This window comes from Aegilops tauschii, chromosome 6 (assembly GCF_002575655.3).
Source record: "Aegilops tauschii subsp. strangulata cultivar AL8/78 chromosome 6, Aet v6.0, whole genome shotgun sequence".
Classification (NCBI taxonomy): domain Eukaryota; kingdom Viridiplantae; phylum Streptophyta; class Magnoliopsida; order Poales; family Poaceae; genus Aegilops; species Aegilops tauschii.
Window position 1 is genome coordinate 455964538 of NC_053040.3, and position 72089 is coordinate 456036626.

Genomic DNA, 72089 nt, shown 5'->3' on the forward strand with positions numbered 1-72089 from the left:
AGTACAAAAGAGAAAAGAAAAGGGAAAAGGAAGAACAAAAGAGGGAAGAAGACGTACCTGATCACAGAAGGTGAAGTGGCGCGGGTTAGAATTCCACCTCTGCACGTGTTTTTGCAGCGGTCTATAAAAAAATGAACATGAGGTGGCCAATCGCGGAGGGGGTGTTGTGCGCCCTGTAATATTAACCCTATAACGGTCTCGTAGAGCACCACTGCAATTTATTCTTTAAAAAAATATTATTTCTTATTTAATTTTTAGTTTTCTAAAATAATTCGGCATCTCAAAAAAGTCCAAATTTTAAAAGAAGGGAAAATATTCCTGAAACATAAAAGGTTCTTCGATTAGAAAAAGGTTCATGATTTTTAAAAATGTCCTAGTATTGAAAAAATGTTCCTGAATTTTAACAAACACTTTGCGAATTAAAAAATGTACATATTTTTTAAAATATTCACAAAAATAAAACATAATCGCGAAAAAAGTCCATTGAATTAAAAAAATGTCCACTGCTTCAAATTTTCATGATTTCAATAAATGTATCGTCAAACAAACAATGTACACTAAATAAAAAATACGTTCAAAATTTGTGAAAGACGGAAAATTTTATATTTTTATGAATAAAAATTCAATTTGATGAATTTTTTTTATTTCTAGAAACATTTTTTATATTTGATGAGTAAAATTAAATTTAAATGAACACTTTTTTAATTATATGAACAAATTTTGATTTGAAGAATATTCTTTGAATTTGATGAACATTTTACATATGATGAACATTTTTGCATTATTCATGATTATTTTTTGAAATTGAAGACAATTTTTATGTCAATGAACAGATGTTTTAATTGGATGAAAAAATTTGGATTTCATAAAATGCTCACCATTTAAAAATATGTTCAAATTTCAAAAATAGTTCACCGATTTGAAAAAAATGTTTCCATGTTTCTAAAAATGATTTTTATTTGGAAAGGAAAAAAGAAAGGAAAAGGAAAGATAAAAGAAAAATGAAAATTAATGAGAAAGGAAAAAATCAAATACAAAAAAGCGGAAAAAACAAAAGTAAAAAATAAGAAGAGAAATGAAAACCAAGTGAAAACGGCTAGCTGGGCCAGCCCAAACATAAGCCGCATGTCTCGTTGCTACCTCTTGAGCATGCGTTGGTTTTCCCTTGAAGAGGAAAGGGTGATGCAGCAAAGTAGCGTAAGTATTTCCCTCAGTTTTTGAGAACCAAGGTATCAATCCAGTAGGATGCCACACGCAAGTCCCTCGTACCTACACAAATAAATAAAACCTTGCAACCAACGCGATAAAGGGGTTGTCAATCCCTTCACGGCTACTTGCAAAAGTGAGATCTGATAGAGATGATAAGATAATATTTTTGGTATTTTTATGATAAAGAGTAAAAGTAAAGATTGCAAAATAAATGGCGACAGAAATGGCTCGTTGTCGAGAGATTAATATGATGAAAAATAGACCCGGGGGCCATAGGTTTCACTAGTGGCTTCTCTCAAGATAGCATAAGTATTACGGTGGGTGAACAAATTACTGTCGAGCAATTGATAGAATTGAGCATAGTTATGAGATTATCTAGGTATGATCATGTATATAGGCATCACGTCCGCAACAAGTAGACCGACTCCTGCCTGCATCTACTACTATTACTCCATGATGTCTACTACTCAACCTTCTTCTTGTAGACGTTGTTGGGCCTCCAAGTGCAGAGGTTTGTAGGACAGTAGCAAATTTCCCTCAAGTGAATGACCTAAGGTTTATCAATCCGTGGGAGGCGTAGGATGAAGATGGTCTCTCTCAAACAACCCTGCAACCAAATAGCAAAGAGTCTCTTGTGTCCCCAACACACCCAATACAATGGTAAATTGTATAGGTGCACTAGTTCGGCGAAGAGATGATGATACAAGTGCAATATGGATGGTAGATATAGGTTTTTGTAATCTGAAAATATAAAAACAGCAAGGTAACTAATGATAAAAGTGAGCACAAACGGTATTGCAATGCTAGGAAACAAGGCCTAGGGTTCATACTTTCACTAGTGCAAGTTCTCTCAACAATAATAACATACTTAGATCATATAACTATCCCTCAACATGCAACAAAGAGTCACTCCAAAGTCACTAATAGCGGAGAACAAACGAAGAGATTATGGTAGGGTACGAAACCACCTCAAAGTTATTCTTTCCGATCAATCTATTGGGCTATTCATATAAGTGTCACAAACAGCCCTAGAGTTCGTAGTAAAATAACACCTTAAGACACACATCAACCAAAACCCTAATGTCACCTAGATACTCCAATGTCACCTCAAGTATCCGTGGGTATGATTATACGATATGCATCACACAATCTCAGATTCATCTATTCAACCAACACATAGAACCTCAAAGAGTGCCCCAAAGTTTCTACCGGAGAGTCAAGACGAAAACGTGTGCCAACCCCTATGCATAAGTTCACAAGGTCACTGAACCCGCAAGTTGATCACCAAAACATACATCAAGTGGATCACGTGATATCTCATTGTCACCACAGATAAGCACATGCAAGACATACATCAAGTGTTCTCAAATCTTTAAAGACTCAATCCGATAAGATAACTTCAAAGGGAAAACGCAATCCATTACAAGAGAGTAGAGGGGGAGAAACATCATAAGATCCAACTATAATAGCAAAGCTCGCGATACATCAAGATCGTGCCAAATCAAGAACACGAGAGAGAGAGAGAGAGAGATCAAACACATAGCTACTGGTACATACCCTCAACCCCGAGGGTGAACTACTCCCTCCTCGTCATGGAGAGCGTCGGGATGATGAAGATGGCCACCGGTGAGGGATCCCCCCTCCGGCAGGGTGCCGGAACAGGGTCCCGATTGGTTTTTGGTGGCTACAGAGGCTTGCGGCGGCGGAACTCCCGATCTATTCTGTTCCCCGATGGTTTTAGGGTATATTGGTATATATAGGAGGAAGAAATACGTCCGGGGAGCCACGAGGGTGGAGGGCGCGCCCAGGGGGTGGGCGCGCCCCCCTGCCTCGTGCCTTCCTCGTTGATCCCCTGACGTGCACTTCAAGTCTCCCGGATTGCTTTCTTTCCAAAAATAACTTTTCCGAAGGTTTCATTCCGTTTGGACTCCGTTTGATATTCCTTTTCTTCGAAACACTGAAACAAGGGAAAAAAACAGAAACTGGCACTGGGCTCTGGGTCAATAGGTTAGTCCCAAAAGTAATATAAAAGTGCATAATAAAGCCCATAAAACATCCAAGATGGATAATATAATAGCATGAATACTTCATAAATTATAGATACGTTGGAGACGTATCACTCCACACATCGACCGCTATCCAGCATGCATCTAGAGTATTAAGTTCATAAGAACAGAGTAACGCATTAAGCAAGATGACATGATGTAGAAGGATAAACTCATGCAATATGATATAAACCCCATCTTGTTATCCTCGATGGCAACAATATAATACGTGCCTTGCTGCCCCTGCTGTCACTAGGAAAGGACACCGCAAGATTGAACCCAAAGCTAAGCACTTCTCCCATTGCAAGAAAGATCAATCTAGTAGGCCAAACCAAACTGATAATTCGAAGAGACTTGCAAAGATAACCAATCATACATAAAAGAATTCAGAGGAGATTCAAATATTGTTCATAGATAATCTTGATCATAAACCCACAATTCATCGGATCTCGACAAACACACCGCAAAAAGAGTTATATCGAATAGAACTCCAAGAAGATCGAGGAGAACTTTGTATTGAGATCCAAAGAGAGAGAAGAAGTCATCTAGCTAATAATTATGGACCCGAAGGTCTGTGGTAAACTACTCACACATCATCGGAGAGGCTATGGTGTTGATGTAGAAGCCCTCCGTGATCGATTCCCCTCCGGCGGAGCGCCGGAAAAGGCCCCAAGATGGGATCTCACGAGTACAGAAGGTTGTGGCGGTGGAAATAGGGTTTCGTGGTGCTCCTGGATGGTTTCGGGGTACGTAGGTATATATAGGAGGAAGAAGTAGATCGGTGGTGAAGGAAATATGCCCTAGAGGCAATAATAAAGTTATTATTTATTTCCTTATATCATGATAAATGTTTATTATTCATGCTAGAATTGTATTAACCGGAAACATAATACATGTGTGAATACATAGACAAACAGAGTGTCACTAGTATGCCTCTACTTGACTAGCTCGTTAATCAAAGATGGTTATGTTTCCTAGCCATAGACATAAGTTGTCATTTGATTAACGAGATCACCTCATTAGGAGAATGACGTGATTGACTTGACCCATTCCGTTCGCTTAGCACCCGATCGTTTAGTATGTTGCTATTGCTTTCTTCATGACTTATACATGTTCCTCTGACTATGAGATTATGCAACTCTCATTTACCGGAGGAACACTTTGTGTGCTACCAAACGTCACGACGTAAATGGGTGATTATAAAGATGCTCTACAGGTGTCTCCAAAGGTACTTGTTGGGTTGGCGTATTTCGAGATTAGGATTTGTCACTCCGATTGTCGGAGAGGTATCTCTGGGCCCACTCGGTAATGCACATCACTATAAGCCTTGCAAGCATTGTCACTAATAAGTTAGTTGCGGGATGATGTGTTACGGAACGAGTAAAGAGACTTGCCGGTAACGAGATTGAACTAGGTATCGAGATACCGACGATCGAATCTCGGGCAAGTAACATACTGATGACAAAGGGAACAACGTATGTTGTTATGCAGTCTGACCGATAAAGATCTTCGTACAATATGTGGGAGCCAATATGGGCATCCAGGTCCCGCTATTGGTTATTGACCGGAGACGTGTCTCGGTCATGTCTACATAGTTCTCGAACCCGTAGGGTCCGCACGCTTAAAGTTACGATGACAGTTTTATTATGAGTTTATGTATGTTGATGTACCGAAGGAGTTCGGAGTCCCGGATGAGATCGGGGACATGACGAGGAGTCTCGAAATGGTCGAGACGTAAAGATCGATATATTGGACGACTATATTCGGACTTCGGAAAGGTTCCGAGTGATTCGGGTATTTTTCGGAGTACCGGAGAGTTACGGGAATACGTATTGGGCCTTATTGGGCCATACGGGAAAGAAGAAAAAGGGCCTCAAGGGTGGCCGCACCCCTCCCCTTGGTCTGGTCCGAATTGGACTAGGGAAGGGGGGCGCCCCCTTCCTTCCTTCTCTTTTCCCCTTCCTCTTTTCCTATTCCATATGGGAGGTGGAATCCTACTAGGACTAGGGAGTCCTAGTAGGACTCCACACTTGGTGCGCCCCCTCCTAGGGCCGGCCTCCTCCTCCCTTGCTCCTTTATATAGGGGGCAGGGGGGCACCCCAGAGACACAACAATTGATCCTTGAGATCTTTTAGCCGTGTGCGGTGCCCCCCTCCACCAAATTACACCTCGATAATATCATTGCGGAGCTTAGGCGAAGCCCTGCGTCGGTAGAACATCATCATCGTCACCACGCCGTCGTGCTGACGAAACTCTCCCTCAACACTCGGCTGGATTGGAGTTCGAGGGACGTCATCGAGCTGAACGTGTGTAGAACTCGGAGGTGCCGTGTGTTCAGTACTTGATCGGTCGGATCGTGAAGACGTACGACTACATCAACCGCGTTGTGATAACGCTTCCGCTGTCGGTCTACGAGGGTACGTGGACAACACTCTCCCCTCTCGTTGCTATGCATCACCATGATCTTGCGTGTGCGTAGGAATTTTTTTGAAATTACTACGTTCCCCAACAGGTGGAGCCACGAGGGACCCATGAGGGTGGGGGCGCGCCCAGAGGGTACAGGCGCGCCTCCCCACCTTGTGGCTTCCTCGTTGATTTCTTGACGTCCACTCCAAGTCCTCTGGGTCACGTTTGTTCCAAAAATCACGCTCCCGAAGGTTTCATTTCGTTTGGACTCCATTTGATATTCCTTTTCTGCGAAACACTGAAATAGGCAAAAAAAACAGCAATTTGCAGTGGGCCTTGGGTTAATAGGTTAGTCCTAAAAATAATATAAAAGTGTATAATAAAACCCATTAAACATCCAAAACAGAATATATAATAGTATGAAGCAATAAAAAATTATAAATACGTTGGAGACATATCACTTGTCTCAACAAATAGGGAGGACGTCGTTTTGTGTGCAATTAACCATGACATGTACGTCAAAGCCCCATGCGACAGGAGATCCGATCGAGCAACTCAATTCAGTCTCACATGGAAACCGAATTTGTGGGATATTGTTGGTTGGTTGCCTTGGTGCCAGGTCTATGTGTTAACCCATCAATGCTTTGCTTCGATGACCATACTTACGCATGGCCAATCGATGTGACAGTGTAGTAAATACTTAAATCGTTGTGCTCATTTTTTGAATGCCCATGTACTCCTTCTGATAGATGGACAATATTGAACTACATGCAGGAAACATGATTTCTGGGACCACATGGTATCAAAATGTTAATGTTTAATAGTGGCCTATTTAAGCATGCGAAAAGAGAAACACATCACTTTTCTTGGAAAACAAACATTGTACACGGCTGCACACTTGCACTGAGCGAGGAGTAGAGCTCCATCATTCCTAGGTTTATATAGGCATAATATGGAATAGGCATTTTGGAGACCGAGCTCCATGGAGCCCTTTATTTTAAAAAATTCAAAATTCAAAAATTTTAGTTTTAAAAAATTCTGAAAAAAATACATATGTATGCAAGGATGTAAAGTGTATGTGTGAATTTTTTTTTAGGATGAAACACCTTGAATTGCCAGATGCACAAAAAAATCAGTGACTTTAAAGATGAACAGTACATATGCTAAAAAGCCTCAAATTTGTCTTTTTTGTGTAGCTCACATTTCAATGTATTTCGACCTGAAAATATGCACATATGTATATTATGTATCTAGGTATATGTGTATTTATTTTTAGAACTTTTTGAAACTGAAAAGTTTGAATTTTTGAAGTTTTCAAATAAAGGCCTTCATGTACCTTGGTCTCTGTTTGGCATTTTTGCATAATATGTATGTAATGTGCACAAGTTTTGTAGTTAGTAATCACTTTTTGAAACAACATTAAACCACAAATAGCCTAGGACTTGGAAGCACTAGGATTGCGACTGCGCCAAATATGTTTGGTGTGTGTAATAACATCATGGTCATGGTTAGGACAAAAAGAGCTCAAATTGAGTTTCACATTGATAAATTGCCCTACTTGATGACACAAGTATTAAGGCCCTTGACCTCAGACAACTTCCAAACTCCACACTCTGCTGGTATGTTGTCAAAATGTGTTGTCAATTGAGTAGCAGTTAACTGGATTAATAGATTACGGTGCATAGTTGTTGAAAGTGTGAGAACATTGAATGGGGATGTTTTATCGTTGATCATTGGCCTCTACATTTCTCATATTTTATTAGAGAACTAAAGGACGATATGTTCTTGCATTTTATTATATTTTCTTGGAAAATCAAGACTTTTGTTCAGAAAACCAACCCGACCACTAGCCTTGTCGATCCTTTTAGCGACACGGGATGGTGGCCAAAACGGTGTAGCAATAGAACAGTGTGGCAAGTCTAGGTAGCGGTAGGGGTGTTCTTTTATGGTCTCATGCCCTGTTCATGATCGACCAGGAGACATTGGGTGCTAGTTGTGGTTGCCTTCCTTGAATGTTATTTCGGAATGGGACGACGGAGCCAGTAATCACTGATGATGTTTTGTATCTTGTTACCGCATTTTTTATCATGCTATTTATGATGCCACTGATGAAAAATCCCTTTCCCTCTATGAACGGAAAGCGTGCGAGTGCCTGAAATGGGTGCCAATGTCTGTGCATTGTGTGGAGGATCTTCAATAGCACCCACCCTATTAGAATTTAGACATGAATTGCCCGCATAATGTACCCTAGCTCCCTTCTTGACTATGCACTTAAGTTTTATAATAACACTTGAAGGCTTGTTATTCATGCAACCTAAAAAACATGCAGTCCTAGCTAGTGAAATAAAATGTGCAATAGTTAACATCCAACATCTTATTAAACCAAACAATTGTACAACGAGTGGTTGCCAATATTACTTTGTTTTAGTAGTGAAATCTTGTTGGCTTTGACTTGTAGAAGCCAAAATCATCAAATTCTTATGCAAAGTAGCTTTCCACATCTATTTGGACATTTTGCCGACTATCCTAATGTTGCATTCAGCAGATTCAAGTTGTTGAGAAAGTTTTACCTTCACAATCTTCCACTTTAGATAAATCAATCAATCGATCTCTCTCTCTCTCTCTCTCTCTCTCTCTCTCATCAATCACTCTCTGTGTCCATCCTTCCTAAGCACATTGGGGAGGTGTTTTATAGGGGCGCTGGTCGACGGAATCAGGGCGACGTGGACGATCTCCATCCATGTGCGCAGTTCACTAAGGGGGGGAGGGTGAACTCGTTTCTAACCGATGAAGAAGAACAGTGTGTACCCCTTCGTTGTGGGTTGGGCCGCTCTCAGTAAAAAGAGAAGGGAGAGAGGGAAAGCTAGGTGTGCGCTTCTCTGCCTCTCCCCCTTTGTTTACTTTTCCTTTTCTAATTAAATGTAAACATAAACTTGGAGGAAAAGAAAGAGAGGGTTAGAAGAAGAGTTTGTGCATGAGATAAATTTCTCTAGACTTGTAAAAATGTGCTTGATTCAGGAAAATTCAAAAGAGACACGCTGAAAAGTTTCGAACTTAAACTCATTTTAATTTGATTCAAATGAGTTGAACTAGGATTTGGAGTTTTGGACGCCCAAAAATTATGAAGCTTTTGGGGTAGCTTGGATAAATGCAATAATGATTTATGGGCAAGGTTTTGGGGGGGGGGGGCAAATTGAAAATAATTTTGGCACTGCAATTTATAAAAGCTTTAAAGGGAAAGATAGAAAACTCAAATGAAAAATAGTTGGAAGTCTCAAATGGCTTTAAAATGTCCCAAGTTTTCAAAATGGTGTAAAACATTACTTGAAAAGATGAAAAGAACAACAAAATTAAATCCATACACTAATCATCCATAAATAAATACATTACAAATATAGCAAAAATGGCAGGGGTTCTATGTTGGGGCTGTTACGCACCACCACCGTCTTCGGCAGCTTTTCGTACGGGTCTATGCGCTGGTCGCGGTGAGAAGGGGTGGGAATTGGGGTGGAGAGCAGCGGGATGGTAATAATGACGCCAACTCCAAATGCACAGGCTCCGCCTCAGTTTTGAGTGGGTCGGGGGTGTGGGAGTACTACGTGGCTGGTGTCCGGACTCCCGCAAAGCCCTCTAATTTGGTTTCGGTTTGCGGGAAAACAGAAGTACATACTGATCTGCGGACGGATGCGGGACTCCATTGGATGGCTTGCGGGGTCTGGACCGCCCAATTTGGACGGATGCGGGAGGTTTGAGGTTTCGTGTTGGAGATGCCTAACATAGCTTCATCTCATGGATGTCATGCATGTGCTTGCTACGTAGTACTTTCACATACACTCATACATACACACATATACTCACCCTATGAACGCATGAGCGCACACCCTCCCCTATGAGCACCTCCAACAGGCTGAGCCGGTACATCATCTTGAGATTGACGAAGTCACCACAGACGCCTTTGTAGTCGACGAGAACATTTTCTCCCATTGAGCACACATCACCAAAAGGCCTAAAATAAATCCAGAAAAGTACGAGCACCAGTGTCAAGTTTAGAACTTAAACTCTAACGGGTTGGGGATAACACTGTCCTCCTAACCATCCAACAATAGGTTGGTTCGCATTTGAAGGTAACATTTGACGTGTGATTTGGTTATTTTTTCGTAGATCAAAATGCGTAAGCTTCCCCCATAAAAATGTACAGGTCGCATTTCGGTGTGACAATAAACACATATTTTTTTTAAAAGTGGCATTTACAAAATACTCCTTCCGTTTTTATTTACCCCGCATACTAGCTTTGGTCAAAGTCAAACTTTATAACTTTGACAAAGTTTATAGACAAAAATATTAACATATACAATAACAAATCAATACCATTATATTAATTATTAAATACACTTTCACATCATATAGATTTGCTATTGTAAATGTTCATATTTTTTCTATAAATTTGATCAAATTTTATGAAATTTGACTTCAATCAAACCTAATATGCAGAGTAAATAAAAACGGAAGGAATACATTTTTTGGCAAGCAGGAGCATATGCTCCCTAGAGCCAAACTGGATTTCCGGGTCACTGTGTTTAATATGTTCATCATGCTTTATATTTTTGGATTAACTTATTTAAAAAAATTGCTCCCTTTTTTCCAATGTGAATTGCTCGTATTTGTAGCAGAGATAGGGCACAGTTTGACTAGCTAGCTCCGTATGCACTTGCACTCTGGTATAGGTTGAAGATTTGCCGCACCCCGATCGACCGCGACGGCGGCCGGTCACCGTCGACGTCGATCGCAAATGAAAAGTTGTTCCTTGGAAGGCACGATTGACGATTGCATGTACGGGCAGGGGCGAACGCAGGTACAGCTTTGTGGGGGCGAATGCCCCCACTTGATTTTCGGCCCACTTAATACTATGTCCAGAGTATAAAGCACTGCCCCACTGAGCCCATGATATTTGCCCCCACTTCTTCCATTTTTCTTGTTATTTTCAAAGCTGAAGCAGCCCGTCAGCCTGTTCTAGGCAGCCCACATAGAGGCTTGTACGACGGCCTAGATGGTATGCGTACGAGCGAGGCCTTGAAACGCACGCAGGCACCAGCCACGACCTTGTCTAAAGAAAAAAAAACAAGCCACGACCTAGACGGAGATGGGGTACCCCTCAAAAAATAGGGACGGAGATGGGGTCCTAGACTGCTAGACGTGACCCGCCGCCGCCGTGACCACGCGAGATGTGAAGCTACCTCGCCAGACTACCTCATCGCTCCGGGAACGATCTGCGCCTTGCACGTCGGCTGGTCCTTACCGTTCTTTGGTTCTTGAATTCAGAAGATCGGTACAAGCACTACGTGTTTTTATCAATCGAGGTAAACCCTAAGGTCAATTCATTCAATCATATTCTTTATTTGCTTTCAGTTCTCGTTTCTTTTCCAATTCCCACATACAAAGTTAAGGAGTTTCATAAAATTTCCACTATGTGATACCATACGAACTGTCAATTAGTTTGATTCAGGGACGAAACTATAAATAGATCCTATGGGGCAACTCCAAATTAGTGCTGTCATCTTTACAGATTAAAAATGATTAGTGCAAACTTAGTGAAGAATTTCCAAAAATCACTGGTGTCCACCGGCATTGCTTGAGCTCCGTGTTCCTGGGTTGATCGAGTTTAGCTTCACGCAGTAATTTATTTAAAATGAGTTAGTATGTGAGAGGAAAAACAAATGGACGATCGTATTTTTCAGCGGTAGCCTTATTTGCTTGTCTGAATTATTTGACAAAATCATTAATGAGGTGATAGCTCAAAACTTTCATGAAATCAAAGATCAATTGTTTTCCTTCGTATATGTACATATATGTATGATTGCGGGGTAAGTGCTTGCTGTTAGAGTAGTCATTATGGTATACGACTTCTAGTCCAAGTCAGTTTTGTACCCTTACACCAAGTCGGTTTGTACCCTCTTATATACTTTTGTATGCCGCACCAAATCATCAATAAGCAACAGTTTTATTCAGCTTTCATGGTATCAGATACCGGTCCCAGGGTTTAGGGTATGGCTCCGTCAACGCCACCGCCGCCCGGCTACTTCGAGCGCCGGGCCGCACTCATCGCCAAGGCTGCCAGAGCCGCGGCCGCTTCTCTCTCGGCCCTCACCATAGCTCCACAAAACTACCCTGCACCCATCCTCGCCGCACCAATATCTCTTGCTGACACAATCTCCGACGTCAGCCCCTACATCCCCATAGTTCTTGATCTCGCCGCCCACAACTACTACCATTGGAGACATCTCTTCGATCTCCACCTCGGCCGCTGCAACCTGCGCTCGCATGTCGCCGCCAACTGTCTTCCCCGCCCCGACGATCCGCAATGGTTGAAAGACGATCTCGCGATCGTCCAGTGGTTCTACACCCGCATCACCACCGAGATCTTCAACATGCTCGATCACGACGGCGCCACCGCTGCCAACATCTGGCACTCCCTCCGTCAGCTCTTCCAAAGCAACACCGACGCTCGGAAAAACGCTCTCCACACCGAGCTTCGCAATATGGTGCAAGGAGACGCCCCGGTGAATCTGTTCTGCCAGCGCGTTAAGACCATTGGTGATGAGCTCCGCGAACTCGGCGATACAGTTAGCGACTCACAGCTAATCAATATCGTCGTCGTCGGCCTCAGCGAAGACTTTGACAAGCAAGCCTCGTTCATACCGATGATACGGCCCCCTCCTACCTTCGCTGAAGTTCGTTCCTTGCTACAACTCGCGGCGGAAACACAAGCTCGCAGGGACTCTCGCCCCAAGGTCTTTCATGCTGCGGCTCGTCCTCCTCTGTCGTCTACACCAGCGTCGCCTTCCAGGCCGGCTCCTGCCGTCGGGCCGTCCGCATCGTCATCTGTTCAACCGCCCCCAGGCTAGCGTCCTAGTCCGAACTACCGCGGCAAAAACCCTATCTACAGGCCGTCGTCGACATCACCAGCACCGAGTCCTGCACCACCCACCAGTGCTTCATCTGCGGTTGCATGGCGGCCTCCTCATGATCCTTGGACGGGGCTTGTTCAAGCATGGCCCATGCCCTGGTCCGCTCCGTCCACCCTCGGTGCTCCGCCGGCATACTCAGGTGCCTGGCAACCCGGCCTTCGGCCGCCTACTGGTGCTCCCGGGGTTCTCAACCCCCGACAGCCGGCCAATGCCTATCACGCCGCCCCGACGTATGCTCCTTATGGTCATTACAGCATCGACGGCGGTGCCTACTACACACCTCAGCCGGCCCTGCTCCCGACGCCACCCCCACCACAGCCGGCCAATGCCTACTACACTCCCCAGCCAGCCCTACTGCCTTCACCATCGTATCCGCCGGCACTGCTTCCGACGCCACCCTCACCTGCGACGCCGAGCTGGGATCAAGCTGCCTTTCTCCAGGCCATGAATAACTTTGCTGCACAAGGAAACTCAGGTACGGATTGGATCTTTGATTCAGGGGCCTCTAGTCATATGTCTGCATCTAGTAATTGGTTATCTTCTTGCACTAAATCTCCTTTCCCTTCCATTATCCTTGGAGATGGATCATCTATTCCTATATATTGTGTTGGTCAGGCTCAACTTCCCTCTTCCACCAAACCTCTTTTACTTCGCGATGTTCTAGTTGCACCCGCCCTCATTAAAAATCTTATCTCTGTTCGCCAATTTACTTGCGACAATCTAGTTCGGCTGAATTTGACCCTTTTGGTTTATCTGTGAAGGATTACCTGACCAAGGCCGAGATCGCTCGCTTCAATAGCTCCGGTGATCTTTATTCTCTTAATGGAGTTCCTGCCGCCACCCCTCCAACATCCATGCTGGCCTCCGTCGATCTCTGGCATCGTCGCTTGGGCCATCCCAACCCCGCCGTCTTAGCTTCTATGCTTAGTGAAATTACCATACCATGTAATAGGGACTCTCATAATTCTGTGTTTTGCGAGTCTTGTCAATTAGGCAAACATGTGCGTCTTCCCTTTAGTTCCTCTAGTTCTTGTAGCACTTATTCCTTTGAATTAATACATTGTGATTTATGGACCTCTCCCATTGCAAGTGTTTCGGGTTTTAAATACTACCTTGTTATCCTAGATGATTTCACCCACTTTGTCTGGACTTTTCCTCTACGCAACAAATTCGAGGTCCATTCTCTTTTCCTTAATTTTCAACGCTATGTGTCTGTTCACTTCTTCCTCCCAATTCGCTTTATCCAATGTGACAATGGTCGCGAGTTTGATAACATTAAAAATCGTACTTTCTTCTTACAACATGGCATCCTGCTTAGGTTCTCATGTCCCTACACCTTTCCTCAAAATGGTAAAGCAGAACGCTCTCTTCGCACCCTCAATGATATAGTTCGCACTCTCCTCATTCAATCATCTATGCCTCCCAAGTTTTGGGCTGAAGCCCTACACATGGCCACCTTCCTTCTAAATATTCGACCTTCTAAAACTAAACCCAACACTACTCCCTATTATTCCCTCTTTCTTTTCCACCCCGACTACTCCGCGGTTCGTGTTTTCGGCTGTCTCTGTTTTCCCAATGCCTACGCCACTTCTGCAAATAAATTGTCACCACGCTCTATCCCATGTGCTTTTCTCGGCTTCTCTGACGAGCACAAAGGCTATCGCTGTCTCAACCTTCACACCGGACACGTTCATGTCTCTCGTCATGTCACGTTTGCTGAGCACATTTTTCCTTTCTCACAACGCACTACTACACCATCCAACACCCCTAGCTCCGCAGACACCCCATCTCCCCGTCCTTTCCAACTATATACTCCCCTACCTGCCGAACACAACTTATCACCACCACCATTAACACCCACCATAGCCAATCTCAACCATACACTCACCCCACCCGAGACGTCCCCAACACCCCCGACCCCTGCTTCCTCCCCAACACCCCCGGCCCCTACTCCCACTCCACCACCCAGCCCTGCTCCCACTCCACCACCCAGCCCTACTTCTTCGTCCGACTCTTCCGCTGCGCCGGACTCACCAGTACCCACCTTACCCCCTCGTGCTATTCCTACAACAGCCCCGATTAATGATCATCGCATGCGTACTAGGGCCAAATCAGGATTTCATCAACCCCAAGACCGCCTAAACCTTCATACCTCCGTATCTCTCACTTCTCTTCCAAAGAATTACAAAACTGCTCTACTTGATCCCAATTGGGCCGCTGCCATGCAAGAAGAATATAATGCTTTACTTCAAAACAACACCTGGCAACTTGTTCCTCGTCCTCCCAATACAAATATTGTTTCTGGCAAATGGATTTTTCGCCAAAAGTTCCACTCCGATGGGAGCCTCTCACGATATAAAGCCAGGTGGGTTTGTCGTGGCTTTTCTCAGCAACAAGGAATTGATTACGAAGAAACCTTCTCTCCTGTTGTTAAACCTAGCACCATTCGCACCGTTCTTAGTGTTGTTGTCTCCTCTTCATGGCCCATTCACCAACTTGATGTTAAAAATGCTTTCCTCCATGGTTCCCTTCAAGAAACTGTCTACTGCCAGCAACCTCTGGGTTTTGAAAATCCATCCTTTCCAACTCATGTATGTCTTCTTCAGAAATCTCTCTACGGTCTTAAACAGGTCCCACGAGCTTGGTTTCAACGCTTCTCCTCCTTCATTCAAACAATAGGCTTCACTCCATCTCTCTCCGACACCTCTCTTTTTGTGTATCATCAAACTTCTGACACTGCCTATTTACTTCTCTATGTAGATGACATCATTCTTACCGCCTCCTCTCAAAAGTTCTTAGATCATATTGTCTCTCTTCTTAGATCTGAATTTTCTATGACTGACCTAGGACTCCATCATTTCTTAGGCATTGCTGTTGTTCGAGATTCCTCCAGCCTTTTTCTTTCCCAACGCCAGTATATTCTTGATCTTCTTAATCGTGCTGGTATGCTTGACTGTCAATCATCTCGCACTCCTGTCGATACTAGTTTTAAACTTTCGGCTACCGGTGAACCCTTTTCCGATCCTACTCTCTATCGTAGCCTAACAGGTGCTCTCCAATATCTCACCATTACTCGTCCTGAAATCTCTTTTGCTGTTCAACAAGCATGTCTCTATATGCATGATCCCCGGGTTCCTCACTATAATCATGTTAAACGCATTCTTCGGTATTTAAAAGGAACTCTCAATCATGGTCTCCACCTCAATAATTCTTCTCCAAACTCGCTTACCGCATACTCTGATGCAGACTGGGCTGGTTGTCCTGACACTCGAAGGTCCACTTCCGGTTTTTGTGTTTTTCTTGGTAACAATTTGATTTCTTGGTCTTCGAAAAGACAGGTTACAGTCTCACGTTCGTCGGCCGAGGCTGAGTATCGCGCTGTGGCACATGCCGTTGCAGATACAATCTGGATTCGGCAGTTACTCTCCGAGCTACACAGGCCTATTGAGCAGGCCACTATTGTCTACTGTGACAACATATCAGCAGTCTACATGACCAGCAATCCAGTTCAACACCGACGCACAAAGCATATTGAGATTGATATTCATTTTGTTCGTGAAAAGGTTGCTCTTGGTCAGGTTCGGGTGCTTCATGTTTCCTCTATGGCTCAGTTTGCTGACATTTTCACCAAGGCACTGCCTACTAAGTCGTTTCAAGATATCTGTTTCAGTCTCAACGTCGTCGAGCCTGCCGTTGATACTGCGGGGGGATGTTAGAGTAGTCATTATGGTATACGACTTCTAGTCCAAGTCAGTTTTGTACCCCCACCCCAAGTCGATTTGTACCCTCTTATATACTCTTGTATGCCGCACCAAATCATCAATAAGCAACAGTTTTATTCAGCTTTCACTTGCAAGCGATAGCCATAAGTTCCTACACATCTCCATGTAAAAAAAAATATTTGCCCCCTCTCAACTTTCATCCTGGATCCGCCCCTGTGTACGGTACTCGAGCACACATGCATCGACCCGTTTGCCGGTCGGTCTGCCATTAGCCGGCTCGCCTAACTACCCAAACGAACATCATCGATACGGACACGCACTTGCATCGTGTGATGAATGAGGGTCCCTTTCGTCGTTGCCGAGATGAGGTTCCACATACAACGAACGGACGGATTAACCTGCCCGATCTCATCCGATTGGTACATTGCACGCATGGAGCTTGTCATGCATGGATTGCCTGCTAGGGAAGACAGAAGCCAGCAGTGCCGTTCGGCAGCGGTCACACCACGTATGTCATCCCTCATGCGTGCAAGTGTGTGACAGTGACTAAATGTGATCGATCTCCGCTGAACTTTATCGTCACTGAGCTTATCGCCTATCTTGTTGCACGCACGGCTCTGCTCAAGACACACGCGCATGCATGCATCGTGTCGTGGCGGACGATCAACGGAAAGTTTTGGACCATACCCAGTACGTGCTTGTCATCATGTCTAACAGAGTTTTGGCATGAGACGTGCACGGATATCTCCGTGGCATGTAGAGTGCACTGAAAGTGTCGCTTTGGATTTGTGTTCATGTGCTGGATATGTCTCCGGACGTGCGTGCTTTTGTCAGGATGCAGAAAAAGAGTGGCATATGCATACTACCGTGTGTATCAACACCGGAGATGCCAGGAAAGATAACGTTGATGTGTCACTCTTCGGAGTATAGTGGTGAACATTGCTTGTTCCTGACAGGAAAAGCACACTTTTTCCCATCATTCCAAACCCAATGTGGGCTAAGTGCCTAGCCTAACTAATTAACATATCATGCCATGTGATGCAGCGACCAGCGATGGATAAGTAATGTGACGCGAAGATAACTATTCCCACGTATATACGCGTACACGCGTGCGTGATCCAGTGGCCTGAAACCCTAAATATATATTTTGCCAGCACTAAAACTCTCTGAACAATTTTCCTCACCCATATGTATATGTGTGCACGCATACATACTTCTCGCGAAAAAAAAGGCGAAAGTCTAAAATAAACCTTAAACTTGTAGGCGAAAGCTAAATCGAACCTTGAATTTTCAATCCCGGAAATCAGCACACCGAACTCTTCGATCCCGGCCTATTTTAAACCTTGAGGGCTTTTAGGTGGTATTCGCTGACGTGGCAAGGATTGTTGACTAGCTAGCTGGACATTAGGACGAAATGGGCCGGCCCATTAGCGCAGCGCACATACAGTCTGCTTTTTTCTTTTCTTTTCTTTTCTTTTCTTTTTCGTTTTCTTCATTGTACATTTTTCGTAATAATAATAATAATAAATTATTTTACATTTCCGTTATGCCAATAAATACTTTTTTAAAATTACACGAACCCACTTGTCTTCATTCAGGAGCGACAAAAAATATTAGCATCAAACAGTGTGCTTAAGAGGCCTCACGGTCGCACCTTGCCAATAGCTATGAAGGATGCTGACTATAATTGTTTGCCTACAAAATATTGATTATATATCAGGCGACACACTCACATATAAGAGCAGACAGGAGTGTTCCTAGATGAAACATTTTTTTAAAAACTTTTGAAACATTTCTTGATAAAAATGTGAACAATTGAAATACCTAATATTTTTTAATTGCAAATAATTTACGAAATTCCTAAAACATTTTTTGAAAAATTTGACACGGTAACATTTTTCCATATACACTTTTACATTTTGTAAAACTATACAACATTCTTTTACATTGTAAAGATTTTTGAAAATTTGTTCAGGTTAAAATATATGTTCCCAATTTTTTTCAAAAACTGTTATGTTTCAACAGTGTTCGCTTTTTCAAAATTGATTGTGTTCGCAAAAATATTGTTCGTCTGTTCATTTGTTAAAAAAGTATTCAGAATTTTCAAAAGTGGTCGCACTTTTGAAAAAAAATCGGAGATTTCAAACATTGTCAGGCCTGCACGTCTTCAATTGTTGTTTGCCCTTAACAAAATATTTTCAAATCTCAACACAGTGGTTAAATTGTCCCGGACTCTTGTTATAGCAGTGTCATCCAATGCTTCTTGTGGCTAGCAGGACGAGGTGAGCAGCACCAGGTCGTAAGTTCGAGTTTCACTTTTTTTGGTATTTTTAATTCGGGTGTTATATTTCGAAAAAGAAAAAATCGCTTCGCATCTGTTGGGCCGGCCCAATCGCGACCGTAGTAAGCATGCCCGGGATTCGACCTGCCAGGTGCACAATCCCTGTTTGGAAAACGTCTGAAGGTTGAAAATAGACTGGGATTAGAGAGTTTGGTGTGCTAATTTCCGAGATTGAAAGTTTAGAGTTTAATATAGCTTTCGCCTACAAATTCAAGGTTTATTTTAGACTTTTTCCAAAAAAAATGTATGCACGCACGCACGGACGCGTCACGTCACGCCGTGGCATCCGAGGCACTGTGCGTGCACCGCGTAACTATCATCGGCACGTGAATCATCAGCCGGTGAACGTGTATGCTCCACAATACATTTCCTCTCGCTTTCGCGTGCAAGACTAGTCGATCACACACACGAGCTGTACAGGTCAGGCGCAGCCAGCTAGTTGGCCTATTGGCTTGTTGCAGCGCCCCGGCGAGCGATCTTCAACTCTCCAACGCCAAACCGTCGAGGCCGACCCGGGTATCAACTACGTGAATTCATATAAAAAATATTGGCCCCTAAAAAAAAAAGATGAAAAATATTGGCATGTCGCAAATGCGTGTGTGGACACGAAAGGTCGCAGCGATTTCTTCGTGTTTATACACGCCGTTCATTTATATATGAGCATTTGATGTGATAACTTAGTAGAGAAAATCGGAGGGCAAGGAGCACATGGACATTTTCAAGATTATCATTTGGCTGTTGAGTGGACCTGATGGCCATTACTTGGTTGGTTAGAGAAGCTACACACACATGCTAATATATTTATGAAAAGAAGTAGTACTACCACCACTTGGTATTTGTTTTTTTAAATAGAATTTTCATAGAAATAATTACTAGTATCAAAAAAATAAAAAAAATTACTAGATGTTTAGAGCCAGATGGAGTAGTACAACCACTTGGTGTTTGTTTTTTTTTAAATTGAATTTCCATAAAAAATTACTAGTATCAAAAACACAAAAAATTGTTTGACCTACATTTTTTGCCAATAGTTTTTGTGCAATATACTTCTAATTATTTAAAAAAACACTTGCATGTATTTTTTTTTGCGAATATAAAATATTTATTTAATGGTACAGTAAAAAAGTAGTCACAAAAGACCTACATTCCGGACAAGTGGAGGTAACTTATACGTCCTCATAACGAGCCTACACAATTTTACTACTATAGTTGACGCCATGCAAGTTGATCATTTTATTTTGAGAACAAACGGCAGTTCATATTGTTTAGAGCCAAAAAATTTCTTTATTTGAGGTTTGTGTACGAGCCAGATGGCCGGCCCCAGCGAGGGCTCCAGAGTCTGCGGCCGCAGGCTCGCGGCGTGGTGCGCCCCCGCACCCGGTCGCAACGCATCGATGGGCCAATGATTGAGGCGCCCCCGGCACGCAGGCGCCGCGGCTCGTCCAGTCGGACCACGCCGCGTGTCGGGTCAACGGCTCCGGCTCGGCCTCCCAGCTGGCCCCGGGCTTGACTCGGCCCCTGCGCTGACATATGGCCGATGCTACGCGTAAACCGGTTGATGGCAGGGACTTTTAAACCACCTTACCAGTTGTTGATTTCCTTCGATTAGGCCCGCTTGATCTCTGGACCATAATTTCCATCCTGAATACCCATTTCTCCCCAGCGACTCCAGCCAGCCATCAGATATGCACAACATCTTCGTTTCCAAGGTTGCGGCAGCCCCGTCACCGGTCCTCTCACAGGAAAACGCGACAAGCTAGCTCGCCATGCGCCGGGTTGCAACAGTGACGTTGCTGTGACCATCCTTGAAGCACCGGCAATGCTCCGGCGGGCCGGCAATGCTCCAACACAACACCGGTGATGCTTCGTTGCAGCACCGGTGATGCTCCGACGGCTCGAACGATGCCCCATTGCAGCAACGCGATGCTCCGTCGGATTCGACGATGCTGCATCACAGCACCAGTGACGCTCCGACGGCCCGAACGATGCTCCATTGCAGCAACGCCGATGCCCCGACGGCCCCGACGATGCTCCATCAGCACCGGTGATGCTCGGACGGTCCGAACAATGCTCCATTGCAGGAACGGCGATGCTCCGACGGCCTCGACGATGCTCCCTCACAGCACCGGTGATGCTCCGACGACCTGAAGACGCTCCATAACAACACCGGTGATACTCCGCAAAACTCATTGAAGCTTGTCTCTTTGCATGTTCGCGAGCATCAATGCCATCATGGCACGCCTCGTCGTTATGGTCGTCGAAGCATTTGCTTTGTCATGGTCGTTGAAGCATTTGCGCAATCGTCGACGTCGTCGTGGTCGTCAAAGCATCGCCTCGTTGCTTGGCAGCGGTCGTCAACGCCGTCATGTCATGCCTCTTAGCCCTAGTCGTTGGCATTGTCGTGGCCGTCGAAGTCATCATGGTCATGGAAGCATTGCAATGGCCATTGAAGTACGCCCGTCGTCGTGCCCGTCGAAGCATTTTCGCAGTCGGCAGCATCATCATGGTCGTCGAAGCATCGCCATGATCATAGAAGCATGCCTTGTTGCATGGCCACGGTCGTCGACGCGGTAATGGCATGTCCTGTTGCCCTAGTCGTTGAAGCATTGCCGTGGCAGTCAAAGTCATCATGGTCATGGAAGCATTGCCATTGAAGCGAACCCGCCGTCGTGGTTGTCGAAGCATCGCCACGACCATTGAAGCATGCCTAGTTGCATCGCCGTGGTCGTCAACGTCGGCATGACATGCCTCGTCGCCCTAGTCATTGAAGCAGTGTCGTGGCCGTCGAAGTCGTCATGGTCATGGAGGTATTGCCACGACCATTGAAGCACGCCCGTCGACACGGTCGTTGAAGCATTGTCGCGGCCGTCAATGGTTGTCGAAGCTGTAAGCGAGTCTAACTACCTCTGCATGCCGTTGTAGTCTCTAACAAAATATCCCTAGTCTTTAGCTAGTTAGCTAGTCCACAGGGAGGTTGTTAGCCACAATTGAGTCTGCACGTTCGTGCCTTGTAACTGTATATGTACCAACCGCATGATCAATGAACTCTCGTGTTGCATCCTATTCCTTCTCTCTTACAGAAGCATTGCCACAACAAATTGAAGCACGCCTCACAACCATGGCTTGACCGTCAACACCGTCGGGACATGCCTTGTCGCCGTGGTCGTGGAAGCGTCGCCGTGGCCATTGCAGCACGCCTCACAAGCAGCCTCTTAACATCCATCCAGTGCATGTTGGCGCACGGCTTAGCAGCTTGCCGGAAAGGGAGGCGCTTAGGTAGAGAGAGGGAGCGGAGGGATCCAGCGCGAGGACACCAGGAGATCGATTGGGCCGAGAAGATAAGCAAGAAAATGGGACACGTGGCGCAGGAGGGAAGCGGCTTACGATGCGGGAGAATCAGTCGGATTAAAAGAAACGTTTTCCCTGACATATTCGTGGGTCGATCGCGGGATCAGATTCTGCGGCTCGATCGCAAGGTTTTTTTGTTGTTCCGCGAACGGTTCGTGTGGTCTCCGGAGGGCTTCTTCTCCGTATTTATTCGCAGCAAATTCTTCTGCGGTGAACTGGTTCTTTTTTATTGCTTTTCTTCTCGGAAAACGTTTAAAATCATCCGGTTGATCTTTCTCTCTCGTAAGCCTCCTTCTTCGAGCGCCACGTGCCCCCGTCGGGCTGTCCACCGCTTCCCTCAATGGCCCAACCTTATCTATCTCTACGAAGAGTCCTCCACACATTTTTCTTTCTTCTCTCTTTTTCTTTGCATCTCATCGCCAGAGGACAGAGGGGAGGAGTCATGGCGAGCACCACCACAACAAAACTAGAAGAGGTTGACGCCAGCCGTTGGCACTAGCACCCGGAGCTCCTCCGCTGCATTGCTGGAGGCGGCATAGCTGCAAAAGCACCATCCATGGAGGAGGCCATGGCGAACACCACCACATCAGCAGGTGGACTCGGAGTTGCACTCGACGATGCAAAACGGCGGTCGTCGACGAGCGCCAGTGCTGCAACGCAGCAACTCGTCCACGACTGCCGGGATGTGTTGCAACCTCGACTGCGCTGCAGTGCAACCTTGTGCTCCCGCGGAGGAGCTGCAGTGAAGCGCTCATCGCCGGAGCTGCAATGGAGCGCTCGTTGCCCGCCGAGGAGCTTCAATGGAGCACTCGCGCGACGGCGGCGGAGCTGCAATGGAGCGCTCGACGCCAATGGAGGTGCTGGAATGGGGTGCTCTTCGCCGGCGGTAGAGCTGCAATGGAGCGCTCGTCGCTCGCGGATGAGCTTCAATGGAGCACTCGCGCGACGGCGGCGAAGCTGCAATGGAGCGCTCGTCGCCCGTCGAGGAGCTTCAATGAAGCACTCGTGCGACGGCGGCGAAGTTGCAATGGACCGCTCGTCGCCCGTGGGGAGTTGCAATGGAGTGCTCGTTGCCGGCGACCGAGCTGCAATGGAGCGGTCCGATGAAGCACTCGCACGAGGGGTCCAGATGCTTCATCGCATCGCTCGCCAGCGGCTCGATGCAGCGTCGCCGGCGGCTCTCGGGAGTTCGGTGTTTGCAATGAAGCGTTGCTGCCACGCTGCGAGTCGACGCCGCTACATGACCGGCGGCGATGATGCGTTGTGGCGGTGTTGTAGGGAGGCACCGGGGTGATGCAGGGGGCAGCCGTCCACAGGGGTGGTGCTGCCACGAGCGCGAGCAGCGTTGCGGCAATGGCATGCGAGGCATGGCGGCTGCGATTGTGAGCTCGTCGGAGCTCACCGCCCTATCTAGGCATCTCGTCTCGTCGTGTGTGTTGAATTTGTTTGTTGGCTGTGAGGCGAGAAAGACAAGGCCACAGAGGCGTTGTATTTGCCTGAGAACGACGTGAGTAAGTTGAATGAATCCAACGGCTCGATCGGACGGCTGGGTACCCGACTTATTTCGCTAGGAAATAAGTCGGCTGATTTGTAGCAGCTGCCTTTCTTCTCTATTAATTTCTTCTCCATTTAACGCAGAATGTCTATTCCCTGCCCTGTCATTTCATTTGGGGAAACACTTTCCATCAGAGGTCTGATTTCTTTCCTTCGTCAGACCAATCTTATACCATTGATTCCTTTTCCATCGTATGGCCGAGAACCTCTCCCTCTCTTCAATCCATGCGCTCATTAATCAACCCGTTAATCATGCACCCATGGTTAGGGAAATCAAAACGGAATCATAATTAATCGCTTGGTCGCTCCACCGCTGTTCTCGCCTTGTTCAGCGATCCCTCCTGCCGCCGTAGCGCAGCCCATCGTGCTGGATCACAGCGCCGACGTCCTCTCCCAAAGGCCCTAACGGTGAGCACCTCTTCGATCTGGTCATGATTTCGCTCCTCCGTCCATATCTCGCTGCAGCGCCTATGCTAACCTGGCCATCTGTGTAGGCCTTCAGTAACGGCACACCAAGGTGACCGGGAGCCTCACCAACGATGCAGAGGAGGTCGATGTTGCCGGTGTCTGGCTGGGCGTCCGTTCTTCACAACGACAAAAACAACCATGCATCGTTGGTCCAGCCGACATGCTACATACGTTCTGTGCTTTTGCATTTTCAGTCCGTATAGATTGCTTTTTTATTTTTACCGTGTCAAGCTTTTCCTCGTCTCCATGCTTCCTACGTGTATGTAGTCATTTTTATATAGCATTTTTTCATTCTTCCCGCGAGCTTCCAAATCATACTTCAAGTGCTTCTTCGGTTTATGCAGGTTGCATCCGTATTTCCTGCTTCTTATTTTATAATTTTTGTGTTATATCCTCATTATCACATGTGTCTTCATTCCAGGTAGTTTGTTCACATAGTTCCAGCTTATCATTTTTATTAAATCATTCACATTTGAACGCACGTATGTAAACATTGCCCTTCTGCGCTACATTCATGCTTCCACTGTGTGTCATGAATGTTTTGATAGATCAAATCATTGCTTCATATAAGCCATGATTTCTACCTTTATGTTTTGCATATGCCTCTATGGCAATGATTTTTTTTCTCCGTATCAATTCTTTATGCTTCCACAACCTATCATGTGTGCTGTGATAGATCAAGCTATTCCTTGTAAGCTATGCTTCCTACTTTTATGTTTTTATATTAATGACTCTTTTTTCTTTATCTCAAATTGTACTCCTCCACTGCCTAGCATCTATGTTGTGATATATCAAAATGTGTCATATTTTTCTCATGTGTTTCTGTTATACAAATGTTTTGTGCCACACACTTCCAACCATGCATCATTGGTTTTCCAATCACCTTGTACTGCCCTCTCCGCCGACATTGTCGATATGATGGCAACAGAGGTGGTGGAGGTGGTGAAGGTAACAGAGGTGGTGGAAGCAACAAAGGTCACTGAGATCTCGGTCCTTATCACGACGCTGCAGCCCAAGACAATACCCACGCTTCCCTGATATATTAGGCCTGAATTGTATCATATTTTGTTGTAATGTAATTAATATGTGTTGTATTATATATTGGTTTCATGGAAGTAGATTCTCTATTCTTTGGAAGCAAATTTTCGTTTCTTGTGGAAACAATGTATAGCTATAACGGAAACCAGTTCTATTTTGAGTGGAAGCAAATATATAAATATAAGCAAAATTAAGTTGCAGTGGTAACAAATCTATGAGTCGATGGAAATAAGTTGTTGCTTGGTTGGAAGCAAGATAAACATTTATACACGCATTTTCATCAAATTGAGACAAATTTGATTGTACGCACCTGAAGCATATTATTGAGTGGATGGAAGCAAATATGCATTGGCTCAAAATAGAATATGTAAAATAGAGAAATAAATCATGTGGACAAAATGATGCATCAATCTTGGAAGCAAACTAATTATGGTGAGCTTAATTAGGAAGCAAACAATTGTTTGGAAGCGGCAATATATAGAAATGAACTGCCACTGGCCCACCCCGTAAAAAAAGGGGCAACCACCGGGCCATGCACACTAGCAGTTACGACGAAGCAGCCAATTAAGGCTTCAATCCAGCAAATCATGCGGCGGAGTTTCCTGACAGATCGGACGTTGGTGGTAAATTCGATCGAACGGTCTAGGACTAGTCCGATGGGAAGAGATCATCAGTAGTCTCATGCCTAGTGCTTCCCACTTTCATTTGGGTGGTTCTGCCGTAAATTATGGAAATAAAAAAAATCTATGAAGACAAAAAAAATAAAACTACTATACTAATTTAATGCAGGAAAACTGAGCTACTAATTGCAACTTTATCTTCCTTATTTGTTTTTCATCTTCTAATTTTACACATCCTTATTTATTTTTGGCCAGTGCTACGAATCAACGGGCTGATCCAAAGAAATTTTAAGCCGCCTCGCTGACCATATAATTAGCCTGACCACACCGTTGGACCCCTTCCTCTCGCCCGTTCGAATGGTCAACGCACACACTTCTTCCTCCTCACATCACACAACCAGTCCGCCCTCTACTTCAATCTCGCAGCACCCGAAGCCGCCACCGAGCGCAGCATCGGAGCACGGGTAGCCGCCGGCGACGCTTCACTGCAGCGACACACCTGCGCGGCGACGCTTCATTGCTGCACGTTGCACCCGACGTTGCCGGCGATGCTTCACTGCAGCGCCGCCGATGGCGCAGCGGTGCTCCATCACAGCACCTGACGGTCGCCGGCGATGTTCCACTGTAGCGACACAACGGCGCGACGGCACTGCAGCACAACACCTGCCGCCGCCGGCGAAGCTTCATTGCAACGCACCATCGCGCGGGCGGTGCTACATTAAATCATCGGTTGTCCCCTGTCGAAAGCTCCATTGCAGCAGTCGATGGCCGCCGGCGGAGCTTCATCGCAGCGTGGCGGCGACGGGGTGCTGCAACAAAGGGCGCGACAGCGACGGGTGGATTGCAGCCACTGCCGTCACCAGCAAATGTTGTTGCTACAAGGCTGGTGGTGAGCTGCGTGATGCCAAGTCGCCGACCGCTGCGACTGCTGTGGAGGGATCAAGAAGCTCCTCCATCCACGGCTGCTACGCGGGCGCCTGCAGCAGGGTTGCAACAACGACGCTTTGCTGGCACGGCCTCACGGTGGGTGGGCGGAGCTAGTGTTGTGGAGGACGGTAGGGAGCTGCTGTTGTGGAAGGCAGTGGGGAGCTGGTGCTACGCTGCTACGGAGGACGGTGAAGAGTTGGTGGTGTGGAGAGAGGTAGAAGACGACCGCCCTTAAAACAGATAAGGCAGGGACGAGTGGCTCTGGAGGTCGTGGTGCCTGTTTCTCACCAGAACGCGTTGACGTCCAGCAGAGCTAATGATTTCTTCCATAATAGTGTTATTGTTATTGTCTTTTGCGTTAAAAGCTAAATTTAATTTTATGATTTAGTCACTTGCGTCATCTTTGTTGTACATTATGAAAGTGAGTTTTGTCGCATTTTCAAAAGAATACAGTGACAAAATTTTCATACATAGTCTAGGGTTTTTCTTTTACGTGGGAGACCACAGCCTGAGTTCCGCATTTCGACTTTGTTGTACATTATGAAAGTGAGTTTTTTGTCGTATTTCAAAAGAATACAACGACAAAAATTTCATACACAGTCTAGGGTTTTTCTTTTACGCGGGAAACCACAACCTGAGTTCCGTACTTCGACTTTGTCGTACATTATGAAATTGAGTTTTTTGTCGTATTTTCAGAAGAAGGCAACAACAAAATTTTCATACATAGTCCAAGGTTTTCCATTTATGCGGGAAACCACAACCCGAGTTCTGTACTTCGACTTTGTGTACATTATGAAAGTGAGTTTTTATCGTATTTTCAAAAAAAGATAACGACAAAACTTTCATACATAATCTAGATTTTTTCTTTTACGTGGGAAACCACAACCCGAGTTCCGTACTTCGACTTTGTCGTACATTATAAAAGTGAGTTTTTGTCGTATTTTCAAAAGAAGGCAACAACAAAATTTCATACATAGTCTAGCGTTTTCCTTTTACGCGGGAAACCACAACCCGAGTTCCGTACTTCGACTTTGTGTACATTATGAAAGTGAGTTTTTATCGTATTTTCAAAAGAAGATAATGACAAAACTTTCATACATAATCTAGGTTTTTCCTTTTACGTGGGAAACCACAACCCGAGTTCCATACTTCGACTTTGTCGTACATTATGAAAGTGAGTTTTTGTCGTATTTTCAAAAGAAGGCAACAACAAAATTTCATACATAGTCTAGGGTTTTCCTTTTACGCGGGAAACCACAACCCGAGTTCCGTACTTCGACTTTGTGTACATTATAAAAGTGAGTTTTTGTCGTATTTTCAAAACAAGATAACGACAACACTTTCATACATAGTCTAAGGTTTTCCTTTTACGCGGGAAACCACAAGCCTAGTTCCGTACTTCGGCTTTGTGTACATTATGAAAGTGAGTTTTTGTCGTATTTTCAAAACAAGATAACGACAACACTTTCATACATAGTCTAGGGTTTTCCTTTTACGCGGGAAACCATAACCCGAGTTCCGTACTTCGACTTTGTCGTACATTATGAAAGTGAGTTTTTGTCGTATTTTCAAAAGAAGACAACGACAAAATTTTCATACATAGTCTAGGGTTTTTCTTTTACGAGGGAAACCACAACCCGAGTTCCGTACTTCAACTTTGCTGTTTGCTTTGAATATATCTTATTTTTCTCGAACCGAAGACAACATTGAGCCATCTATTTTTCTTGTGTCTCTTCATTACGCCATCAAATTCCCTGCCTCTCGGTTAGACGTAGCATGCTATAAAACTAACGCCGAACATGCTACTTCATAACCATCTAAGTTGAAAGATTCAACTTCAAATTTTCAGTCTCTCATGTTACTGGACAACTCAAACACGCAAAACTTACAACGTAGAAATGTATTATTCCTTCCGTCAATAGAGCACCCAAGTCAATAATGTTGTTAGGTGTCTTGCCCAAATAAAACCTACCCATTTTCCGCTGAGATCCACTTTCTCCCATGTATATAGTTTCATTGGTTTACAAATCATTTTTTTGTCTCACATCAAATTCATCGCCCTTTTAGCATTTTTATCATGTCTCTCTATTAAGTTGACATATTCTCTACCTATCGGTTAGAGGTGATATGCTATAAAAATGTCACCGAACACACTACTTTTACAAAACCATCTCACACTTAAAAGTTTCAAATCCGACCCCTCTCTCCCTCCCCAGCTCTCTCTTTTACAATAATAGACAATTCGAACACGCGCAAAAATAGAAAGACACCAGTCCTTTCCTCAACAATGGCCCCGCGTTAATGCGGGGCTAGGTGTCACGCGGGGAAATAAAACCTATGAACATTACCAGAAGACGCATTTTGATATACGTATAACCTTTTACTTATTCAGCGCCGGTGTTACGTATAACAATGGCCTCGCGTTAATGCTTGTCACTAGAATTTTATCACCTTTTTGCAAAAAAAAGGGGGTAGGCTATGTATCACGAATATTCCATCACGGTAGCCTCTCACACACAACCCCGGTGTTACGTCCCGAACGGGGAAACGGAGAAAACAAATTCCCGTAGGGAGCTGTATTCCGCCACACCATCGCCTCCTCCTCCCTCTCCTCCTCCTCCGCCTCCGCCAACTCACGATTTCATCGCTGCCAGCCAACAATCCCTCCCTCCCCCGCCCACCAAATCTCCTCCCCCTCCCCCTCCCCCTGCTCCAGAAGCTTCTCCCGGCCCGCGGCTCCGGCTCCGGGCCCTCGGCCGCGCGGGGAGGGCTGCTGCTCTGATTCGCCGGGCGCGCTCCGGCGGGGAATGCTCTACCTCAAGCTGCCGGCCGGGGATTTAGGGTTCGAAGGGAGCGGGCGCGGCGGCGGCCCCGTTGCGCGCGGAGTCGGGGCCTGAGGCGGTTGATCCGGCCGGGCGCACATGGCGGCTGCTGCGGCCGCGGCGCAGGAGGCCGAGCCGGCCTGCCTGCAGAGCTTCGAGCTCTATGAGAGCGCGTCGGTATGGCCCCCCTCCTCCCTCATCCGCCTCGCTTCCTGCTACCAGTGCGCTAGTCCAGGCCGTGCTTTGCTGCTGCTGCTGCCGTCGCGTGGTTGGGGAGCGATGCGGGACTCCAGATCGCTTGGTTTGGGCGAGGCCCGAGATTTCCGCGCTTAGTAGAGGCCCTCAGGTTGTTTGGTCTAGTAATTCTAGCTGCTTGGGTTGTGGGGAGATTTCTTATCTTCCGAGACCAATTCATGCCGTAGCTTTGATGCCAAACTGTGGTGCTTGCATGCCCTCGGCTGCTGCAGTTTAGTTAGATTTCCTCTCCCTGTGCGCAGTAATCCGGCATGCTAGTTCCCTTGTGTGGAAAGGGTCCTTGATTCTCGAAATGATTTTTGCAATGATATTTGTAATGTGTGTGAGGGGCAAGTTGGGAGGTTTCTCTTATGTCTCTAAGCGATTATGGGTTTCTATTTCTGGTTATCCAGGAGAGGAAAAGCATAGACCTCTTTGCTTGAGAATCGAGATGGTTTTCTAACTACAGGAATTCACGGGCTTGATGTATTTGAGATAGTTTTGAGGAAGCGTCTTCAAACTTTCCTGCCCCTTTTTCTCTGCTGCCGATGAAGACATTGTCCACGTCCTATACTCCCGCGCCTCCTATAGTCATGACCTGTGGGCGTGCCCCCTGTGGCCGTCTCCACGCTTGAAGACGGCTGCAAACCTGCAACTTCTATGCTCAGCAGTTGGGCTGTTTTTCCTACGTCCTTCGAAACACATTCATCCTCCTCTTGCTGCGGGTTACCTGAAAAATAATGGACAGGCTGGTTTTCGGATGTGCGTGCCTCCCCCAGTCCCCAGGTTATCGGCATGATTCTTGAGCGTGCAGAACTCTGGCCCCGCCTCCTCCTGTGTCGGCTTTATGGAGATCCCGTTCTAGTGCGCTGATTTTGAAAAGCGAGAGATTAAGCTTCTCCCGCCCCCTTCCCCCATTGCGTACTCCCCACCCCTCCTTCCACGCCTAGCATGGGGTGGTAAAATCCTGCCACCTGTACGTTGTTGCTTTTTTCAGATGAAAGGCAACTTTATAGACCCGCCAACCCCCAGGTTTGAATACGTTGTTGTCTTTAATAAGTAATTCAGGTGGGGCCCTCCCCCACCGTTGTTTGTCTTGTCGATATTGTTTCTTTTTGGAGGCGGGTCTTCTCCATACTGTTATAGTTTGATTGCTAGCAGGTAGCAACTCTGTTAGATTGCCAGCATCCAAAATGGTGACAAGCATTTATGATTCTATTCACACGTAAATAGAACCGTAAGGTCCTGCTGGCCGGTGAAACTTCCTAGTTCAACAATTCATAGGATCAATTTGTTTTTCACTGTGTTTGTAGCTCAATGCTTGAATAGTTAAGACGTATGAGAAGTTGATCAATTTCCTGATTCACTATTTCATTCTTCCAACCAACATTGAGTTGAGTATGTTTTTCCTTTGCTTTGCAGAGATTTTATATTTTTGGAACTAATGCTGACAAAACAGTTTGGAGGCTACTCAAAATTGATAGATCGGAAACATCAGAGCTTGACATAGACGAGTGTTCTACTGTATATACACAAGCTGAGTATCTTGAACTGGTAAGTGGTCTTGATGAAGATCACAGGTCAACTGGTGGGGTTAAATTTGTGACAAAGTTTTATGGCATAATTGGTAAGACATTCTCTCGTTGTTTGCAAACCCAGAATAAATTATTTGAATGGATTTGTATTTTACAGTAATCTTTTTCTCCAGGTTTCATTAAGTTCCTTGGGCCATTTTATATGTTAATTATTACCGAACAGAGAAAAATTGGGGAGATATTTGATCACCCAGTGTATCAGGTGACTAAGACTTCAATGATTGAGTTAGCAAATTCTAAATCTCGATCCAGTTTTCTGAATACCAGGGATGAGAACAGGTTTGTGCATTCTCTTTACTACCAGTGCTTGAAAATGTTTTTTTTATCACACTGAATTTGTTGGATTGATGGAGCAGAATTATTGTTGATGAAAGTATATGAATGAATATTACCAATTTTTTTGTCTATTATGAACTTTATTAGTTGATTGTACTCAAACCCCTAAAAAAAGTTGACTGTACTTAACTTTTCATTGAAATATTTTAAGTTTGTGTAGTATTGCACTGTTATTCAAATCTTCATAAGCTTCCACTGTTGTGCGGAGGAATCTTATGCGTCTCAAATGCATCACTATGTAGACCAACAGTTTCCTTAAATTATCAGGCTCCTTTTGTACTTCCTAGAGACCAACAGCTCACAAAGTACAATATTGATTTTATTTTCAAGAACCGAAACATGAACCCCAATATTCCATCCATTACTAATTATTTCATTTCCTAGTAGCAAGCTCACCCTTTCTATAACTCGACAGATACAAGAAGATTTTGAACACACTTGATCTTAGGAAGGACTTCTTTTTCAGTTACTCATACCCTATCATGAGAGGTCTTCAGAGGAATTTAAGTGATCCACAAGAAGGGTGGTCACTATATGAGTCAACATTTGTGTGGAATGAGTTTCTTACTCGACAAATACGCAATTGTCTACAAAGTACTTTGTGGACTGTTGCATTAGTCTATGGTTTTTTTAAGCAGGTATGTGCCAAAGAAAGTTGCCTTTAAATTGCTATATAATGCCCACAGATGTATATAGTTTTCTAAGATAATTTTTCGTTTTTCTGAAATGGAGGCATTAGGAGTAACTTTGACTGGATTTAAATTTGTTCAGCTTACTAATATTTGACAGAAATCTGCTATCCAAACCCCCACTTTCCTTCTTCATTTTTTCCCTGTTTAACATAATCACATAGTTCTTCATTTTATCTCTATAATACCAATCTTGATCCAGTCTTTTTTCCTCAGTTTCATATATAACTACGTAACACAATTGCGCAGTGCTGGTCTTAGATTAATAAATTTTGCCTCTGAACGTTCAATTTTTTATGCCATGTTATTAGGACAAATTTGCAATATCTGGGAAGGACATTATGTTCACACTCATTGCTAGGCGCTCAAGGCATTATGCTGGCACCAGGTTTGCCCATTTGAGACATTCGTTAAATATTTCTTTGTTAGTTTGGCATGATGTTTGGATTGAAGTGCTTCAATGGATGCTGTATAGATATTTAAAGAGGGGAGTAAATGAGAAGGGAAGAGTAGCGAATGATGTTGAGACTGAGCAAATTGTGTATGAAGCTGTGCCTATGCCTACAGAAGTAAGTTCTGTTGTGCAGAACAGGGGTTCGATCCCACTATTCTGGTCACAGGATACATCAAAATTGAACATAAAACCTGATATCATATGTAAGCTCCTAAACTTCTCTATGGTGTATGTGGGATCATTAAAACATTTAAAAATAAACATTTCTCATTTTGTCAGTGCATGAGAAGGACAAAAATTATGAAGCTACCAAGCTTCATTTCGAAAATCTTAGGGGAAGATATGGCAACCCTATAATTATCTTCAACTTGATTAAGGTGAGTTGTACCATCTTATTCTGGAGTAGCAACATCTTTGGATACGCTGACACATAAGTGCTAATTTACCCTGTTCTATAATGTAAGACGCGTGAAAGACGGGAATCCATGCTTCGTCGAGAATTTGATAAGGCAATACGGATCATAAATAAATTGTTTTCAGAGGAGAACCAGCTGCGGTTCTTACATTGGGATCTGCATAAAAACTCTCAAGGGTATTTGTTGTTATATTTATCATATTTTATTTCAATATGTCAGTAGCCTCTAGCATGCATTAATGAAGTAATTCTGTTTCAGAGAACCTACAAATGTCCTTGATGTTCTTCTGAAAGTGGCATTTCGTGCTCTGACGTTGACTGAGTTCTTCTATTGTCAAGTTGCACCACCTACAGGGTCTGAGACTGCTCCTCACTGGCCTGCTCTATTGTGAGTTGGTCTTTATTACTATTTCCCCAACATGGTTTGTTTGATACATAGTTTGGTTTCTATTGTGCTCTTCTGTTTCAAGAAGTGCCAGTGCTCTTCATTATGCATCTAATCTCCTATTTCTGTTTGTTCTTTATAGGCACAGTCACGATCCATATTTTTGTGATGAAAACAGCAACAGTGACATATCCCAAGAAGATATCTCGGGCAGTTCTGACTCCTCTGGCAATGGAACCACGGAAGACAAAGCTGAAACCAGTGAACTGCCCCAACTAAAACCACCAATCTTCCAGAAAGGTGTCTTACGGACAAATTGTATAGACTGCTTGGATCGTACAAATGTCGCACAATATGCCTATGGTTTAGCTGCTCTTGGACATCAGCTGCATGCACTTGGTTGTGTAGAATCCCCAGAACTTGGTTTAGGTGCTCCCGTGGCTCATCATTTGATGCACTTTTATGAGAGGATGGGTGACACACTTGCCGTACAGTATAGCGGGTCGGCTGCACATAATAAGGTATTTGAAAGAAACCCACTATTTGGTGGTATATTCTTTGCTTGTAATGGTAGGGAGGGGGTCAAGTCCTTTTTAGTTTACAGTTTCAAGTTGCAACTCTTTCTTTCAATAGCAAGTACCATCTGGGCATATGAAGACAACTTGGCTCTCTCTGCAGTTGTTTGCATCATATAGTGTCTCCCAAGCTGCCAGAGGTATAAGCAGTTCCACATAATAGCAACTTCTGGGAGAACTATAAAGCCAACTATAAAACTGTTATGATGTATATGAACTGTAACCAAAAGTTGAATGATCATCATATGTTTTTCCCATGGTTTCTAGATGTGTCGCTGGCCTCTGAACTTTAACAATAACTAATTGATCATAGTACTGAACATAACGTATACGAGAAGCGGAATACCACAAGATACTAAGATTATACCATTCTGTTTATTACTTTATTGAGATGTCCATAATAATAAAAACATGTTTTTCATTTAGTATGGATCTTCATTCAGTTTTACTAGCAAATTATCAATTTTCAAGTGGAAAATGTATTTGTTCTGCTTCTTGTCAACTTATTTTGCATTTTGATATCATGTTTGGTTGTACAACACTGCTCTAATTTTCTCTGATGTGGTATTTCTTGAAGATCTTCTCTGCGAAGAGAGGACACTTGAAGCTTTTTATACGATCACAAGAGTTCTTCAGGACACTACAACGGCACTACAGCAACGCCTGTATAGATGCTAACAAACAGGCAGCTATAAACTTGTATGTTTTACTGAGAATCCATGTTCAGCATGCAGTAACAAGTTGTTTAACTGAAGTGTCGACTCACGTCAAGTCTGTTCTATTTTTATAGATTTTTGGGGTACTTCCAACCAAAGCAGGGAAGTCCTGCACTCTGGGAGCTAGAATCATCTTCTGAGGAACATAACAATGGATCTTTTGGGCATACAAGGTAAACACGAGACACCTATTTACTGCTTATCCACCTTACACTATCATATACTCCCTCCGTCCCAAAATTCTTGTCTTAGATTTGTCTAGATACGGATGTATCTACTACCTCTGCCCCATAATGTAATACGTTTTTGTAGTTCAAAGACGGAGGGAGTAATAACTAGACGATACCCTGCACATCGTTGTGGAACTGGATATATACTCCCCCTGTAAACAAATATAAGATGTTTTAGATATTTCAATATGGACTACATACAGACTGAAATGAGTGAACAAATACACTAAAATGCATCTATATACATCCGAATCAGAAAAGAGTTAGAATGTCTTATATTTGTTTACCGAGGGAGTAGTTTCTAAATATTGTGTAGAATACCAATTCAGCCCTTACGATTTAAATCATGTGAGAAATTTCTACATAAGCAAAAAATAAATCTTAACATGAAAAGTTGTGCATGCCACAATTAAATGCAATTTGATTTAAAACCCACTTAGAACGCACTAATGCATGTTGCTTGGTAGAGATTCTCATGCGTAGATTGGACGGATGCTAGTGGATCAAGCTAGTAAATTTAATGGCTACAACAATTTTGATGATGTGGAAGCACGCATGTTGAGATAATTACTAGTGGGGATCACTCTCTTAGGTATATAGGATAATATGTGCAATGCTTCACATGTATGCAATCCAAAGAATTGTTGTATAAAACTATAAATGAAAATTTTCTGTGTGATGGACAATCCCTACACGAGTCCGCCTTTCACATCTGGAGTAATTTGACATACTCCATCCAATAAGAAAATGTTACAAATTAAGCACAGCCTGAAATTTCTTTTATGGGAAATCATATATTCGAACTAGCGCAAGAAACTCCAGTCTTAAAAAACTAAAAAATACCAGGACTGTATCATATGATACTAAAACACAATTGTGTGTTGTACAATAGCATAACACTGCCAGGAATGCTAGATTTTTAGCCCAGAAAAGGATGCACTTAATATGTAATGCACCATACAGCATCAACAAAATAATGGTGACAATGAATTATGTGCACATTTTCAAATTTTCAATGGTGCAAAAGAACACTAAAATTCTGTTTACACAAATGAGCACCATGAGGATCTTTTAGCCAATTTACTATGGGTAGCTTTCCCAGTTGTTACAATTGAAGATCGTTCAAGTTTTAGTTTGAATGAAACATGTGTTATGTAAATCAGCAAAGACCTTGTCATTGACTATTTGTTTGATGTCACAGTGACAGTATCAAAAGAGTGAATTCAGATGGCAGCATCCTTTCTGTAAGCAACACATCTATATCTGGCTGTAGTGGCTGCCATAATGAATTGTTGACTGCAGCGCAACCTGATGTCAGTACTGAGTTGCAATCTTCAAAAATGGAGTCTGATTTGGTGTATGAAAATGAGATTACATCACCCATTGAAAGTAAAATGTCAAATTCAAGGTCAGTTTGTGTTAATTCAGGCTTTATACATTTGGTTTTATTTTTGGTTGCTAGTACGATAGTTCACTAGAAGGTAAAACTGTGTTGTTCCAAATAACTGCAGGTTCATCCTTTATGTTTGACAGCTTTATTCGTCTCTAAAACCTACTGCAGATACACCCCCACACTGTCTCATGATCATATACATGATGTCCCAAGCAGTCAACTTGACCCTTGCAATTCGGGCGATTCAAACTTCCTGGATCTTGAATGGCTTTCAAATTCAGGCAATTCAAGTGATGAAAGGTCATATTTTGTGTTGTGTTTATATTTTGTAATTGTCTCTCCCATGTATGCTTAACATCGACCCTTTAACTTGACTAATATCTTAGTAATAGCATTAAATTGTGCTCATTTGCTGCATGTACTTCTGTTTGTGAACATAAAGGGAACAACAAAAATGAAATTGAAGGAATCATTGATTCATTGTACTACGATCATTTTCTTCTTGCTATGGCAATCACATGACCATCATTGCACTATTAGATACAATAGTTCCATATCAGTATGAAGTCCTTCTGCTCTGGCAATGACATAACCATCTAGTATTATTGAACAAAATGATCGTGGTACCATTTGGTCAAATCATATCTACAGCGAAGCAAATTAGAAATATTTTTGTTAGCTTTTGTTGTTCATCCAATTTCTTCCAGCCCGCTCATTGCTTTACTGCTCCAAAGATACCGAAAAAACAATATTCTTCTCACCGTATCTTGCTAAACCGTGCTTGAACAGGTCGCTTGCAGTTAGCACACCGGATGCTCACCTTTCAACCGAGAATGTCATTAGTGACATAATTCCTGAGACTATGGTGAGCATAAATTCCCTCCCTCGGATCTCCGCACTCAGATTTGCATTTTGTTCTTGTTTTTTGCTTCTGAATGTGTTGGAGTTTGTTTTAGATTAATTTGGAAAGTACTAGTGTGTTGATTTACAATGGCAGGCTACACAGATATGCGCCGTTGACATTGTATTTGTGTCTGTGATTAAAACCAATCACCTTATCCAAACCTTTTCAGGAAAACCAAGTTGCGGGGGTCCAGGCTCAGAAGCTACCCGAGCAATTCGTGCAGTGGGTTAACAACGGCGACAGCTTTTGGTTTTGAGACCACTCTGGTGCTGTGCCATGCATGCCTGGTTGCTTGGAAGGCCAAGCATCTCTTTTCCAAACAGTCGCCAGAGAGCTTTGAGTTAGCAGATTAGGAGGTGGGAAGTGATGGTGGTTCGGTACTTCAGTCGGTTGCCGTGTCATACCATCCCGGATTTCGCCCATTCCACCTGAAGGGCAATGTGCTTAAAAGTGACAAGTTGTCGCCTATCATCCCCAGACTCCTTTAGTGAAGCATACAGTTCTGTTTATTTGTTCCTATGTTTGTACTTAGAGGAGAGTAGATAGAGTTTTTTTCATTTTGAATAGAAAATAGATATAGGGTATGATAATTTGCTTCTCTTAAAACTGTGTATTGTCCATGGGAGTATAAATTTTCATGTGTAAATATATATGCGATTGGAGTGCATGCCTGGTTGAGGTGGATAATAAAGCTCTTTTTTTTTGTTCGGTTGATTTCTTTAGCCACTCCGATCTTGTCTTGAATGCGATGCAAGGAATGAAGGAGTACTCTTTTTTGGGTGCAAACTACTCCTATTTTTGTAGTATTGTTTGACACCAAAGTTTCTAAAAATATTGTAGTTTTTTTTTTGCATTTAAAGTCTTGCTCATGTGAACTACTTCTGTTGTACTCCGTAACTCGCAATAGCTTCTCTGACAGCAAGTTCTGACTCGCAAAAAAAAGAAAACACACACACACACGCACACATGCTGAGTTCTGAATGAGCGTTTACTACCACATTGTACATCTAGAAAATGCGTCGTGCTGAGGCTATAAGAATGGCAGTGCGGCCTATTAGCTAGGTAGCTTCATTTGTAGCACCGACAGTAAAGATCACCGATGAAAACCATAGCTTATACATGCATGTCTCCGATCTTCACAACCAAGATCTTCGACCAGGCATTCAGTAGTCAGAGTAGGAGTTGTTCCCCACAATACAAGAAATGACGGGCCTTAGGTTCTACTTAGGTTAGCTCTTGCTACTATTCTAGCCTGATTTATTACCGGACTGTAATGTGATCAACAAATTTTTTGACCGGCTCTTCAATTAAACTTACATATATACCACGTGTTTGGAGGATAAAGACGACTTCTAATGAACACAGTTCCTCCCACTGAGTACTCAAAGGAGGATAAAGACGACTTCTAAAAGAGGTATTCGTGTTCATAGAAGAGCATTTGTCCACAGTAATACCCTGCATATTACAGATACTAAATAGACTTTTCAATTAAACTTACATATATACCACGTGTTTGGAGGATAAAGACGACTTCTAATGAACACAGTTCCTCCCACTGAGTACTCAAAGGAGGATAAAGACGACTTCTAAAAGAGGTATTCGTGTTCATAGAAGAGCATTTGTCCACAGTAATACCCTGCATATTACAGATACTAAATAGCCGTGGAAACTTGGGAGTACAAAGGTTGATTCCCACTAACAGGATTAAACGATAATTACCATAATTAGGAATTACTAGCACATATGCCCATGCGTTGCAACGGGAGATAAAATAGTAAGCATTTGAAGTCAGTGAGAGTTATATGTGCAAGCAAAACCCTATGTGCACATAAAAGAGGAACATTTAGCTTCTCGGTTTCTCCGTGTGTGAAGGAATCAATCCATTATTTTTTTCATTAATTGATCGAGGGCGTTTAAGAATTTTGTTACGTTATCATACGCCAGAAAAGGCCCATGAGTTATTCAATCTACTTTTCCTTTCAATTGAGGGGATTTTAAGGTATGAAATTTCTGAATATTCTAGAAAACATGAACAATTTTATAAATTCTGAACAGTTTTTTCAAAATTAATACACTTTTGGAAAAACGCGAACAAAATATGAAAGAGAACATCTTTTAAAATTCACAAAAAAATTCAGAAAAACTTTTTAAATACAAATATTAACATTATTTGAATTTATGAAGATTTTTTTAAAACAGAAACATGTGTTGAAAATTCATAAGTTTTTAGAAAATGTGTATCTTTTATACACGAACATTATTTTTAATTACGAAAATTCACTAAAAAATAATTTTTTTCGAATTTGGAGCATTTTTTGAAACGCCATTTTCTTTTTAGAACTCCTGAACAATTTTGAAAAACAATAATTGTTTTTTGAAAAAATAGGGAACTTTTGGTAAGTTCCGAATATTTTTCAAAATAGCAACGAAATTTTAGAATTTTGAAAATTTTCGATTTTTTTTCTTTGAGTTCTGAATGTTTTTTTAATTTTTTTAATTTAAGAATTAAATTCTAAAAGAAAAATATACTTGGAGGGTAAAAAGGAGATAGGCAAAGGACAATAAAAATGGACCAGCCCATTATTGGTTGTCTTGTGCGAAACTCCGACTAAAAAACATTAATATTATTTGTATTTGTGAACATTTTTTTTGAAACCGAACATGTGTGAAAAATTCATAAGATTTTTAGAAACTATGTATGTTTTATACACGAACATTTTTATAAATTTTGAAAAATTCAGTAAAACTAAAATATTTTTTGAATTTGGAGCATTTTTTAAAATGCCTTTTCTTTTTGGATTCTTGAATAATTTTGAAAAACAATATTTTTTGAAAAATGGGAAACTTTTGCAAGTTGCAAATATTTTTCCAAATAGAAACAAAATTTTGGAATTCTGAACATTTTCTAAAGTTTGTTTTTTAATTCTTAATGTTTTTCGAGTATTGGTAATTTACGAAATCAATTCCAAAAGAAAGTTAAACTTGGAAGGGAAAATAGATATAGGGAAAGGAGAATAAAAATAGAAGTAAAACACAAAAACTAAGAAAAATGGGCCAGCCCATTATTGGTTGTCCTGTGCGAAACACCGACTATTTTTTGCCTAGTGCGGAAAATAGAATTTTCCGTGCAGCATAGGTAGAAAAACAAGTGGGCTGGCTTCGCTTGGCCACAACGCGCTGCCCACTTACCAAAATTCGTTTTCTGGCAAACAAACGCATATGAATTTAGTACCACCTCGGATACGAAAAAAAATTCTTTTCAATGGTGAACTGATGAAAAAATTGGCGAAACGCACCTTGCTTTATTAGTAGGTATAGATTTTTCTACCAGGCATACAGTGTTCCTTGACTTTCATAGTGGCTTTCCAAATAGGGGAATCAAAGAACTTTTCTTTAACACTGGCAACAATATCACATTTAAAGTATTTGGCCCTAACAACATCATGACAAAGTCCCTCTTTGGTGTTAAGTTTCTATCACCACTTCACAAGCAAGCTAATGTTTTGCTCGGGGAGGTCTTTCACCCCAAGTCCACCTTTACATTTAGATATACAAACTCGAGACCATTTAGTCAGCCTTGCCGCAGAAGAGGCTGCATTGCCAAATACTCGCATCTCTTTAGGAATTTAGTCTGCGCAAAATCCCAGTCCAAGTTGTGGAGAGTGGAATAACTAACAGGGGGAAGAGGTGCATTCCTTAGATGTTGTCTAATTTTTTTATACTTAAGTTCTCTTTAGTACCGCATCGGCAGCTATGTAGAAGGATTGTAGTAAGGCTATAAATATGCCATGGTGGCCTGCCTCCGCACCTCATCCTCCGACTATTTATTTTACCACAAAACTTGACGTACCTTTTGTTCTTATTCATGGTGAGTAGAAATACAGATAAATTAATAGGATGCAATGCATCCCTTTAGGACTTGGTAGTGGTAGAGCACATAATCTGGATTTATTTTGTCGCGACAGAAAACCCTCATAGCACATAATCTAGAATTGGGAGGCCTCTGGAATACCTTGGAAACTATGATTATGTGTGCCACTGTCAAAACGTAAGCTGGCACACTAACTTTCTATGGAAACTAGCCTTGAATGTGAAGATATTCCAAAGGGAAATACCACACTTTTCACATTATCCAGTGCAAACATATCTAAATTCGGGATGTAGGCGTCGTTGGGTGTAACCTGTCTCTTCCCAGTATTGTCATCTTACTACTAAGCCTTGTAAGCTAACATCTATCCTCGATAAACTTGTGTGTTCTCTTGTAATGTGCCCTTTTAGGTTTTACCTAAAAATCGAAACACAAAGTCTCTCATTTTTTAAAATCATAATAGGTACTGCCCGTGCATTGCTACAGGGTATAAATATTCTAGTGCATTAGCCCATAATTTATCTGTCCGTATTATATGACTGTGTGAATAAATGTTTACCAAATTTTGCTCATGATTTTATTTTGTAATCACTTTTTATTTTATTTTATTTTTTTGCGGAGATTTCTTATCACTTATTGACTTGCCAAAGAAAAATATAGTTTATTTGTTGAGTCAATAAAAGACGAGACGATTAAGGTGGGTTTTAAGGAATGGTCATCAGGAAAAATATGGAATGTCGAACGAAGCACTCCGCTTGGCAGGAAAAGGAACACTATTTGTTTTTTAAATAGTGGAGAAAAAGCAATAGAAAGTCTATTACACTCCAGGGCTACTGCTAGCCATGGATTATTCATAACAGTTGACACTTAGCAGTACAATATGTCAACTAACCATTTCTTCAATCATCATTCCTTCTGGCAATGCCATTCTTTACTGTTTCCTCATTGCAAGTATTGCTGAGAGTTTTTTTTGGACTTATTTAGCCTTTTCTGGTTAGATTTGGCAACATCGACCAATGCATCGTTGTCTTTCTAGAGGGGATTTTGGTGAACTATTCTTATGGTCCTGGTGTTATCGAGAGTGGTTCTCGTGATTGTTTTGCGTGGATAATCATTGCTCCTTTTTTTATTTTATAATTGTGCATCCTAGAGGGGTTAACTAACTCTTGCTATCATGTTCTTGTAGAGGTCGGGTGTAATTTGTATTATGTTCTTTTGATCGAAAGATTTTAATGTCAACTTCACTATGGGTATGTCAGGGTTGTGTGTGTGTGGGCGGGGGGGGGGGGGGGATATAACCTACTAATTTTTTATATGACTAAAAACATTTTCTTTTTCCAACATCATCATTTTGCAAGACTAAAGTTCTCATGGACCTTGCTTGAAAGTACTGTTGATTTGAGGTGAGCATGGTTGTACTATATTTTTGCTTTTGCTCTTGCTCGCCTATAAGAATATACTAGCATGCCTATTTGCATCCCGTATACACACCCATCTAGGATCTTATGCCAACACAGCTGGGAGAATTACCATAGCTTGTTTCCATGTTCTTCCCATCAGCTGTCTAAGAGTACAAAAATGCACATGGTATTTACGCTTTTCAACCAATCATTCTTGCTCTGTTCTACTCCTTGGCACGACATGACTTTTCATGCTCAACACTCGTGCACATTTGTTAAAACAATTATGTTGCAGTATCATTCCTGCCTCTTCCTTAATCAAACATTCAGTGATGCCAATTCAAATGGCGAAGCATACCAATGAGTGAAATCAAGGACCTAACATAAACTCGTGAAGTTGTAATAACAACGACATGTTCAAGTGAGATGCAACACAAAAGGTTGATTAATTTTGAATCCGGCAAAAGGTAGTTCGAAAGGAAGGAGTTTGATTCTCTAGTTATGCTTACCTGTTAGAGTTTATGGAAGCAAATGAATGCTAGAGTGTTTGGAGATACCGACCTTCAAAGGAATTTGGACCAACTTACCACAATGATCGTTGACGATCTCAAACTTTTCAAGTTGGTGTGAAAGTTTGGAGTAGCTACATTATGTGAGTAGTAGCTTATAGAGCGGAGGATTTGTGTTTGATGTGGTTGTTTTGTAACTGATGGCTATCTTGTAAACATCCTTGCTTTCTTCTATTCTTCTATAAAAGTAAGGTACGCAATTTGCGTACACTCGAAAAAGGCAATTGGAAATAGGAGTATAGGAACAAAAAAATCTTGAAAATATTCGTAGGAACAACTACAAACAATTTTTTTGAAGGTCAGAGATGTCGACTCGTGAGGAGTGAACGTACATCTTATTCTTACACCTGGGGTTGTTCAATAGAATATTGGCTTGAGAAGTAAACTCGGCCAAGATGGTTCTGAAAATAAAATAGGCATGTCTAGCAGGTGTCCGAGCACTCATACAAATGCAAGAGAATGTACAAGAGTGTTTGTATCTTCAAGTATCAACTCCATGAATGCCCTCTTAATATAAAAGAACACAAGATCCTTTTTCTTGGCGATAAGAAAAAACAAATTCTTTTGTCACACATTCAGTACCACATTGTGCTACCAGAGTGTTGTAATGCTATAAATATGGCAGAGCATTTGCAACCAAACAGTGCCAACTATTTACCATGAAAACTAACATACCATATTTTATAGCATCAAGAGTAGAGATAAAAATGAATCCAAACCCAAGGAATGCCTTGGTACCTTGTTGTGGAGGTAGAGCACACACATTATAGGATTGGGAGACCTTTGGAATACGTTGGAAACAATGAATATATCTGTGGGGAATCATCCCTCTAAAACATGACCTGACATGTTCAATAGGTTGCACTTAAGAATTAGCTCTTGACGAGTCGGTTGATTCCATCCTAAGTTGGACAATGGAACATGACAATGAGTTCCATCACAACATGGGGCAGCGGCGGTGACCACGTGTTTCTCGTCTTGCTCCGATGTTGATCTAAGTTTGTTAATATGTAGTCAGAAAGAAAATTGTTGATGACATAATGAAAGGACAATGTCACCCTATTCTTAGCTAGTCAACACATTCCACTTTGAATGACACATGTTATTTTCGAGCTCTTTTAACCTGGTCCCTCTTAACTCGTAGGAGGTAAGCATACATACTTAACCTCTGCCATTGGTTATAGTTATTATTGGGCCCCAGCCATTAGCATGTGTAAATTAATAAGCCTCGGCCGGTCACCCCCTCCCCCCCCTAAATTTCTCAACACCCAAACAAGGAAAGACACCAAAAAATAATCTCGTGAATTATGCTCCCCCTCCAGAAAATTCCTTTCATAAATCACCAGTGCATTGGAATCTCTCTCTCTCTCTCTCCAGATCTCTTTCCTATGTCTACGACCTCAAAACCATTTTTTTGTCTTTTGCAAGCAACGAGAAATTATCTATACTACTTAAAAGGAATGTAAGGTTCCACGTTTCACTTTTCTTCCGACCATCCCTTCATCCAACCTTCCTTGTATGAAAATCAATCACCCGAATTTACTTACCTTCTGAACTAATTCTACTTTACTTAACTCACCAAACTTCTCATCAAAATATATGGTAAATCACGGGCAGGACTTAAACATTTATTTTCACAATCACATTGATATGGACAGGTAAATCACAAGGTAACACACTATAATATTTATATCCCATTGCAACACACAATCATTGTCCTAGTCAAATAAAAGAAATTGATGGACGGCTTCTAAATCTTGTCCAGGATTTTCCTTTGTTCCTTGCAACAAACGAGACAAAGTATGATAACTGCCATGACAACACATGTACTTCATTTCTTGAAGTTCGTCATTATGCCTTTTTTTGCAAGAAGTTCCCCAATGTACATAACCATATGCATGTGTTTTTTTACAACCACAATATCTTATGGAAAGAATAAAGTAATAATAATTATTTCTCATGTCATGTCATTCCGTGGTGTCACAATATTTTGCTTATACATAGTGAAATTCTATGGTTCAATAACGTCAATTAGGAATATGTAGTTTCCTTTTACTAGGACGTTCTTCATATGTTAGAGATATACAATACTATATTTTATACTACCAATTCATCATTTACAAATTATTATTTTCCTTTTATCAAACACTTACCAAATATAAAAAAAGACACTACCTATTGAAGAGGTTTTACCTCTCATGGGTGACCTATTATCTTCTACGAGGTAATAGGTCACCACATTTTCTCTAGACCCGTAGATCAAAAATAATGAATGACCCACAATAGTCGGGACCATCTTAAAGTTTCTCCTTTTCTTCTTAATTGGTCCAGGGTCTTCCACTCATTGGAAATTGTAGGCGTTGAATAATACGAGTATAGTATGTGTGTACGGATGAGGACTTGTGGATCTCGGGTGCCACACACCCCTATGCGAATATAGTAGTAAAAATACCAGGAAATTTAAATAAAAGTCTGGATTTTTTTGGAAAATCAAACATTGGTGCCCATACTCCTGTGCTTACTTTCATGAGGAATGGGTGCCCATGGTATTCTTGGTAACAAAATAAAATAAAATTCCTATGTATGGGAAACCTATTTGGATGGATCATATGTCAGACCTATTATCTTCGCCACGGATATTGCGGGCGATTACATTTAGGATGATCATGGAACGTGAATATAGTTTTCTCATAATGTGAATATTCATTTCTCAGTCACTTCTAATTTAAATATGATGCCCCCGCATTTGCGAGGGCCACCATGCTAGTTGTTGAAAAAACAATATCAATTAAAGCAAACATATTGGTGCCACAAATACAGTTGTTTAAATAAAGAAATGAAAACTCAAGGCCATCCATATAGGACCTGCCTCGCGGCGACATCTCCAATATCCTATGACAAACCCAATAACCATGAACTGATCCATTCTTTGAACCATCACTGGGGGAGAGGACCCCACATGAAATCGATTACTCAAAATACCAAGCTAGTTGGCGAGAGTTACAATGGTTGTGCCGTGGCAAAAGAGAAGATATATTTGTGTGTACATAGCGGCGACGTTTGAGTAGATTCCCTAAATGACAACCCCCTGACCATCGTAACTATCAAATTTTTTATTTTTTATTTTACCCTTTGGACTCATAGGTTTAGGAAATATTCTTGAAAGTTTGGTGCTAGTTCTTCACGTCAATATCATATCCCGCACAATGACACAACAACCGTAACTCCATCAAACTAGCTTGGCATTTTGAGAAATGAATTTAGGTAGGGACCCTCCTGTGTTGTTAAAAAACATGTGAGCATACAAAGGGTGAAATTCCAAGACTATGACACCAAAAAGTAATCACCACTCGCATACCAATCTTTGTTGATCCAACCAAAATATCAGACCAAGGGCTATCATTCCCGAAGTAGATATTTGAGCCAACAACTTCAAAAGGAAACAATGTGCGGACCTCAATGTTGTTTGACCAAGTCAGAAGGCTAGATCATGCGTTTTTGTCTAGAGAATGCAAACACGATGTCAGTTGCCATCCACCGGCCTATCGGCCAGCTCACATTGAACTAGGCAGCCAAAGGAGAAATTGATGGAAAGGACGATGCCATCGCATTGCTTCTAATAATTGCCGAACAAATATCTAGTCCATGGTTGTCGTGCACGCAATAACAACACTTAGCAGCCATCCCCACCATAGGTGTTGCCAATAGTACATAGCCATCAAAGGCTCTGATCTAGTTCTCAATTGAACCAAATCTGGCCTTAGCGGCTTGCACTATTAACGTGAGAGAGTGGAGTGGCAGTAGCCACCCACGAGATCAACCCAGTGTTGCGTGCTTCATGCCACAACCACATGATCTCCATGCCTCATCGTAGACATGCTACATCAATGCATTCTTGCCACTGTCCAATCTGCATGTAGGATCACCAGATTGGTGTGCCTCGGCCCTCGGCACCACACCCGCTACTATACCACTTCCTCTCCCAACAACTAGGCCACCATTGCCTGATTGAAAGAGAGAGGTATTCCCGACACCTTTGGTGTGGTGCAAGTCACATCCGTCATAAAGGTCGGTGACAAATACAACGAGCAGGGGAGGGTGAGGGAGTTGGGGAGGCAAGGTGCCAGGGTTTCCCACTGGTGTCTCCTCGGAGGCATCTGGATTGTACTAGTGCTAGCATTTGTGGATCTTAATCAAGTAGTGCATATGATGGATCTATCCAGATTACTGGCATGGCATTGACTGTTCATGGTACTATTGAGGATCGTGAGTGGAACTCTCATATTTTCTTCAAGAGCTTGTCCTAAGCATGTATGAAACTATAACTCAGGCTAGTCATAGTTCTAATTTTGTATTGGTAAACTCCTCCATCCAATTTGCCAGCTTTTAGTTCATGGGTTTTGCTCCTAGTGTTCATGCTCGCTTTCACCATTAGTTCAAAAGTTGAAACATCTTCATATACTTGGCCTAGGGCACATGCAGAAAACACAAAAGCCCATGGGGCCCACCATACTGTAACTAGCCTAGTCCTATCTCTCTATTGGTTTTCAAGTTAAAATTTTATGAAACTTACATATTTGAAATTTACTTTTTCTTTTTGAAAATTCAAAGTCAAAAATTTCAAATACTTTGCATGTCTCCAAATTACTGGAAGTTTTAAATTTCTAAATTTGTGAAGGTTGTCAAAATTTATGAAAATTTACAAATTTCAAAATCCTTAAAAGTGTTTAATTTCTGAGAGTTAGGAGCTAGAACTTCCTAAAGTTGATGTTTGCAATTTCTAGAAGATACCAAAATGGAAACTTAACCAACAATTGAGCTTTAGAGAATGGAAAGAAACTTAGCCAGGAAGTTAAATCCGAGTCAGTATGAGGTTCCCGCCACTCCCCTGAAAGTTCTCCAAATTTGTGACAATAAATCCATTGAAAGGTTGGTAAAATGAGGGAGGGCTCATAATTTAGTTATACGCCTGGCTATATAAGTTGCCCCGGGACTCCCTCTGTAGCTCACTATAGTTCCCATTCACCCCAATAGCTGAGTAAATGTAGCTTTCTTTTATTCCATAGTGAGTATATGTAGAGAAAGAGATTAATTAACTCTGCGAGACCATGCCATTGGACCTAGTAGAGCACACTTTAGGATTGGATGGTCTCTGGAATATCTTGCTAACTAGTAATGAAGGTTGCACCTAATGTTGTTAAGATCCAGCAGGTCATACTAAAGCACATTCAACTCTCAAGTTAGTTGAGATTCGCAAAGCAGAAGCACATAGAGATGTGAATAGTGTGATGGTTGCAACGGGGGACACACATTAAGCAAGGGCAATTGAGACTTATGCTTCATTTTGTTGGGCTGCAAAGCTTTGATGATCAAGCTGAGTAATAAATTCCAATTCTTAGCGTCCTGCCAAATATTTGTAGGAAAAAAATAGTCTGTGCTACACGATAACCTTATCTCACAATTTTCCATTACTATCTTAGATACTAACTTGATTGATAGTCCCCGAACCTGTATGAATTGTCTTAATTCCATTATCATTTTTTTCGAGTTTATGGAGTTTGTGGGATTTGGATTAGACATGCATTCTAATTGTAGGCGTTGAATAATGTTAGTATGATATGAGTGTACATCTTTGCCCCCGTGGGCACCTTCGAGATACTAAGCTGATTCGACATCTTGAAATTGACGAAGTCAGTATAGATGCCTCATAGCTAATAAACAAATATCGCCAGAAAGCCTAAAATAAATTCAGAAAAGTACGAGCATCAGTGCCAAGTCTTGGACTTGAACCATGGTGGGTTGGTTCCACCACAAAGAACCTAACCACATGAGCTACGCTCAGGGCGGTGACGGCGGCGCATCTTCGGCCCGCTTCAGTGCTTGTAATCCTCGCTAGGAGATCTATGGATCTGAGTGTAGTTTTTATTATTTTTCGTGTTCATTATACTGTCATGATTACAGATGAGTAGATCAGTAGTTTTCTTCTAAAAAACCAATGGAAAAATAGGTCACAAATAACAATAACTGGTGACTTTTGAAGCATACATCTGTTCTCGGATTATTTGCTCTGCATCCCCCCATGGCTTCGTACGTGTCAGCTTCCTCTCCATGTACAAGCTTAGCTACTCCTCCATGAGCTCTGCGCGCCACGGCCGATTGATGGGGGAGACTTGTGTGAGATATCACATTAGGTGAGATCTATGATCTCATATTAGGTGAGGTGTATCAGATCAATATTTTGAAAAAAATAAATGTTCAAACATTCTCAAAAATTTGTAGACACACATCAATGTTTGATGTACAACCTCAAAAAATTTCAGCTCCTAATTCAACTTACATTAATAGAAACAAAGAAGCAAAAAATGGATCAGAATAGTGTCAAAGTACTATTCACCCAAAGCTGTCACTATTCACATTCGATTTTGTCTTTTTTTGAGTCTCTAAATGTACGTTGAGTTTTGAGCTGATCATTTTTAGAGTTGTAGTCATACTCCACATGAATGTTGTCAAATAATTTCAGATTTTTTCGAAATGTCGAAATATGAGATTTTCGGTTGATCTCATATTGAAGGAAATATGCCCTAGAGGCAATAATAAAGTTATTATTTATTTCCTTATATCATGATAAATGTTTATTATTCATGCTAGAATTGTATTAACCGGAAACATAATACACGTGTGAATACATAGACAAACAAAGTGTCACTAGTATGCCTCTACTTGACTAGCTCGTTAATTAAAGATGGTTATGTTTCCTAACCATAGACATGAGTTGTCATTTGATTAACGGGATCACATCATTAGGAGAATGATGTGATTGACTTGACCCATTCCATTAGCTTAGCACTTGATCGTTTAGTATTCTGCTATTGCTTTCTTCATGACTTATACATGTTCCTATGACTATGAGATTATGCAACTCCCGTTTACCGGAGGAACACTTTGTGTGCTACCAAATGTCACAACGTAACTGGGTGACTATAAAGGTGCTCTACAGGTGTCTCCAAAGGTATTTGTTGGGTTGGCGTATTTCGAGATTAGGATTTGTCACTCCGATTGTCGGAGAGGTATCTCTGGGCCCACTTGGTAATGCACATCACTATAAGCCTTGCAAGCATTGTAACTAATGAGTTAGTTGCGGGATGATGTATTACAGAACGAGTAAAGAGACTTGCCGGTAACGAGATTGAACTAGGTATTATGATACCGACGATTGAATCTCGGGCAAGTAACATACCGATGACAAAGGGAACAACGTATGTTGTTATGCGGTTCGACCGATAAAGATCTTCGTAGAATATGTAGGAGCCAATATGTGCATCTAGGTTCCGCTATTGGTTATTGACCAGAGAAGTGTCTCGGTCATGTCTACATAGTTCTCGAACCCGTAGGGTCCGCACGCTTAACGTTCGTTGACAATATAGTATTTATGAGTTATGTATGTTGGTAACCGAATGTTGTGGATAAGATCACAGACATGACGAGGAACTGCGAAATGGTCCGGAGATAAAGATTGATATATGGGATAATAGTGTTTGGACTCTGGAAGGGTTCCGGAATTCACCGGAAGGGGTTTCGGATGTTTCCCGAAATATTTGGGTACGAGAACACTTTATTTGGGCCAAAGGGGAAAGCCCACAAGGTTTTTGGAAAGCGCAAAAGGAAGTTTTGCGGAGTCCAGGGGCCAGACGCCAGGGTCCCTGGCGTCTGGGTCCAGACGCCGGGAACCCTGGCGTCTGGTCCTGGAGTCCGAGAAGGACTCTTGACTTTCGGGTGAAACCGACTTTGTGGAGGCTTTTGCTCCAAGTTTCGACCCCAAGGCTCAACATATAAATAGAGGGGTAGGGCTAGCACCCAAGACAGATCAAGAAACACCAAGCCGTGTGCCGGCAACCCCGTCCCCTCTAGTTTATCCTCCGTCATAGTTTTCGTAGTGCTTATGCGAAGCCCTGCGGAGATTGTTCTTCACCAACACCGTCACCACGCCGTCGTGCTGCCGGAACTCATCTACTACTTCGCCCCTCTTGTTGGATCGAGAAGGCAAGGGCGTCATCGAGCTGAACGTGTGCTGAACGCGGAGGTGCCGTACGTTCAGTACTTGATCGGGACGGATCGTGAAGGTGTACGACTACATCAACCGCGTTGATAAACGCTTCCGCTTACGGTCTACGAGGGTACGTAGACAACACTCTCCCCTCTCGTTGCTATGCATCACCATGATCTTGCATGTGCGTAGGAATTTTTTTGAAATTACTACGTTCCCCAACAGTGGCATCCGAGCCAGGTTTTATGCGTAGATGTTATATGCACGAGTAGAACACAAGTGAGTTGTGGGCGATACAAGTCATACTGCTTACCAGCATGTCATACTTTGGTTCGGCGGTATTGTTGGATGAAGCGGCCCGGACCGACATTACGCGTACGCTTACGCGAGACTGGTTCTACCGACGTGCTTTGCACACAGGTGGCTGGCGGGTGTCAGTTTCTCAAACTTTAGTTGAACCGAGTGTGGCTACGCCCGGTCCTTGAGAAGGTTAAAACAACACTAACTTGACGAACTATCGTTGTGGTTTTGATGCGTAGGTAAGAACGGTTCTTGCTCAGCCTGTAGCAGCCACGTAAAACTTGCAACAACAAAGTAGAGGACGTCTAACTTGTTTTTGGAGGGCATGTTGTGATGTGATATGGTCAAGACATGATGCTATATTTTATTGTATGAGATGATCATGTTTTGTAACCGAGTTATCGGCAACTGGCAGGAGCCATATGGTTGTCGCTTTATTGTATGCAATGCAATCGCCCTGTAATGCTTTACTTTATCACTAAGCAGTAGCGATAGTCATAGAAGCAATAGTTGGCGAGACGACAACGATGCTATGATGGAGATCAAGGTGTCGCGCCGGTGACGATGGTGATCATGACGGTGCTTCGGAGATGGAGATCACAAGCACAAGATGATGATGGCCATATCATATCACTTATATTGATTGCATGTGATGTTTATCTTTTATGCATCTTATTTTGCTTAGATTGACGGTAGCATTATAAGATGATCTCTCACTGAATTTCAAGGTATAAGTGTTCTCCCTGAGTATGCACCGTTGCGAAAGTTCTTCGTGCTGAGACACCACGTGATGATCGGGTGTGATAGGCTCTACGTTCAAATACAACGGGTGCAAAACAGTTGCACACATGGAATACTCGGGTTAAACTTGACGAGCCTAGCATATGCAGATATGGCCTCGGAACACTGAGATCGAGAGATCGAGCGTGAATCATATAGTAGATATGATCAACATAGTGATGTTCACCATTGAAACTACTCCATCTCACGTGATGATCAGACATGGTTTAGTTGATATGGATCACGTGATCACTTAGATGATTAGAGGGATGTCTATCTAAGTGGGAGTTCTTAAGTGATTTGATTAATTGAACTTTAATTTACCATGAACTTAGTCCTGGTAGTATTAGCATATCTATGTTGTAGATCAATAGCTCGCGTTTAGCTCCCCTGTTTTATTTTTGATATGTTCCTAGAGAAAACTAAGTTGAAAGATGTTAGTAGCAATGATGCGGATTGGATCCGTGATCTGAGGATTATCCTCATTGCTGCACAGAAGAATTATGTCCTTGATGCACCGCTAGGTGACAGACCTATTGCAGGAGCAGATGCAGACGTTATGAACGTTTGGCTAGCTCAATATGATGACTACTTGATAGTTTAGTGCACCATGCTTAACGGCTTAGAATCGGGACTTCAAAGACGTTTTGAACGTCATAGACCATATGAGATGTTCCAGGAGTTGAAGTTAATATTTCAAGCAAATACCCGAGTTGAGAGATATGAAGTCTCCAACAAGTTCTATAGCTAAAAGATGGAGGAGAATAGCTCAAGCAGTGAGCATGTGCTCAGATTGTCTGGGTACTACAATCACTTGAATCAAGTGGGAGTTAATCTTCCAGATAAAATAGTGATTGACAGAATTCTCTAGTCACCATCACCAAGTTAGTAGAACTTCGTGATGAACTATAGTATGCAAGGGATGACGAAAATGATTCCCGAGCTTTTCATGATGATGAAATCGATGAAGGTAGGAATCAAGAAAGAGCATCAAGTGTTGATGGTTGACAAGACCACTAGTTTCAATAAAAAGGACAAAGGGAAGAAGGGGAACTTCAAGAAGAACGACAAGTGGGTTGCTGCTCAAGTGAAGAAGCCCAAGTCTGGACCTAAGCTTGAGACTAAGTGTTTCTACTGCAAAGGGACTGGTCACTGGAAGCGGAACTACCCCAAGTATTTGGCGGATAAGAAGGATGGCAAAGTGAACAAGCTATATTTGATATACATGTTATTGATGTGTACTTTACTAGTGTTTATAGCAACCCCTCGGTATTTGATACTGGTTCAGTTGCTAAGAGAAGTAACATGAGTTGCAGAATGAACAAAGACTAGTTAAGGGTGAAGTGACGATGTGTGTTGGAAGTGGTTCCAAGATTGATATGATCATCATCGCACACTACCTATACTTTCGGGATTAGTGTTGAACCTAAATAAATGTTATTTAGTGTTTGCGTTAAGCATGAATATGATTTGATCATGTTTATTGCAATACGTTTATTCATTTAAAATCAAAGAATAATTGTTATTCTGTTTACATGAATAAAACCTTCGATGGTCATACACCCAATGAAAATAGTTTGTTGGATCTCGATCGTAGTGATACACATATTCATAATATTGAAGCCAAAAGATGCAAAGTTAATAATGATATGCAACTTATTTGTGGCACTGCCGTTTAGGTCATATTGCTGTAAAGCGCATGAAGAAACTCCATGCTGATGGGCTTTTGGAATCACTTGATTATGAATCACTTGATGCTTGCGAACCATGCCTCATGGGCAAGATGACTAAGACTCCGTTCTCCGGAACAATGGAGCAAGCAACAAACTTGTTGGAAATAATACATACTGATGTATACGATCTGATGAGTGTTGAGGCTCGTGGCGGGTATCGTTATTTTCTGACCTTCACAGATGATTTGAACAGATATGGGTATATCTACTTGATGAAACATAAGTCTGAAACATTTGAAAAGTTCAAAGAATTTCAGAGTGAAGTGGAAAATCATCGTGATAAGAAAATAAAGTTTCTACGATCTAATCGCGGAGACGAATATTTGAGTTACGAGTTTGGTCTTCAATTAAAACAATGTGGAATAGTTTCACAAATTCGTGCCACCTGGAACACCACAGTGTAATGGTGTGTCGGAACGTCATAACCGTACTTTATTGGATATAGTGCAATCTATGATGTTTCTTACCAATTTACCACTATCATTTTGGGGTTATGCATTAGAGACAACTGCATTCACGTTAAAAAAGGGCACCATCTAAATCCATTGAGACGACACCGTATGAACTATGGTTTAGCAAGAAACGTAAGCTGTCGTTTCTTAAAGTTTGGGGTTGCGATGCTTATGTGAAAAAGTTTTCCATCCTGATAAGCTCAAACCCAAATCGGAGAATTGTGTCTTCATAGGATACCCAAAGGAGACAGTTGGGTACACCTTCTATCACAGATCCGAAGGCAAGATATTCGTTGCTGAGAATGGATCCTTTCTAGAGAAGGAGTTCCTCTCGAAAGAAGTGAGTGGGAGGAAAGTAGAACTTGATGAGGTAACTGTACCTGCTCCCTTATTGGAAAATAGTTCATCACAGAAACCGGTTTCTGTGACACCTACACCAATCAGTGAGGAAGCTAAAAGATGATGATCATGAAGCTTCAGATCAAGTTACTACCGAACCTCGTACGTCAACCAGAGTAAGATCCGCACCAGAGTGGTACGGTAATCCTGTTCTGGAAGTCATGTTACTAGACCATGATGAACCTACGAACTATGAAGAAGCGATGGTGAGCCCAGATTCCGCAATATGGCTTGAGGCCATGAAATCTGAGATGGGATCCATGTATGAAAACAAAGTGTGGACTTTGGTTGACTTGCTCGATGATCGGCAAGCCATAGAAAATAAATGGATCTTCAAGAGGAAGACGGACGCGGATAGTAGTGTTACTATCTACAAAGCTAGACTTGTCGAAAAAGGTTTTGACAAAGTTCAAGGTGTTGACTACGATGAGATTTTCTCACTCGTAGCGATGCTTATGTCCGTCCGAATCATGTTAGCAATTGCCGCATTTTATGATTATGAAATTTGGCAAATGGATGTAAAGACTGCATTCCTGAATGGATTTCTGGAAGAAGAGTTGTATATGATGCAACAAGAAGGTTTTGTCAATCCTAAAGGTGCTAACAAAATATGCAAGCTCCAGCGATCCATCTATGGACTGGTGCAAGCATCTTGGAGTTGGAATATACGCTTTGATAAATTGATCAAAGCATATAGTTTTATACAGACTTGCGGTGAAGCCTGTATTAACAAGAAAGTGAGTGGGAGCACTACAACATTTCTGATAAGTATATGTGAATGACATATTGTTGATCGAAAATAATGTAGAATTTTCTGGAAAGCATAAAGGAGTATTTGAAAGGAGTTTTCAAAGAAAGACCTCGTTGAAGCTGCTTACATATTGAGCATCAAGATCTATAGAGATAGATCAAGACGCTTGATAAGTTTTTTCAATGAGTACATACCTTGACAAGATTTTGAAGTAGTTCAAAATGGAACAGTCAAAGAAAGAGTTCTTGCATGTGTTACAAGGTGTGAAATTGAGTAAGACTCAAAGCCCGACCACGACAGAAGATAGAAAGAGAATGAAAGTCATTCCCTATGCCTCAGTCATAGGTTCTATAAAGTATGCTATGCTGTGTACCAGACCTATTGTGTACCTCCCCAGGAGTTTGGCAAGAGGGTACAATAGTGATCTAGGAGTAGATCACTGGACAACGGTCAAAAATATCCTTAGTGGAACAAGGAAATATTTCTCGGTTATGGAAGTGATAAAGAGTTCGTCGTAAAGAGTTACGTCGATGCAAGCTTTGACACCGATCTGGATGACTCTAAGTCTCGATCTAGATACATATTGAAAGTGGGAGCTATTAGCTAGAGTAGCTCCGTGCAAAGCATTGTAGACATAGAAATTTGCAAAATACTTACGGGTCTGAATGTGACAGACCCGTTGACTAAAATTATCTCACAAGCAAAACATGATCACACCTTAGTACTCTTTGGGTGTTAATCACATAGCGATGTGAACTAGATTACTGACTCTAGTAAACCCTTTGGGTGTTGGTTACATGTCGATGTGAACTATGGGTGTTAACCACATAAAGATGTGAACTATTGATGTTAAATCACATGGTGATGTGAACTAGATTATTGACTCTAGTGCAAGTGGGAGACTGAAGGAAATATGCCCCAGAGGCAATAATAAAGTTATTATTTATTTCCTTATATCATGATAAATGTTTATTATTCATGCTAGAATTGTATTAACCGGAAACATAATACATGTGTGAATACAAAGACAAACAGAGTGTCACTAGTATGCCTCTACTTGACTAGCTCGTTAATTAAAGATGGTTATGTTTCCTAACCAAAGACATGAGTTGTCATTTGATTAACGGGATCACATCATTAGGAGAATGATGTGATTGACTTGACCCATTCCGTTAGCTTAGCACTTGATCGTTTAGTATTCTGCTATTGCTTTCTTCATGACTTATACATGTTCCTACGACTATGAGATTATGCAACTCCCGTTTACCGGAGGAACACTTTGTGTGCTACCAAACGTCACAACGTAACTGGGTGATTATAAAGGTGCTCTACAGGTGTCTCCAAAGGTATTTGTTGGGTTGGCGTATTTCGAGATTAGGATTTGTCACTCCGATTGTCGGAGAGGTATCTCTGGGCCCACTCGGTAATGCACATCACTATAAGCCTTGCAAGCATTGTAACTAATGAGTTAGTTGCGGGATGATGTATTACAGAACGAGTAAAGTGACTTGCCGGTAATGAGATTGAACTAGGTATTAAGATACCGACGATCGAATCTCGGGCAAGTAACATACCGATGACAAAGGGAACAACGTATGTTGTTATGCGGTTCGACCGATAAATATCTTCGTAGAATATGTAGGAGCCAATATGGGCATCCAGGTTCCGCTATTGGTTATTGACCAGAGAAGTGTCTCGGTCATGTCTACATAGTTCTCGAACCCGTAGGATCCGCACGCTTAACGTTCGTTGACGATATAGTATTTATGAGTTATGTATGTTGGTAACCGAATGTTGTTCAGAGTTCCGGATAAGATCACGGACATGACGAGGAACTCCGGAATGGTCCGGAGATAAAGATTGATATATGGGATAATAGTGTTTGGACTCCGGAAGGGTTCCGGAATTCACCGGAAGGGGTTCCGGATGTTTCCCGAATTGTTTGGGTACGAGAACACTTTATTTGGGCCAAAGGGGAAAGCCCACAAGGTTTGTGGAAAGCGCAAAAGGAAGTTTTGCGGAGTCCAGGGGCCAGACGCCAGGGTCCCTGGCGTCTGGGTCCAGACGCCGGGAACCCTGGCGTCTGGTCCTGGAGTCCGAGAAGGACTCTTGCCTTTCGGGTGAAACCGACTTTGTGGAGGCTTTTACTCCAAGTTTCGACCCCAAGGCTCAACATATAAATAGAGGGGTAGGGCTAGCACCCAAGACAGATCAAGAAACACCAAGCCGTGTGCCGGCAACCCCGTCCCCTCTAGTTTATCCTCCGTCATAGTTTTCGTAGTGCTTAGGCGAAGCCCTGCGGAGATTGTTCTTCACCAACACCGTCACCACACCGTCGTGCTGCCGGAACTCATCTACTACTTCCCCCCTCTTGCTGGATCGAGAAGGCGAGGACGTCATCGAGCTGAACATGTGCTAAACGCGGAGGTGCCGTACGCTCGGTACTTGATCGGGACGGATCGTGAAGGTGTACGACTACATCAACCGCGTTGATAAACGCTTCCGCTCACGGTCTACGAGGGTACGTAGACAACACTCTCCCCTCTCGTTGCTATGCATCACCATGATCTTGCATGTGCGTAGGAATTTTTTTGAAATTACTAGGTTCCCCAACACATATCTCACACAAGTAGCCCCCTGCTACCTCTTGAGCACTGCGTTGGTTTTCCCTTGAAGAGGAAAGGGTGATGCAGCAAAGTAGCGTAAGTATTTCCCTCAGTGTTTGAGAACCAAGGTATCAATCCAGTAGGAGGCTACACACGAGTCCCTCGCACCTACACAAACAAATAAATCCTCGCAACCAACGCGATAAGGGGTTGTCAATCCCTACACGGTCAATTACGAGATTGAGATCTGATAGATATGATAAGATAATATTTTTGGTATTTTTGTGATAAAGATGCAAAGTAAAATAAAGGCAACGGAAATAACTAAGTGTTGGAAGATTAATATGATGGAAAATAGACACGGGGGCCATAGGTTTCACTAGTGGCTTCTCTCGAGAGCATAAGTATTTACGGTGGGTGAACAAATTACTGTTGAGCAATTGACATAATTGAGCATAGTTATGAGAATATCTAGGCATGATCATGTATATAGGCATCACGTCCGAGACAGGTAGACCGACTCCTGCCTGCATCTACTACTATTACTCCACACATCGACCGCTATCCAGCATGCATCTAGAGTATTAAGTTCATAAGAACAGAGTAACGCTTTAAGCAAGATGACATGATGTAGAGGGATAAACTCATGCAATATGATATAAACCCCATCTTTTTATCCTCGATGGCAACAATACAATACGTGCCTTGCTGCCCCTACTGTCACTGGGAAAGGACACCGCAAGATTGAACCCAAAGCTAAGCACTTCTCCCATTGCAAGAAAGATCAATCTAGTAGGCCAAACCAAACTGATAATTCGAAGAGACTTGCAAAGATAACCAATCATACATAAAAGAATTCAGAAGATTCAAATATTGTTCATAGATAAACTTGATCATAAACCCACAATTCATCGGTCTCAACAAACACACCGCAAAAGAAGATTACATTGAATAGATCTCCACAAGAGAGGGGGAGAACATTGTATTGAGATCCAAAAAGAGAGAGGAAGCCATCTAGCTAATAACTATGGACCCGAAGGTCTGAGGTAAACTACTCACACTTCATCGGAGAGGCTATGGTGTTGATGTAGAAGCCCTCCGTGATCGATGCCCCCTCCGGCGGAGCTCCGGAACAGGCCCCAAGATGGGATCTCACGGGTACAGAAGGTTGCGGCGGTGGAATTAGGTTTTTGGCTTCGTATCTGGTAGTTTGGGGGTACGTAGGTATATATAGGAGGAAGGAGTACGTCGGTGGAGCAACGTGGGGCCCACGAGGGTGGAGGGCGCGCCCAGGGGGTAGGCGTGCCCCCTACCTCGTGGCTTCCTGGTAGCTTTCTTGACGTAGGGTCCAAGTCCTCTGGATCTCATTCGTTCCGAAAATCACGTTCCCGAAGGTTTCATTCCGTTTGGACTCCGTTTGATATTCTTTTTCTGCGAAACTCTGAAATAGGCAAAAAACAGCAATTCTGGGCTGGGCCTCCGGTTAATAGGTTAGTCCCAAAAATAATATAAAAGTGTATAATAAAGCCCAATAATGTCCAAAACAGAAGATAATATAGCATGGAGCAATCAAAAATTATAGATACATTGGAGACATATCAAGCATCCCCAAGCTTAATTCCTGCTCATCCTCGAGTAGCTAAATGATAAACACAGAATTTTTGATGTGGAATGCTACTTGGCATAATTTCAATGTAATTCTTCTTAATTGTGGTATGAATATTCAGATCCGAAAGATTCAAGATAAAATTTCAATATTGACATAAAAATAATAATACTTCAAGCATACTAACTAAGCAATTATGTCCTCTCAAAATAACATGGCCAAAGAAAGTTCATCCCTACAAAATCATATAGTTTAGTCATGCTCCATTTTCGTCACACAAGAATGCTCTCATCAAGCACAACCCCGATGACAAGCCAAGCAATTGTTTCATACTTTAGTAATCTCAAACTTTTTCAACCTTCACGCAATACATGAGCGTGAGCCATGGATATAGCACTATGGGTGGAATAGAATATGATGATGGGGGTTATGTGGAGAAGACAAAAAAAGAGAAAGTCTCACATCAACGAGGCTAATCAATGAGCTATGGAGATGCCCATCGATTGATGTTAATGCAAGGAGTAGGGATTGCCATGCAACGGATGCACTAGAGCTATAAATATATGAAAGCTCAACAAAAGAAACTAAGTGGGTGTGCATCCAACTTGCTTGCTCACGAAGACCTAGGGCACTTGAGGAGGCCCATTGTTGGAATATACAAGCCAAGTTTTATAATGAAAAATTCCCACTAGTATATGAAAGTGACAAAACAAGAGATTCTCTATTATGAAGATTATGGTGGTACTTTGAAGCACAAGTGTGGTAAAATGATAGTAACATTGTCCCTTCTCTGTTTTTCTCTCTTTCTTTGGGCCTTCTCTTTTTTTATGGCCTTTCCCTCATTTTTTTTATTCCTCACTTGGGACAATGCTCTAGAAAATGATGATCATCACACTTCTATTTATTTACAACTCAATGATTACAACTCGGTACTAGAACAAAGTATGACTCTATATGAATGCCTCCGGCGGTTTACCGGGATATGCAATGAACCAAGAGTGACATGCATGAAAGAGTTATGAACGGTGGCTTTGCCATAAATACTATGTCAACTACATGATCATGCAAAGCAATATGACAATGATGAACATGTCATGATAAACGGAATGGTGGAAAGTTGCATGGCAATATATCTCGGAATGGCTATGGAAATGCCATAATAGGTAGGTATGGTGGCTGTTTTGAGGAAGATATAAGGAGGTTTATGTGTAAAAGATCATATCATATCACGGGGTTTGGATGCACCGGCGAAGTTTGCACCAACTCTCAATGTGAGAAAGGGCAATGCACGGTACCGAAGAGGCTAGCAATGGTGGAAAGGTGAGAGTGTGTATAATCCATGGACTCAACATTAGTCATAAAGAACTCCCATACTTATTGCAAAAATCTACAAGTCATCAAAAACCAAGCACTACGCACATGCTCCTAGGGGGATAGATTGGTAGGAAAAGACCATCGCTCGTCCCCGACCGCCACTCATAAGGAGGACAGTCAAAGAACACCTCATGTTTCAAATTTGTTACATAACGTTTACCATACGTGCATGCTACGGGACTTGCAAACTTCAACACAAGTATTTCTCAAATTCACAACTACTCAACTAGCACAACTTTAATATTACTACCTCAATGTCTCAAAACAATCATCAAGCATCAAACTTCTCTTAGTATTCAACGCACTCATAAGAAAGTTTTTACTAATCTTGAATACCTAGCATATTAGGATTATTTAAGCAAATTACCATGCTATTTAAGACTCTCAAAATAATCTAAGTGAAGGATGAGAGATCAATAGTTTCTATAAAACAAATCCACCACCGTGCTCTAAAAGATATAAGTGAAGTACTAGAGCAAAACTATATAACTCAAAAGATATAAGTGAAGCACATAGAGTATTCTAATAATTTCTGAACCATGTGTGTCTCTCTCAAAAGGTGTGTACAGAAAAGATGATTGTGGTAAACTAAAAAGCAAAGACTCAAATCATACAAGACGTTCCATGCAAAACACATATCATGTGTTGAATAAAAATACAGCTCCAAGTAAAGTTACCGATGGAAGTAGACGAAAGAGGGGATGCCTTCCGGGGCATCCCCAAGCTTTGGCTTTTAGGTGTCCTTAGATTATATTGGGGGTGATATGGGCATCCCCAATCTTAGGCTCTTGCCACTCCTTGTTCCATAATCCATCAACTCTTTCACCCAAAACTTGAAAAGTTCACAACACAAAACTCAGCAGAAAATCTCGTGAGCTCCGTTAGCGAAAGAAAACAAAAGACCACTTCAAAGTACTGTAATGAACTCATTCTTTATTTATATTGGTGTTAAACCTACTGTATTCCAACTTCTCTATGGTTTATAAACTCTTTTACTAGCCATAGATTCATCAAAATAAGCAAACAACACACGAAAAACAGAATCTGTCAAAAACAGAACAGTCTGTAGTAATCTGTAACTAACGCAAACTTCTGGAACTCCAAAAAATCATCCAAAATAGGACGGCCTGGAAAATTTGTTTATTGATCAGCAGAAATTGGAATCAATATTTTATCACGTTCTGGTGATTTTTAACAATTATTTTCATGAACAGAAAGTTTCTGAAATTTTCTGCAAGATCAAATAACTATCATCCAAGAAGATCCTATAGGTTTAACTTGGCACAAACACTAATTAAAACAAAAAACACATCTAACCAGAGGCTAGAACAAATATTTATTGAATAACAGCAAGTAAAAATATTGGGTTGTCTCCCAACAAGCGCTTTTCTTTAAAGCCTTTTTAGCTAGGCATTGAGATTTCAATGATGCTCACATGAAAGACAAGAATTGAAGCACAAAAAAGCATCATAAAACATGTGACAAACACACTTAAGTCTAACATACTTCCTATGCATAGGCATCTTATAGGCAAACAAATTATCAAGGCAAGCAAAAACTAGCATATGCAAGGAAGCAGAAAGAAACAATCTCAACATAACGAGAGGTAATTTAGTAACATGAAAATTTCTACAACCATATTTTCTTCTCTCATAATAATTGCATGTAGGATCATAAGCAAATTCAACAATATATCTATCACAGTACATGTGCTTAACACGATCCACATGTATGCAAAGTTGACACTCTTCCAAAATAGTGGGATTAACATTAGCTAAAGTCATGACCTCTCCAAACCCACTTTTATCAAAAATTTCATAAGATTGAATATTCTCCAAATATGTGGGATCTAAAGTTGACACTCTTCCAAACCCACTTTCAATATTATTGCAAACAATATTATCAATCTCATATTCATCATGGGGATTAAATAAATTTTCAAGATCATAAGAAGAATCACCCCAATCATGATCATTGCAACAAGTAGTAGACGTAGCAAAACTAGCATCCCCAAGCTTAGGGTTTTGAATATTATTAGCACAATTGACATAAAGAGAATTTATAGTAAAATCATTGCAATCATGCTTTTCATCGAAGGAACTATCAAGTATGGGTGCAATAGCAACGATCTCAAGTTTAACATATGGAACTATAGCAAATTCATCTTTATAAATATTGGCATCATGGCCACAAGAATAGCAAGCATCATGTTCATCAAGGGATATTTCAATCAAATCATCGGAATCATCATTATCTATAGATTCATGCATATCATTATTTTCTTCCAAAGCAACGGTCATTCTCTCAATAAATTCTTTGACATTGACATTATGAGCATAGTTTTCATAGCAATATTTAAGTATGTCAAAATTTTCAGATTCATAGAGAGTAATATCATACTTTTCAATCAAAGAAGCAACTTCATAAGCACCCTTAAAAGCAACAAATTCTTCAATTTGTTCGATATCATAGTAACTATAAACACCCTTAGCATAAGAAGATAAGATTTCATTGTCATTAAACTCACATAGGTAGGGAAGGTGTTTTTTAGGGTTCTTAGAGCAACAAGTAAAATCACAATTTTCACAAAGATTCCAAGCATAACATAGCAATCTGTTTATTTGATTCCATAAGAGTTTCCCTTTTTCAGACAAACGGTGACGCACAAAATGAGCATGCTCATCTAAAGATTTCCCATCAACTAGGCTAGTTGGGGTTTCAGCACGAGCGCATAAGGATCGAAGATGATCCAAGTAGAACACTTTAAGTGGATCCATATCAATAGATTTTCAGCAAGCGAAGATGCAAGCATATAGAAGGCACATGGCAACACAAGCAAACAAAAGGACGAACGGAAGAAGGGCGAATAAAATGGCAAGGGTGAAGTGGGGGAGAGGAAAACGAGAGGCAAATGGCGAATAATGTAATGTGGGAGATAAGGGTTTGTGATGGGTACTTGGTATGTTGACTTTTGCGTAGACCTCCCCGGCAACGGCGCCAGAAATGGCTCGTTGACGGGAAATCAAATCTTGACTTGACTTGGTGTGAGCCTCCCCGGCAACGGCACCAAAAATCCTTCTTGCTACCTCTTGAGCACTGCGTTGGTTTTCCCTAGAAGAGGAAAGGGTGATGCAGCAAAGCAGCGTAAGTATTTCCCTCAGTTTTTGACAACCAAGGTATCAATCCAGTAGGAGGCTACACACGAGTCCCTCGCACCTACACAAACAAATAAATCCTCGCAACCAACGCGATAAGGGGTTGTCAATCCCTACACGGCCACTTACGAGATTGAGATCTGATAGATATGATAAGATAATATTTTTGGTATTTTTGTGATAAAGATGCAAAGTAAAATAAAGGCAACGGAAATAACTAAGTGTTGGAAGATTAATATGATGGAAAATAGACACGGGGGCCATAGGTTTCACTAGTGGCTTCTCTCGAGAGCATAAGTATTTACGGTGGGTGAACAAATTACTGTTGAGCAATTGACATAATTGAGCATAGTTATGAGAATATCTAGGCATGATCATGTATATAGGCATCACGTTCGAGACAGGTAGACCGACTCCTGCCTGCATCTACTACTATTACTCCACACATCGACCGCTATCCAGCATGCATCTAGAGTATTAAGTTCATAAGAACAGAGTAACGCTTTAAGCAAGATGACATGATGTAGAGGGATAAACTCATGCAATATGATATAAACCCCATCTTGTTATCCTCGATGGCAACAATACAATACGTGCCTTGCTGCCCCTACTGTCACTGGGAAAGGACACCGCAAGATTGAACCCAAAGCTAAGCACTTCTCCCATTGCAAGAAAGATCAATCTAGTAGGCCAAACCAAACTGATAATTCGAAGAGACTTGCAAAGATAACCAATCATACATAAAAGAATTCAGAAGATTCAAATATTGTTCATAGATAAACTTGATCATAAACCCACAATTCATCGGTCTCAACAAACACACCGCAAAAGAAGATTACATTGAATAGATCTCCATAAGAGAGGGGGAGAACATTGTATTGAGATCCAAAAAGAGAGAGGAAGCCATCTAGCTAATAACTATGGACCCGAAGGTCTGAGGTAAACTACTCACACTTCATCGGAGAGGCTATGGTGTTGATGTAGAAGCCCTCCGTGATCGATGCCCCCTCCGGCGGAGCTCCGGAACAGGCTCCAAGATGGGATCTCATGGGTACAGAAGGTTGCGGCGATGGAATTAGGTTTTTGGCTTCGTATCTGGTAGTTTGGGGGTACGTAGGTATATATAGGAGGAAGGAGTACGTCGGTGGAGCAACGTGGGGCCCACGAGGGTGGAGGGCGTGCCCAGGGGGGTAGGCGCGCCCCCCTACCTCGTGGCTTCCTGGTAGCTTTCTTGACGTAGGGTCAAAGTCCTCTGGATCACGTTTGTTCCGAAAATCACGTTCCCGAATGTTTCATTCCGTTTGGACTCCGTTTGATATTCTTTGTCTGCGAAACACTGAAATAGGCAAAAAGCAGCAATTCTGGGCTGGGCCTTCGGTTAATAGGTTAGTCCCAAAAATAATATAAAAGTGTATAATAAAGCTCAATAATGTACAAAACAGAAGATAATATAGCATGGAGCAATCAAAAATTATAGATACGTTGGAGACGTATCACCCCCCCCCCCCCACCCCATTGAGGCCGAGCATGCGTTGCCATCGTGGCGCAAACACTTTGCCGCCTCCGACGCAAACTTGCGTGTGCCTGTGCCTAGGCGGCCGGGGTACGATAGTGTGACGGGAGGAGCGTCCGTAGTCAGGCCCCGAAGATGTAGCCATATCAATGAATCTCGTTAACAAATCTTGGTGTTGTTCCTCATGTGATTGCTTGGTCCTCGGTAAATCGACTACGCACCTCTGATAAATTCTAACATAGACCATAGGCAACGCAGTGCACATGGTCTGTTTCAATAGCACGTACGTCCCACACGGTTGCCATGATTAATCTGTGTTGGATGTATACACATCACTGATAGTTTTAACTCTATCGGTATGCAGTTAGGGATCTTAAACGATCTATTTGTACTATTGATCGATTTTTACTACTCCTCTTGTCCATATTAATTGACGCTGCTTTAATACAACTTTGTATTAAAAAAGTCAATTAATTTGGACCAAAGAGAATACCAATTTCAGTGTTTTGGCTTGATTGGCGGTTGCTTGTCTAAACTATGAAGTACCACTCCTCACTTAAAACTAGATTCACAGAACATGTTTGTGTGATAGTCTATGACTGAAAATCTTGCAGTGATAAAGGCAAGTCAGTTCGGGCACATGTATTCCACGAGCCTGACCGAGTTATATATGTGTGTCGACTGTCCACGCAGAAGTTCATTTTCAGAGAACCAACTCATATAGTTCTGAAGATATTTTTTTAGAGCAATGTAAAGGATTGTTTTACGGCCAGAGGATGTATGAACGCCAGTACACAACTAGGATTAGGAGACACCAGGAACAAAAGCGCGGCAGGACGCTGTCTTGTACCACCTTATTCTCTTCGAATAGCGATGACAGTTTTGCCCATGGGTATGGATACCCGCGGGTACCCTACCCGAAAACAACTGGTATAGGCAAGACTTGAAGAGATTTTGTACACATGGGTAATGGGTATTCTTACCCGCAAAATATATGGGTAGGATATGGGTATGAAAATGCGCCCATGGGTAACCCAATGGATACCAGAAAAAATTAATAAATGAAAATAACTCCTATGACATGTGGGGTCATCATCCAACTCGTATGGCCCACCCTAAGCATCGATTCCTTAAATCGGCCATAGCTCATTGACCCATAATCACCTGCTCACCAGTGCTCATGCGTCCTATGTGACTCGTTGAAAAGATGAACTCTCGACTCTTTGCTCGTAATCCAACGCTCGATCCAGCGATTCCCCATTCCCACAATGACGTCCCATTGTATCGGGTTCCACCAATCGCCGCTCATACTCCCTTGATGCCTCCAAGAGGCCACCCATCATAGCAACCTGTGTTAGTGCTATACTACTCATCCATGATCGCTTGAATTTTAAACTCATTTCTGTACATTTTAAAATTTTAAATGCTATATATTATACCCACTGGATACCCATTGGGTATAGGATACCCGATGGGTATGGGCGTGGGTGTCAATTTATACCCATGGGTATTGAAGTGGGTGGGTATAGAAATTTTCTGTGGGTATAGGTTTGGGCAGAAGAAGGTTGTACCCGCCCATACCCTACCCATTGCCATCCCTATCTTCGAAGGCCTCACCAACCTGCTGACCACTTTGCTGAGTGCTACGGACGAATGCTCGGGCACGACCTGATGCATGTCCATTTCCCAGATGGCATTCGTGCCTGGTACACACTTCCCCTCTGTAGCGACCCAACCCTACAGGCTTGCTCCTGGCCACAGTTTACCGATCGTGGTCAAGATCAAAGGATGGCCCCGTTGGTTGTTGTGCATGGCCGGTGTCGTGGGGGAAGTTTCGACAGCAGGAGAGGGGAGTAGGGAAGATGTTGGATCAAGCAAGACACAAGTCTGACATCAAGGAGTTTAGCAGATTCAGCCCCTCGTGGTGGAGGTAAAGACCTTAGCATGTTCACGCCCCTTGCGGTGGAGATAAAGACCATATGTCCTGTGCTTTGGAGCTTGGTTTTTTCTGCGTAGCGATGTGGAATACAAGGAGTGCAAACCCTTGTCCAGATGAAAGGATGTGGCTTATACAGAGTGCGCCTGACCTCTCTCTCTTGGCCGTTACAAAGGCTTATTTACAACGCTTTTAACTATGTCCACTACAAGATGTAACAAATGCCTTGAATGTACGATGTGCGTTTCCCGTAATGACTGTGTCGCTTGAGAATACCGTCGGCCGTCCTTCTTTTTCTTCTCAGCGACTAGAAAGTCCTCGTCCAAACATTTTAAGAGTCACCAAGACCAAAAACTGAAGTAGACATCCTGATTCCTCTTCTGATCAGAGTAAAGAGGAAGGGTTTGGAGGAGATAGATCTCCTGTCTGTCTTTATCGACCGTCGCATCCAACCACTCTAGGAGAGAGAGACCCATATGTATTTGTATAGTGGGTTGAAGGACCCGACCCAAGTGAGTCCAAAACCGATCACTGACGGAGATGTTTAAGCGAGGTTGATGTGCATCACTTTGTAACACGATGAGATCCAGGCCAAAGGGAGCATGTTTCTTTATGACTCCGAAAATATTCCACTGGTGTTAAGCTTCCTGATTTCCATTTTAGTTGGATCTTTGATGATTCTAATTTGTCGATCCGATTGCCATGACATTCCATCCAAGACTTCTATTCTCCGATACTAGAAGTGAATCATGATCATGTTGATGAGAAGTCAAAAAGCAGTGCCGGTCATAAATCCCTGAGCGATCATGAAGAAGAAAGCGAGGAGTCTGACGATGAGTGTGATGATGATGATGAGGGCGAAGACGGATTAGAGGATGATGGATGATCTTCGCCCTCAACCTACACTATCCAAGAGGGCAGAACCAAAATGGGGCATGATACGAGCAAGGCAACTCCTGTTACTCGGGGGATGAAGCGGGCTCAAGAACATTCAATTGAGCTAGTGGCTTCTTATCCAAACACTGGGAAGTAGGCTGCAAAGAAAATCTTGTACAAGCCTAGAAACGCTATAAATTTGCCCAAGATAAATAAAGTGGTGTCGACTGTCTCCCAGTAAGTGTTAGTGATTGAATCTTTATTCCGAGTATTGATCACGTAATCATCTTGGAATTCCTTTAACGTAGGACTGTCCCTTCGATGAGTCACACCAGTCAGGCCACTGAGCAAATCACCATTAGAAACAAAGAACAAGGAAAGGTTGTTGCTTGTCTTTTACACGTCCGAGTGAAAAGCAAACATTTCCCATGTTAACCGATGTTGATTTGTTTCACCTGCAGTGGCTGAAGAGATGATCCCTACAGAGGACGCTGGAGTGCAAGCCGAGACGTCCTAGATGGATAATGGTTTGCCTAGCCCACGACGTGACCCTCTAGCGACGAATGTTTCTCATGACAGCGTGCCTAAATTTCCTGAGGTCATCCCAAACGTGAGTGCTCTAGTGTCGACTGAAGTTGTGCCTGCCCATCTGACCACATTGGTGGCGATGACATCTTGTGCTACTTCGGTCTCTGTCGCGTGGTCTGTGCTGTTCCCGCTGGCCAGAACCCTGAATGACGAAGTGGGTGCAAGTAAGGAGGCCATGATATGAGCTGAGCGGATGAACTCTCAGCTGAAGGACATGCTCAAATCGAGCGAATTTTAAAGGCTGATATCTGAGTAAGTACTATAGTAAGTGTCACTCACTTGCATTCAGGTGTCTTTCTTTAATTGTCTTCTTTTGCGGGTAAAAGTGACTTTCTTTAATTGTCATCTGAGTAGAATGTTTGTTATGTTCTTCCAGTAGGGGCACGACCAGTGCACCCACTAGATGTAGCACCCTAGACTTTGATAGAGTGTTGACAGTCGGTTAGGATCTTACAGGATTAATTTATTCTTGTCTTCACAAATCTAGATCAAATACTTAGATTTGTGGCTTCATTGGGGTTTATAAATCATCCGAGTGGTATGTTTGAGTTCCTCCAGTGGGGATCTTCGTATGCAGTTAGGGTCTTAAACAACCTATTCATACTACTAGCAAAAGAGCCCGTATGTTGCAACGGGATAAGAAAATACCGCACGACCCTTACCCAATAACCATGACTAAGACCCCAATAGGTATTGCCGAGGCGTCTCTCTCTCTCTCTCTCTCTCTCTCTCTCTCTCTCTCTCTCTCTCTCGGCGTAAGATGAGAAATCTGCTTTTTCCTATGCAAGCTTTTGCCGAGGCGTACATGCACGGTTATTCACAGTTTCTTTCATCTCCAATTTGGCTTTGATGAGGTGTTCATTGCAATCCGGGTCAGTGTCTGCACGAAAGAAAGATGAATCTTGCGCTATTGATCAATATTGCAGCCTAAATATGAGTTTAAAAATATTTAACAGGTAAAATAACATCATATTCATATTCTACAGATTTTTCTAACCAAATTTCATATATAACATATAAAATTGGAGTTAGGGTTTGAAAGATATAGGTATTTTTAAAGAGTATTATTTGTTCTAGATGGACTGTGGGTTAACTATAGAAACGACAGTGGGTTTTCTGCTAAAGCGTAAAAAAAGATTCGTTTTCTATCACTTAATGGTGGAGTGCGGGTTATTTACCAAAAATGGGAGGGGGGTTTCTACAAAATAGTAAAAAACGGTTCGTTTTCTCATTTAAATATGGATGACGGGTTAATTACCTAAGAACATAGGGGCGATAACACACGCTCTTAATCCAATAACCATCATTCAAGACCATCATAGGTCCACATCCTTTATTTTAACATGGCATCACATTTGTGTTGCCACTTATCCTCCTTCTCACCCTCGCTGGCACTGGCCTCAGTGTTCACACAAACCAAAATGTGTTTGAATGTGGTTAATCCTAAGGCGTCTCTCTCTCTCCCTCTCCCCTCTCTCCCTCTCTCTCTCTCTCTCTCTCTCTCTCTCTCTCTCTCGCTCTCGCGATGAGAAATCTGTTGTTTTCCCCTTGCTAGGTTTTTCAGAGGTGTGCATGTGTGATTATCGATGTTTTCTTTCATCTTTATATGGTTTTAGTGGGTGTTTATTTGCAATCCGGATAGCCGCCGGTAAGGAAGGAAAACGGACCGTGCGCTCTTGCGATGAGATATCTGTTGTTTTTCCCTTGCGAGATATTTCAGAGGTGTGCATGTGTGGTTATCGATGTTTTCTTTTGTCTCTATATGGATTTAGTGGGTATTTTGCAATCAGGATCGCCGCTGGTATCAAACAAAAACAGACCGTGCGCTATAGATTATAAGTTTGCTTTCAAAATAATATTTAAAAATATTTAACAAGTGGAAGTAGCATCATATTTAGATTTTACATATTTTTTAATCAAATTTCATATATGACATGTTAAAATTGGAGTTACGGTTTAAAAAATATGGATAATTTTGAAAAATATTTGTTTGAGTTAAATATGATCCGCGGGTGGATTACCTAAAAAGTCAGGGGAGTTCCCTAAAAAAATACAAAACAATGGCTCGGCCGTGACTTAAGTGTGTACTGCGGGTTAATTCACGAAGAATGCAGGGGTGTTCTGCAAAATTAGGTGACAGACTGCTAGAAACGCTCCTTACTTTATTATTAGACTACAAAAAAGCATGTGCGTTGCAACGGCAAAAAAATCATAATGTTCAATGGCCATGATCACATTTTGCTGCATCATCAAGATACACTATCACTCTCAATTTCGTGAAATCGTGATTTTTTTTGAAATCATAAACAGTTTTTTAAACTCGTGAACATATTTGAAATCGTGAACATTTTTCAAATTCATGAACACTTTTACAATTTTCGAACATTTTCTAAAATCAAGAACATTTTTTGAAATCATGAGCAATTTATACAATTTGTAAATATTTTTCTAAAAATTTTGAACATTTTTCAAACAGTTTTCCTGAATCAACAAACATATTTATTATTAATGAATATTTTTCTCGGAAATTGCCAGAACAATTTTGAAAATTCAAAAACATTTTATGATTTAACTGACAATTTTGAAATGCATGACCATTTTTTGAATCAGCGTATATTTTATGAATGATTAAACTATTTTGTAAGTCATGAACATTTTTTCAATTTTCAGGATATTTTTCCATTCTTGAACATTTTTCGAAATTACGAAAGTTTGTTCAATTTCATTAACATTTTTCAATACATGAACATT

At 42.1% G+C, this 72089-nt stretch overlaps 1 protein-coding gene and 1 pseudogene across 2 annotated transcripts; both read left to right on the plus strand.

Moving 5' to 3' along the window:
* Positions 1–22151: 22151 nt before the first annotated feature.
* LOC123494377 (uncharacterized) lies at positions 22152–23290 on the plus strand (annotated as a pseudogene).
* Positions 23291–29089: 5799 nt separating this feature from the next.
* LOC109755546 (phosphoinositide phosphatase SAC2) lies at positions 29090–38102 on the plus strand. 2 transcript variants are annotated; one of them, XM_045230103.2, is made up of 16 exons: positions 29090–29639; positions 31119–31323; positions 31405–31570; positions 32043–32265; positions 32628–32704; positions 32792–32973; positions 33050–33147; positions 33235–33362; positions 33445–33540; positions 33713–34091; positions 34723–34844; positions 34936–35034; positions 36293–36499; positions 36653–36784; positions 37274–37349; positions 37558–38102. In XM_045230103.2, exons 1-16 carry the CDS (start codon positions 29562–29564, stop codon positions 37642–37644), a joined length of 2355 nt encoding a protein of 784 aa, XP_045086038.1. In that variant the 5' UTR covers positions 29090–29561; the 3' UTR covers positions 37645–38102. The 2 variants fall into 2 exon arrangements, with proteins under 2 accessions (XP_045086038.1, XP_020170033.1); XM_020314444.4 differs by having other exon boundaries at positions 29157–29639; positions 33445–33573.
* Positions 38103–72089: the final 33987 nt, after the last annotated feature.

What these genes read in the sequence shown, in the direction of transcription:
- LOC109755546 (XM_020314444.4), top strand. Translation starts at nt 29,562, where the DNA reads ATGGCGGCTGCTGCGGCCGCGGCGCAGGAGGCCGAGCCGGCCTGCCTG. An exon ending in CATAAAACCTGATATCATAT is followed by an intron (nt 32,974 to 33,049) that starts GTAAGCTCCTAA and finishes TCATTTTGTCAG; the next exon opens with TGCATGAGAAGGACAAAAAT. An exon ending in AAACAGGCAGCTATAAACTT is followed by an intron (nt 34,845 to 34,935) that starts GTATGTTTTACT and finishes CTATTTTTATAG; the next exon opens with ATTTTTGGGGTACTTCCAAC.